Source organism: Halichondria panicea, chromosome 1 (genome assembly GCF_963675165.1).
Source record: "Halichondria panicea chromosome 1, odHalPani1.1, whole genome shotgun sequence".
NCBI lineage: Eukaryota > Metazoa > Porifera > Demospongiae > Suberitida > Halichondriidae > Halichondria > Halichondria panicea.
In genome coordinates this window covers 2,360,999-2,431,540 of record NC_087377.1, presented here as the reverse complement: position 1 = coordinate 2,431,540, position 70,542 = coordinate 2,360,999, and the positions used below count along the sequence as shown (strand labels likewise).

The following is a 70,542-nucleotide window of genomic DNA, read 5'->3' as shown; positions in this document are numbered from 1 at the left end:
GCAATGAATTGTTGAAAAAAAAACTGTTTACTAATGAAAGACAAGTAGGACTGCTGCCTAATGAAAGACAGTAAGAAGTAGGACCCACCTACAGTGCACTAGATTTTAATAATTATAGTACTTGAAGTACTATAATCAAGTAACTGCAGGGGGCCGTAGCAGGTTAGTCAGGTTCAATAAAAAAAAAACTACTGGCCAGTAGCAACTAAGGAACCACTGTAGTAGCCGGGGCTGCATGCTGACTTTCAATTTAAATGAAAGACAGTACGGCTGCTACCTAATGAAAGGTATCATGCAGGGCTGCTGACTGACATAAATGAAAGACAGTAGGAAGTGGGTGACCAGTTTCCCGGCCACCCACTACAGCTCCAGAGCCCCGGTTTATAACCCACTCGTTCCCAGGCCTTACTTTTTCTTACTGTTCATCCATAAACATAAGAAAGACATAGTGAGGCAGCAAAGAAAGAAATGGGCGTACAGTTAAGAAAAAGTAAGGCGGGAAATCGCGTGATCCACAAGGATTTTTATGAACGTGGGCGATATGTAGCCCACAATCGTGACGTAAGGTATTCTCCCACGCATTCAGAGTAAGACTGTAAGTACTGTACTGCACTGAGACAACCACCAAGCTGTGCTGCAAGTCAGATCAGAGAACCAGCGTGGCCAGCTCTGGTGGCAGTAGCTACCTGCTATATGATAATGATGACTAAGCTATTCTACTATAGCATGTAGAAAGACACAAGAAAAGGTAATAGTGATAGAATCTAAACACACAATCTAGACTGGTAGATCATCTAGCTAAGCCTAAGGTATAGCTAGCTCTATAGTGCTTGCAAACTTCCAGTTCCAAGTCCATGTCCAGCTTGCTGCAGCCAGGCAAAGTTTTATTAGTCGTAGACCTCTGCGTGGGCAGTCCAACATCTCTAGCTCAGTATGCCCACGCTCATTTTCACCCTTCTACCACCCTTCTACCGTGCTTCTACCCTCACGCGACTTCCCGATACAGGTTTTCCTAACTCTACGTCTATTTCTTTCTTTATTCCTCCAATTAATACCGTATTTTATCTCATTGAACGAATAATACAGTATTTTATCTTATTGAAGGATTGTGATAAAGAACAGAAAAAGGAGAGCCTGTGTAGAGGCTACATGGGTGAACTGCACAAGTTAAAAATGTAGGAGGAAGGGGATCTTTTAGCCTCGATCCCAGGCCACACTGAAGATGAAGCCTTGTATTAAAAAGCAACCTCTGGCAGAGGTCTTAATTATTATTTTAACAGTATCACTTTAAATTGAGGTCTTATGGTAACTGTATTTAGACCAAGCAGGACCAAACACAGTATATTGCTCTTGTCTGCCTTATAAATGTGTTTGGAACGTCCAAATGGTGTTTTTAGATCCGTGATTTATTTGAAGCCCAAAATAATTGTCTATAGCGTGGGCTATAATTATAATGGGTGTAGCTATGTACTTTTCAGAATTTTATAGCAAAATTTGAGGTTGTACTACGAACATCCGATTTCAAAGAGTTGGGATACCGTCCCTCACAAGGTAAAGGAAACATGCACCTGGTCAATATTTAGTCAATACCTTTATTAACTGAAAATTAATTATTTTATTGATTTACTTATTTCTATACACATTACACCCTCCTCCTACATTGTTTGCATGGTAACCTCTATCTCTCTCTCTCTCTCTCTCAGGTGAACTAAAGAGAAATCGCAGTTAACAAGATAGCCAGCTGCTGGGATGTCACGAGGGAACGAGAGATCAGTTCTCTGAAGTCCATAGTCTTGAACATTTGAAACCATCAACTATTAGTCTTGTAACAGTTGTGTATCACATGCACCCTCTCTTGCTAATAATTCAGCAGCAATGTTATTGAGAACCAGAATAAAAAATGAACATAAACTTGGGAATGCAAACATTATACCTACTCCTCCTTCCAGGAGTTGGCTTGTACAGAAGTGGGATCTTTGAGGCCCACAGCTAGCTGCCATAGCTATATTAAACATGGGAAACAGTCCATGTGTGCAAAAACAAGAAGGGGGGTGGGGCTCACTATTTCTGCACATGCGTAGATCTGATTGCACAACCTCCTCGTGGAGGATGAAGAAACTCACCAGAGGAAAATGGTGTCTTTCCAACCATCCAAGCAACTGGTAAGTGGATTGCTGTGTATAATAAAATCCTATAGTTGTGTATATGTATAACTAGTAAGCGCAAGCATGAGTTTTGCTGTTAGGTCATTGTCACATGTACAATAGTATTATTCTGTGCATTAATAATTCTGCAGTCTGTATTCTGCAACCAGCTAACAATAATATTATTGCCTGTTTTTTGCTGTTTTGCAGATGTCTCAACTCTTAGTGACAACACAAACCAGCGAGCAAAATTGATGTCACTGACTGGCTGCATAATCATGGAGGCGCTACACTAGTGAGGAAACATTTATATTCAGTATAATTAAAATTAATTGTATAAACTATATACAGTGTATTCAGCAATCATGCATGCTAACACAACGTTAATTGTTGTTCTGCAGATGTCTTCACATTTCATCCTTTTTTCTCTCCCAGGCCTTCCAGCTGCAAGGGTGTACAAGACCCCACCCCCCTGCATGAGAGTCCTAATCCAGTTACCCCATGCAGCCCCCCCCCACAACATCCCATCAGGTGAGCATAGTATTGCTGAGTGCATGTATGGGGAATGTATTATATTACTGGTTACACTCAAAGTAGGTCTAGAGGGTATTTTCCAGTATACATGTAAAAAACTATATAAAACTATCTAAAGTACCTTGCCCCGATGCTGAGGAGACTCTTAGCTCCAGACATTCAGTCTGTGTGACTAGCTCACAAACCTAGTATAGGAATTGCTTACAATATCAAGGGTATCTGGTGCAGAGAGGCTTGCTGGTACAGAGAGGATATCTGGTGCAGAGAGGATAGCTGGTACAGAGAGGCTTGCAGTCCTCTATTCTCTAGCTACAGTTGTTACCCAGTCCTGACCCCATGCCTTGGAGTTGTGAGAAGTAGGTAGTGTCTTATGTTTGTGGTTTACCAACTGTTTTGCCTCAGTCACACACTTGTGGGTTTTGTGCAGAGTGGGAAATGTATACAGTGACTTTCAACAGAGTGCATGCCACAGCAAAACCACTATTAGATTGTTAGATATGATCAAAATACTTTTAGTGTTAGTTGAACTATTTTGGCCACTTCTACAAAAAAATTAATGTTGTTGCCTGGTTTCCGTGAAAGCGGGCGATGCCCCAACTTGATTTTATGACTTGAGAGGAAGTATGTAGTATTAGAGAAATTATTGTAAAAAATATAAGAAAAGTCCCCAAAGGGAATCGAACCCATGCCTAATCTATCATCTAATCTACTAAGCCACACCTATTCTGTCCTATTCTGTCCTAGTCATTACACCTCTCAGTCATCACATGCATACACACAGTGGATTGCAGACTTTCACTTGCAAAAGAAAAGTACCATGTAGTATATCGTTAGGGCCAAACCAAACCTGTGATAGCAGTGTTGAAAAGCCTTATAGTATGTACAGTTAATTTAGTCTAGAGAGTAGATTACCACAAATGTGTGAGTAATTGTACTTAAATGTAAATATCTTTTGATTGGAGCATTTCTAAGAAATGGTGTTGATACCTGTGTGTAGATGAATGACTGAACTACAACATATCCAAAAATGTTTCCATTGAAACATAAGGTGGTGGGTTTGTGGTGATTAATAGAACAACAGCAAATTGTTATAGTGGGTAACCGGTTAGAGTAATAAAACACTAACCTTAAACAGCTAAGGTCTTAGACTTTTATCACACAATAGATTAATGGTTTAGGTATCCTGACCATCCCTTTATGGGTCTTACATATGCTCACAGTGTCTATAATTCATCATTTACCGGTTTTTAGGTACACTTTTGGTTAGAGTAATATCTTCTGAAAATTTTATAGCTTAGCTTTAAAAGTTCTCTGGTAAGTTTACATATAAATGGGCTACATTTTGATACCAAGAACATCCTCTATGCTTATTCCATTGTTGAATATCACTGAAAAACTACATATTCTACTATTCAACTGTTTTGATGACATCACAAGCTGCTAACCACAAATCGATGACACTCAAATTAACATGTAATGTAAGTGGGCGTACAATAACTGTACGCCCACTTTTAATTACGTTTGTGGTTGATTAAAGCATCATTGGTTTGTGGTTTGCAGCTGCGATGTCATCAAAACAGTAGAAAATAGTAAATTATGTAGCTTTTCAGTGTTATCTCAGCAATGAAATAAGCATATAGGATGTTATTGGTATCAAAATGTAGCCCATTTATCTGTAAACTTACTACAGAAATTTGAAAGCTAAGCTATTAATTTTTCAAAAGTTATTACTCTAACCAAAAGTGTACTTGAAAACCAGTAAATCATGAATTATAAACACTGTGAACATTTGTAACACCCATAAAGGGATTGTCAGGATACCTAAACCATTGAACAATTATGTGATGAACCTTAGCTGTACAAGATTACTGTTTTATTACTCTAACCGATTACCCACTATAACAATTCGCTGTTGTTCTATTAATCACCACAAACCCACCACCTTATGTTTCCATGGAAACATTTTTGGATTTGTTGTAGTTCAGTCATTCATCTACACACGGGTATCAACACCACTTCTTAGAAATGCTCCAATCAAAAGATATTTACATTTAAGTACAACTACTCACACATTTGTGGTAATCTACTCTCTAGACTAAATGAACTGTACCTGTATCTGCATGAAGAATGCTTGCAATGAACACATTTGTGGAGCAATGTTTTGGCCATAATACAGAGGTGGCGTGTACGGGCTGTTTTATGTATACACAAGAGTACTCTTGTTTTAGGCTTAAGAAATCATTATCTATTGTGGTTTTTCTGTTAGGAAATTCTCTGTTGCACCTTGTTAACAGCATTGAACATGCATGTGTTCTTATCACTTTGATTCCCCCTGACTACACATGCATCACAACTGCAGACTGAATTACTGCTGCATGCGTGCAAGTTCCGTTTCTACAATATCAAAGGATCAAGATCTGTGACAGAAATCAGAATGAAACTCAAGTCTGGTATCTTCCATTGTCCGAGCACCGTGATAATTATAAGGTGAAACAAATTAAAACAGATACTACACTTTGCCCATACCTAATTTATAATCATGCTAAATTGATTTTAATGAGGTAACACATAAAGTGGGCAAAGTGTAGGACTGTATTATTATATCTCTATTGTAATACCTAAGGGAGAATGTTTTCATTTAGCTTATGAAATTAAGAATTGGCGGACTAGTTTAAAAAGCTTGAAGTGTTTGGAGGAGAAGCAATTTTATATTTGCTCATTTTGCTCTGAAGCAGAGGTACAAGTATAAGTCAGTGCTCTTGTACTGGCTTCAATCTGTGTGTGGCTTTCTCTTGAGGAGGTAAACGCGCAGCTGACCTCGAGACTTCTGGTTGTACTTACATTGAAAGTATTTTCACAGTTTTGCATTGGTGCCATCTGAGCTTAAGAAATGTGAACAGGTTTTGTATCTCTACTTCTGAGCAAAAGTCTTACTACCGTATAATTATAGTGGGTAAATTTTCGTGAGATTCGTTTCACTGAATGGGAAATGGTGATTTTCGCGAGTATAGTATGCGTTACTGTATAAGCATACCTACGTTTTCGTAAGTGAAAATTTCGTGTAGGCCATGAAGATTCCCCACAAAAATAACGAATATTTTTACTCACCGTTATGATTACCCACTATACCATATGCATAGTATACATGACAACGTTGTTTTCAATTGATAAATAAGAAAAAATTGGCGTTGGAATTGCATACGCCATGGATTTTGATTGCTGTCTCGATTTTAATGTGTTTGCTATCTACTGAGGTAATTGATTAAAGCCTGCCTGTTGTCTCATCATTATCCCTTCTATGTATGCCAGCAAGGGTATCCTTCAAATCCTACCTACCATAACTGGTTTTATATTCTCCTATCCATGTGTTTTCTGGTGCTTTAAAGCTTACATTTTGTCCATTAACTATACGGTCGCAAGAGTGTTGCAATACTTAAGCAGCGGATATTATTAACATTTTGGCGGTACCGGTGTCATAAAATTTTAGGCCCCATGAGATTGGGCCCTCCCGGGCCTAGAATTTTAACATTTTAGGCCCCCCATTAACAGCGCAACAGCGGTAACATTATGTGACAGTGCATTCTCAAAATACACCAATACAGTCTTCTATGGTCTTCACAGTTTATGCAGTGCCAGTTACTGAATGCAGCTCTCCTCACACACACACACACACACATTTCATGCGTGTACAGTAGTATACCACTGGTCTCACAGCCATCACACTGAACCATGTCATTCTATGAATCAGGCCTCATGCAGCACGAAGCACATAGGTGCCAACTGTCCCGAATTGGTCAGGACTTTCCAATATTACCCTTGTCCCGAAAGGAAACTGCTATTGTGATTCCACCATGATACAACAGTTTCTCTCTTGACTTCTATCTGTGATTCCACATTACTTGAGAGCTGAGCCAGTGATGCATCCCCACAACAATTTACATATTCTATGTATAGGAAAACATGGAGGAAGATATGAATTGTTGCCTTTGCACTGAAATTGTGTGTTTTATACTTTTTTGTCCTGAAATTTGACTACGAAAGTAAGCACGAAGTTGCAAATATGGCGATAGCTACGCAACAACATCGATTGTCTTACAGGCCGATCCAACATTGCAGAGCTGCATCAAAGCATTTAACTCTTATATATAGGTAAAGCATAAGTAACTTGAAAGGTAAATCTTCCTTCACTTTGAATTCCATGATAGAATAATATAATGCAAACATTTTTGCTACTTTGATACAGAGTCTTTGCATGTATGCGTCTCTTTGATGCTTTGTCAACTAATAGAGCTAACCTTACCAATTTATTATAATATCTCTTTGACTTCGTTCTATCGTGCAGAAAAGGATAGCAGAAGAGGGGGGCCTAATCTCACAGTGGGGCTGGGGGGTCCAAACTGTTAACATTCTAGGCCCGGAGGGTCCAAAATTTTAAAATTCTAGGCCGGGGGGCCCAAAATTTTATGACACCGGCCAACAGTTTTCGAACAGATTTGTTTACTAATTCTATTTGATGCGCACCTTCGCAGCCCCTCCCCTAGAATTTAGCCACACCCCTATACATCTATGGCGCATGCGCACTAATTTATATAAATGCTGAAGCAGAAGCTGAACCTCACATTTGCAGCAAGTTTGCAGTATCAATGTGACTGTCCATCATCTCTGAGTCTCTACAAAAGTGAAGTGATCTCTTCAACATGTCTCTACATCTCAAGAAGCTCTACTCCACCTCTAAACCTTGCAGGTGTGTGTCTGTGTCTGTCTGTGCTAGCTATAGGATCAAGGAGTCACCAAATAATGTTTTACAGTACACAGTAATAGTTTAGAGCTGTTGCTTGGTCATGTATTATTGCTAACCCTCGTGTTGTCTTGTTCTCACAGCTGCAAATGTCCACTAAAGCTCAACAATTGCTCTTATTCGATTCGATTCTTATATACGCCCAGCCACGAATAGATAGTGTTCATCACAACACGAAATTCGAAAACGAACGATCAACAACAACAAAAAGCACTCAACAGTCATCTCATTATATCAGACATTATTATTCTGTTAGAGAGGGGCCCCTCACAGTAGTCAGTATCTTTAATTATTCATTTTTGTGACAGCAGTATAACACAACAAGTGGCAGTATCTGCTCTTGAGCACTGACTAATTAAATGGTGAGAATTGGCTACGCAGTGAGCCATACACGCAGTGAGCCATGCACGTGTGTCTAGCCATGCACGTGTGTCTAGTGTCTAGCCATGCACGTGTGTCTAGTCATGCACGTGTGTGTGTGTGTGAGCTGTCTTGTGCAACTTTTCAATAATACATGCTGATTTATTTCTACAGATCTGACAACACGAGACCACTGGGTGGAATATTGAAGTCAAGTCTATCCACTACTGAACTATTGAAGTCTATATCTGAACTATATTGAAGTACTGAAGTCTATCCACTACTTATGAAGACAAGTCTGGAACATTTCTACTAACATCACTGACACTGACACTGGCTATCAACACTGCAGATGGTGGTACTCACGCACAGACTGGTTGTGGTCTGATAGTTATGACGAGCCTTATACGTACTGTATATCAAGCCTTAAATCGTGTCTACTAATGTCTACCCCCTAATAATCTATTTCTCGCACTGCATAGTTCTTGCTCTGGGGGACCAACTGGCAGATCTGACATACTGCACTGCAGATGGTGACATTTCAAGAATCTACATGATTAGTATAATTATGGGTTGTAGTTTGGCATTAGATAGTTATCAAGCAAGCCTGGTATATTAGCATGTATGAGTACTATCAGGCACTCCTGGTACTATATTGATGAGTCCTAATCTATTTCTTACACTACATGGTTCTTGCTCTGGAGGGGACCAACTGGCGGAATTTGTATAGAAAAGACTCTTTTATGTCCGACACACTGGATACTGGCAGCATATCGAGAACCTACATATCGGTTGTGGTCTAATGATTAATATATTGAGCCTTACACCATTCTATCAAGCCTTGTGTATATTCGTACATGTATGATTACTACTGATATGTCCTACCCCAACAACCAACTGCTTTACTATAGTCTGTCTCTTTCAAACCTTGCATCCCTGTAGAACCACTCACCAGCTGCATGTATTGTGTGCTTCAGACGTACCTATAGTATACTTCCTATAACCCTATTCTAACCAAATTCTCCCACTACATGGTTCTAGCTCTGGAGGACCAACCGTCAGAATTTCTAGAAAGACTCGTTTATTCGACACGCTGGACGAACTACTTGTGGCATTTCACTATCAAGAATCTACATGTCGCTTGTGGTGGTCTGACAATTATTCTTATTTGAGCCTTATACAGTAACAAGCCTTGTGTGTTACATGACATGAGTACCTAACCCCATGCATGCATGTACCCTCTAATAATCTATTTCTCCCACTACATGGTTCTAGCTCTGGATGACAACTGGCGGAACTTCTATAAAAGACTCGTTTATATCCGACACTGGATCGACAGCATTTCAAACAAGAATCTATTATATCGGTTGTGGTCAAACAAGTTTAAAATAATATTGAGCCTTATACACAGCTAGTTACGTAGCAAGCCTTGTGTACATGTGTGTGCTCTGTGTCCTAACCTCTACCCCTGGTGTCATACATGCATTATAGAGTTCTAGCTGGCTCTTGGGGACCAACTGGCAGAATCTCTAGAAAGAACTCGTTTTTATTCGACACACTGGCATTTCACTATCAAGAATCTACATATCGGTTGTGGTCTGACAATTATTCTTATTTGAGCCTTATACAGTAACAAGCCTTGTGTGTTACATGACATGAGTACCTAACCCCATGCATGCATGTACCCCCTAATAATCTATTTCTCCCACTACATGGTTCTTGCTCTGGAGGACAACTGGCGGAATTTCTATAATAAAATTATAGAGAAAAAACTCCATATTACATCTGACAGTAGAGGGACTGCTGGTGACATCTACGTATCGGTTGTGGTGGTCTGATGATTAATTCGAAATAATTATAAGCTTTTATATATAATTATACAGTTCAAGCCTTGTATAGTGTAATTCCATGTATGAGGTAGTACTACGTATGTGTCCTAACTCTACCCTTCACACTACATGGTTCTGGCTCCGGGGGACCTACTGCACTGGAGGGAGTATCCACCACGTCACATACTGAAGCAATGATAGCTGCTGCAATGAACCATCATACATAACTCATCACAATCATACTTTTGGGGCTCCCCATCATTTTTCATTTCCTTTTCGTTTGTCATACTGTAAATGAAAAATGAACTCGATCTACTGGTTCTCTGGAGGGGGAGTGGTCAGACCACACCTACTACAACTGTGGCCACACCCACATGATGGCCACACCCTCATGTTAGGTGGGTGTGCGTATGATACCCTACATGTATGTACACGATGCTTTGTCCCTGTAGGCAACAGCAACTCTTACATGAGAATCTCCATTGGATAGCAAATTCTAACCACCTGGATGTAACTAATTAGTCTCGTGGCCAGACTACCTTCTAATAACCTGGACTGGGACAGCCTCTAGGTTGGTTATTGCTGCCTTAACTGTATTCAATTGAGATCTCACAAACATTTGCTACAGATATCCCAGATGGTCCCATGGGCGGATGGGCGGGGGGCCAGCGATGCAGTGCCACATACTCGCGACGGTGCTGGCTGTCACACTGCATGGAGGGAGGACTCTCTCTCTGCATGGAGGAAGGACTATCTCTCTGCATGGAGGGAGGACTATCTCTCTGCATGGAGGGAGGACTCTCTCTCTCTCTCTCTGGTGTGCAAGAGCACTGCAAACTGAACAATAATTATGATAATGAACATACAAACATTATTGAACATTAATTTTACAATGGTTGGTGTAATGAAAATGGCTTTTAAGTGTTACTGTGTCGACCTTTACCAAATTGATTTTGATTGCAGTGCCTCCCCTATGTGTAGATTTAGCTCCACCCACAATCCCAATTTGAAAACAAAGTCAGCCTCTGTGAATCTGCTCTTTTATAAAAATAAAAAAAAGGAAACTGCTATTGTGATTCCACCATGATACAACAGTTTCTCTCTTGACTTTTATCTATGATTCCACATTACTTGAGAGCTGAGCCAGTGATGCTATTAGAGCATCCCCACAACAATTTACATCTTCTATGTATAGGAAAACATAGGAGGAAGATATGAATTGTTGTCTTTGCACTGAAATTGTGTGTTTTATACTTTTTTGTCCTGAAATTTGACTAAGAAAGTAAGCACGAAGTTGCAAATATGGCGATAGCTATGCAACAACATCGATTGTCTTACAGGTAGATCCAACATTGCAGAGCTGCATCAAAGCATTTAACTCTTATAGGTAAAGCATGAGTAACTTGAAAGGTAAATCTTCTTTCACTTTGAATTCCATGATAGAATAATAATGCAAACATTTTTGCTAGTTTGATACAGAGTCTTTGCATGCATGCAGTCTCTTTGATGCTTTGTCAACTAATAGAGCTAACCTTACCTATATCTCTTTGACTAGTCTGGGGGCCAGACCTACTAGCCCAAAATTTTAAAAAATTCTAGGCCTGGGGGGGCCTAAACATGGGGCCAGGGCTAGTTGGGCGGAGTCCAACCAACGCTTCGCTCATGGTTGGGTATCAGTACATGTAGCAGTTTTGTTCCCACTGCAAGAAATTTGCAGCCCAATCAGATTGCTGTGTTCAAGTGGGAAACCTTACAGCTCAATTTAGCTGACAAGGCGAGCTGGGACACTGTATTTCTCTGGAGAATGCAGAAACAGCTCCTGCTGGATATCTAGGCTACTAGAAAAGAAGCATAGTCTATCTTAGCATCTATGAATGAAGCTTGAACAGTATGTATTAATTAATTAAAAGGACTTGTCTTTGTTTTAAGTTTTGTTGTGCTACCAATAAGATTAGATCATTAGTTTGGACAAAACCTGTGTTATGTATGCCTTCTTTGGTCTTCGAAAAGCTTCTCAGAAGCCTTGGGGTAGTCTTATAGCTGGCTATACCTCTCCTTGTGCTAGATGTCTAACTATTATGAAAAAGTTTATTTCTGCCTGTACTAAATCTTATATTACAGGCTACAGTATTCTTCTACTTTCTCTAAGAGTCTGAGGTCTTTCTTGAATTCCAAAACAACTATAGCTAGATCCAGTCAGCTAGAATAGCCATCCAAATAGTTAATTGATTTCTTTATATCGCACCCCTGAGCCATGCGGTTGTCAGCCACTTAAAGATTAAACAATATTCATACTCTGTCTCAAGTCCGGTGGAACAAAACTGCTACGTGTACTGATACCCAACCCAGAGCGCAGCGTTGGTTGGACTCCGCCCAACTAGGCCAGGGCCCAAAATTTTATGACACCGGTGTCATAAAATTTTAGGGCCCCACATGTTTAGGCCCCCCCGGGCCTAGAATTTAAAAATTTTGGGCCCCCCCGGCCTAGAATATTAACAGTTTAGGCCCCCCAGGGGGTCCAATCTGTTAAAATTCTAGGCCTCCCACTGTGAGATTAGGCCCCCCTCTTTTCTGCACGATAGAACCATAGATAAACGAACAGAAATCTTTATCTATGATAGAACAAAGTCAAAGAATTATGGTAAGGTTAGCTCTATTAGTTACAAAGCATCAAAGACTGCATGCATGCAAAGACTCTGTATCAAAGTAGCAAAATTGTTTGCATTATTATTCTATGGAATTCAAAGTGAAGCAAGATTTACCTTTCAAGTTACTCATGCTTATACCTATAAGAGTTAAATGCTTTGATGCAGCTCTGCAATGTTGGATCTGCCTGTAAGACAATCGATGTTGTGCATAGCTATCGCCATATTTGCAACATTGTGCTTACTTTCTCAGCCAAATTTCAGGACAAAACATGGCGGCGTTATCCCCAAGCGGCTGGCCGCCAAAGGAGGCAAAATTTTGTGAATTCACAATAATTATAAAGTATAAAGCACACAATTTTCAGTGCAAAAACAACAATTCATATCTTCCTCCATGTTTTCCTACATAGAAGATGTAAATTGTTGTGGGGATGCTCCAATAGCATCACTGGCTCAGCTCTCAAGTAATGTGGAATCATAGATATAGAAGTCAAGAGAGAAACTGTTGTATCTATGGTGGAATCACAGTACATGTACATGTAATAAGAGTGCAAGCAAGTGAGCCCCGCCCACTTATTAGCTGTATCATAGTACAAGGGCACTTCTCTCATATGCCCTTGCTATATAAACTAAGTTTCTTGTGTAAAGCTGTTTTTGTTCATTGTTTGAAGATTCTAGCATGCAGTAGTTTCAGGCTTGATAAGCCTTTTGGAGCTTAGTAACCCAGCTCAGAAGCAGCAACCTTAAAATCCGGGATATCTGAGGTGAATAGCAGTTTCCTTTCGGGACAAGGGTAATCTTGGACAGTTGGCACCTATGTGCTTCGTGCTGCATGAGGTCATAGAATGACGTGGTGCAGTGTGATGGCTGTGAGACCAGTGGTACTACTGTACATGCATGAAATGTGTGTGTGTGAGGAGAGCTGCATTCAGTAACTGGCACTGCATGCATAGACTGTGAAGACCATAGAAGACTGTATTGGTGTATTTTGAGAATGCACTGTCACATAATGTTACCGCTGTTGTGCTGTTAATGGGGGGGCCTAAAATTTTAAGAGGGGGCCTAAAATGTTAAAATTCTAGGCCCGGGGGGGCCTAAAATTTTATGACACCGGGGCCCAAAATTTTATGACACCGGCCTACTGAGCTAGCTACCCTATACCGTAGACTCTGCCATAGACTAGACTAAGAGCTTCACAGCTAGGCAGCATTGAAACAGATCTACTCTATAATATATAGCTCCAGTTGGTAACAGAGATGGCTCCATGCTCACGAGGCTACAAGCAGTGTAGAGAGAGATGGAGCTAGCAGAAAGTGACTGTCTCAAGGTATCCTGGCTGAGTGCTGCTGGTGGTGGATATGGTGGCTAGTCTGCAGAGGGAGCTGGACAATGCTAGGGTGAGTACGCAGTGTCAGATTTTATTGAGTGGACCCAGATACTCTATCTATAGACTAGCTCTCTAGCTCCCTTTGTTGTAGTGCACCTATCATCAATGTTTTGCCCCAGAGGAGGCCCGGTCCGACATGCATGCACGAATCACTACAAATGCTAGTACATTTGGCCTGGACATATCACGTGACCCCAATTACCACAATGCACTGAATTTATAGTGATTCGTGCACGCATGTCAGACCTCCTCTGGTGTTGCCCCACTACCTCCCCCCGGGATTAAAGGGGAAATTTAACCTGAAATGTTGGCCCCATACTTGGGGATTTGACCTGGCTTTGCGTAGTAAAGACTGCTTGTATAACCTGTTTTAATGTGTGCAACTGCATGGGGCTTAAAAATCCTCCGTTGACTGGGGGATTTGAACACAGAATCCTTCCCCCATCAGGGGAAATTTGACCTGAGGTAAGGTCAAATCCCCATATAAGCCCGACCCCTCCTGGGGGGAGTGGGGCGACACATTGATAGGTGCATAATGTATGGTCCTCCATTGCCTACTCATACTAATGGAGTGGGTGTGTGATGAGTGGAGTGGGTGGTAGTGTACCTGCGTGCATGATGGTAGTCTATTGCTTAGTCATACTAATGGAGTGGTACCATTGATCATGTACAGTAGTGAGAATCACAAACACTGTCTGCATGTAGCTAATTAGCGATAAATTAAGCTTTTAATATTATTTATTCTATTAGGTACTTCGGTGATAGATTTGCTGAATCAGTGGGCACTCGACTGAGACAACGTGAAGTGTTGCATATTTTCTCTGACGTTGCTAAGGCCGTTGCTAGGCTACACCATCGGACAAAACCCATTATACATCGCGACCTCAAGGTATGTACAATTGAACTATTTATAACAGACATGTTTAGGGAACAACATTTTGGCTGCATGTATACAAAAACTATTTATTTGGGACCTCATAGCCTGCAGTTAACCTTTCTTCAGATGAGGTCATTAAGAGTGGCTTCACTGTGTGTGTGTGTGTGAGGAAGCATTTCACTAGTTACATAATTTATTGTACAAAGCATCCATTTTAGAGTATCAAGTATCATTCAATAGCCCTATCCCATAGTTGTGTATAGTCGTAGTCAGAAATAAATGTGTAATAGATACTTATACTAATGCTGTTATGTGAGCAGCTATCATAATCACTGCATACTCTTGTATCACACAGTGATATCCATTTGTGGCCTGTACTGAAATCGCGGCGTTTAAAAGTTAATCACATAAATAATTATCCCATAAGACGCATTTGTTTTATGCTTGCCGTGTGTGTGTGTGTGTGTGTGTGTGTGTGTGTGTGTGTGTGTGTGTGTGTGTGTGTGTGTGTGTGTGTGGGTGTGTGTGTGTGTATGATACATGTGTTCTCCTACTCCCTTGTAGGCTACCTGTTGACCTCTGACCCTGAGCTGCGTCCCAGTATCTGGCAAGTGTGTGAGGTGGTGTCCAGGATCACAGGAACCACCAACCATGTCACTAATGTCTTTGTGAGTACCTTACTATTAGTATACCCTGTGTATGTATAGTGGTGGGTAGACCAACAGTGGCTGTATTATAGAGGGTGGCCTGCTAACACAGGTCCAAACACATGCTATGGAGACTTTGGGGACCATTAACCTGGCTGTATTATAGAGGGTGGCCTGCTAACACAGGTCCAAACACATGCTACGGAGACTTTGAGGCCCATTAACCTGGCTGTATTATAGAGGGTGGCCTGCTAACACAGGTCCAAACACATGCTATGGAGACTTTGGGGCCCATTAACCTGGCTGTATTATAGAGGGTGGCCTGCTAACACAGGTCCAAACACATGCTATGGAGACTTTGGGGCCCATTAACCTGGCTGTATTATAGAGGGTGGCCTGCTAACACAGGTCCAAACACATGCTATGGAGACTTTGGGGCCCATTAACCTGGCTGTATTATAGAGGGTGGCCTGCTAACACAGGTCCAAACACATGCTACGGAGACTTTGAGGCCCATTAACCTGGCTGTATTATAGAGGGTGGCCTGCTAACACAGGTCCAAACACATGCTATGGAGACTTTAGGGCCCATTAACCTGGCTGTATTATAGAGGGTGGCCTGCTAACACAGGTCCAAGCACATGCTATGGAGACTTTGAGGCCCATTAACCTGGCTGTATTATAGAGGGTGGCCTGCTAACACAGGTCCAAACACATGCTATGGAGACTTTGGGGCCCATTAACCTGGCTGTATTATAGAGGGTGGCCTGCTAACACAGGTCCAAACACATGCTATGGAGACTTTGGGGCCCATTAACCTGGCTGTGTTATAGAGGGTGGCCTGCTAACACAGGTCCAAACACATGCTATGGAGACTTTGGGGCCCATTAACCTGGCTGTATTATAGAGGGTGGTCTGCTAACACAGGTCCAAACACATGCTATGAGGTCCATTAACCTGGCTGTATTATAGAGGGTGGCCTGCTAACACAGGTCCAAACACATGCTACGGAGACTTTGAGGCCCATTAACCTGGCTGTATTATAGAGGGTGGCCTGCTAACACAGGTCCAAACACATGCTATGGAGACTTTGGGGCCCATTAACCTGGCTGTATTATAGAGGGTGGCCTGCTAACACAGGTCCAAGCACATGCTATGGAGACTTTGGGGCCCATTAACCTGGCTGTATTATAGAGGGTGGCCTGCTAACACAGGTCCAAACACATGCTATGGAGGCTTTGGGGCCCATTAACCTGGCTGTATTATAGAGGGTGGCCTGCTAACACAGGTCCAAACACATGCTACGGAGACTTTGGGGCCCATTAACCTTGCTGTATTATAGAGGGTGGCCTGCTAATAATTATAGTGACATTGTAAAAATTGTGTAATAATTATTATTCACCATAATTTATAATTATCTCCACACAGCGTTCCCCTTGTCCGCTAAATCCCGTCCCTTCTCCAAAAAATGCTCGTCCTGTTGCTAAGAAACCAACCAACCAACCAATCGAAACCCTCTGTGACTGTCAACCCCATCACCGCAACGAAGGCTATTGCCACAGCAGTTACCACGACAACCATTTCATCTCAAAATCGACCTTGGAATAGGTCGCGGGTCAAATCGCTATGGCAACAACGAGTATCGAATCTGAAGCCGTCCAATCAGAATGCAGGATTCCATTAGAGCGTAGACAGTGGACTGGATGCTTTTGGTTATGTCCCGTTCACTCCACAAAGAATAGGATCAGAGACCAACCTGACCACAGTGGTGAGTGGGTGTGTGTGGGTGTGGGTGTGAGTGGGCGTTAAATTAATTAAGTGTTTATTTTCTCACTACTTGCCTTAGGCCACACAAATTGCAAATAGCAAGCAGATTGATTGATTGAGGAGATGATTATTATACGTAAATTGAAACACATAATTTCCTCAATAAGCAGATGTTTTAATTTTAGTCAATAATTATTATAAAAAAAAAACAATACAAATATTTTTTTCTAGTGCTGAGGTCACGTGATATTTGACTTGCCAATTTCCAAGTGCGAGGGCCCGAGAGACTTCAAATTGACTTTGCATGGCCTTATAATTATACAGAATATTTATTGTGGTGGCCCCTAGGTTGGGAAGAGGCTGACTCTGGGTCCCTTATTAAACCTGGCTGTATTATAGAGGGTGACCACAATAGACAGACTCCAAACCTCCCACCCCTCACATGTGTTCGCTCCCACCCCTCACATGTGTTCACTCCCATCCCTCACATGTGTTCACTCTATCTCTCACACACACACTCACCAGGGTGTTATACAGGGCGGGGGGGGGGGGGATATCCCTCCTCTAAAATTACTACTAGTTGTATGACTGAGTGTCCATAGCTGGCAATTTTACAATAACAGAGTATTGAAACAGTTGACCTTTTTTTAGCAACATTTCCCCCTTCTACTTCAAAATCCTGTATGACACCCTGCTCACACACACACTCCACACCCACACAACCCCCCCACACACACTCCACACCCACACAACCCCCCCCCACACACACCTCACAGACTGGCAGTCCATTTCCTACGGATGACTTTGGTAGCACTCCATTAATTTTGACGGACGTTCCTCTACCCGCTCTTATAATACTGCTGACAATGCAAGACGAGATTTGTTTGGAGCACCCCCCTTTGGAGAGGGTTCAAAGGTTACGGCGACAATGACAACTGTAGATCAATTTGGAGCAGTTCCTTTTAGCTGAATTTTAATATTTTATTTTTCCGTCTGTTTAGTATATTATTTATAAGTGTTGTTTTGTGTGTAGCAGGATCATGTGTGTAGTAGGATCACATGACTGGACTATTGACTGTGTCCTATAATTATTATAAAATTAATGATGTTCAGTGCTTTTACTTTATATGCAATATCTTTGTTGAAAGAGTAATTAAGTTTTTATGGCCGGAAGCTTAAAGACCCTTGAAATACAAAAAGAGGGTGTGGCACTTAATTTTGCTTTGTTTACTGAGGGGAGAATTTGACAGAGTTTGAACAAAGCTTCAATGGCTGAACAAGATTCAGAGTGAGTGAACATGTAGACTACAATCACTACTCATGGTAGCACCTTGTGATTGCATGGAGGGAGGCTCATTCCATTAGTAGAGTCAGAGCAGACTATGATCAGAGGTGGAACACTGTACAGCAAAGTGACAGCTGGATATGTGCATGGTGTCACTTGTATAAACTATATACACATATCAAGTAATTCTGACCCCCCAACCATCTATTTTGTACAGTGCTCAAAAGAAGCTAGCCAGGGACTTATACAAGGCTGTAGACAATCATGACGTCCCCAAAGTTAGGTCCCTGTTGGGACAGGGGGCAGACCCCAACCACAAGCTCTACTGGAGTGACGAGTGGCCGGGTAAGCTGCCTCCATTACACAGGGCTTGCTGGAGGGGCTACCTTGAGATTGTGAAGACACTTGTTACTCATGGAGCTCGTACTGATGAAGCTGGTGGGTGGCTTAACTTGATTCCACTTTACTGGGCATGCTGGAAAGGTCATAAAGAGGTGGTCAAGTACTTTTTCCGCGAGCTTGGATTTAGCACTGGTAAGTAGTTGTTATTTTGTTTGTGTATTGATATTAAATAAATTATAATATTAATTATAACCGTACTTTTCACTATTTTTTTACATTTGCGATGTACCTAGTATTACTTACGCCTTTACGTATGATAATACATGAAATATTCATGGCTTAGTTGAAGTTCCTGGATATGTTTTTTCTGGTCGCCACAATAATATCTGTGTTAGTGCTCTGTTCCACAACAGATGTGAGGGATAAGGATAACAAGACTCCTCTTCACTGGGCTTGTGTGGGAGGAAGTATAGACGTGGTACAGTATCTGGTGGAGGAGAGGAAGATGGATGTTGGTGAGATCATAGATAAAAGAGAGAGGGATTGGAAACGGACGTCAAAAACGTCTACTTATGTGCAGAGGGTGTGGCTTAATTCAGAAACTATCCGTCGGGAAAACAATTTTTTATGGCTGTTAACCTATACATAGCTAGAACTGTCTAACTAAGTAGCTAGTGTACTGTACGTGTCTCATAAAAATTATGTTCTCAAGTATTGTATGGAACTGCAAGTTAAGCTTTTATAGTGATAGTAAGACAATCATTAAATTTGCCCACGAATATAAAGAAAATATTTTACCCCACGAAAATTGCCTGCTATACGGTGTGTGTTCACTACTTCATGAACCATACCGTATCCATGGTATCAAGGGTGTATGAAGAGAAGAGGGCATGCAACTCACTATTAGTCCAACGTGCGAGCAAAAACTGTATTCGATCTATTTATAGCTATCTGCACATGTACTTTACACAATATCATTAGATATTACTGTACTTTCCCACCGCCCATTTACAGTTTTTACTCGCAAGCTGTTGCATGCCCTCTTCTCTTTATCTGCCCTTGATGGTACTTAGTATCGTTTGTTTTGTATTTGCATCTAGTGCGGGGGTGAACCTTTTCCCCCCATAGAATAATGACATCATCACCATCAGATATAATTATGATGTCATCATCATTAGTAGTACAACATCAGACGCTTACGCGTGTCCTAACCTTTCCCCAAACACCCTGATAACTATTGCATTTGACTGTGTGTAATGTACAGATGTGAGGGAAAATGTTCACGAATTTGCTTTTTTTTCACATTCCAAAGCTTTGATACAATGCCCCTCGCTGGTAGGCATCATACATGTATATAATTATACTGTCTTGCCAGAAACTACCTGTCGTAGTGCTTAATTTGAAATGACAAAACCGATTGTTGTGAAGTATAGCTAGAGGTGTACAAATTTCGTATAGTATCTAAAATAATTATAGCTATGCTAGAACTGTGTCTCATAGTTATGGTCTCTAGTATTGTACTGACAGTGAGACAATCGCCTGTTTCTTTGGACCTTTTTTCCCATATTTTTTCAACATTGAAATAGATTTGATCCAAATTGGCGGGCAACACAGATGGTGTTCGAGTTTTGATTTCCATTGCCAATCCCTGTACTCTTATGTTGAGCTAGATCATTTCAGTCAGATTTTTGATAGTCTCTAGCTCTGTATTTTGTTCCCATAGCCTCTCCTACTGTTTGTCTTTCCAGTTGATTAGACACAGTTCTGTTCATGTAATTATTGTGTGTAACGTATACAGATGTGAATGATGAGGGACAGTCACCACTGGACATAGCTCTGGGAGGTCTGTATGAATATGGTGAAGGTGGTTGTGTGGATGTTGCCCTCTATCTGACGAGCCGTGGCTGTGGTGGTGATAAGGACAAAGCCAAGTTACTCTGTACAGCATGTGGCTATGGCAACCTGGGTGTGGTGAAGGAACTGGTTGAGCTACACAAAGTTGACCCCAAGAGTGAGTAAATGATTTAATGTGCCCTCTTTGAGTACCGTATAGCCGGTAATTTTGTGGGGTAAAAATTCATGTAGGTCAGCTTGTCCACGAATATAAAGAAAATATTTTACCCCACGAAAATTACCCGCTATACGGTGTGTGTTCACTACTTCATGGTGTAACACAACCATACCGTATCCATGGTATCAAGGGCGTATGAAGAGAAGAGGGCATGCAACTCACTATTAGTCCAACGTGCGAGCAAAAACTGCATTCAATCTATTTATTATCTGCACATGTACTTTACACAAATCTCTATTTTTAGATATCACTTCATTAATTTCCACCGCCCACTTACAGTTTTTGCTCGCAAGCTGTTGCATGCCCTCTTCTCTTCATACGCCCTTGATGGTACTTGGTATCGTTTGCTTTGCCAGTTGATTAGACACAGTCCTATTCAGTGTATGTAGCTAACCAAGAGTTTACATGCTGGGCTGCATTGAGGGGGGGGGGGGCGAGGGGGTAATTCGCACCCCCCCTAGGAGATGGCAGATTCATTTGTACTGCTATTATAATAATTCTGATGACTTTGCCCCTCCTACATTTTTAAATTGCCCAAAACGACCCCCCTGATCTAAAATCCTGGATGCAGCCCTGGTTTAGAGGCAGGGAGGGTGAATTAACCTTCCCCCCATAGAATAATGACATCATCACCATCAGATATAATTATGACATCATCATCATTATTAATACAACATCAGACGCTTACGCGTGCCCAAACGTTTTCTCAAATACCCTGATAACTATTGTGTTTGACTGTGTGTATGTACAGATGTGAGGGATGGTAAGGGAAAGTCACCACTGGACAAAGCTCTGGAGGATCTGTATGAATGTGGTGATGGTTGTGTGGATGTTGCCCACTACCTGATGAGCCGTGGCTGTGCATGTGGTGATGAGGACAAAGCCGAGTTACTGCGTGCAGCATGTTACCATGGCAACATGGGTGTAGTGAAGGAACTAGTCGAGCAACACAAAGTTGACCCCAGTGAGTGTGATAATCTATTGTGCTTTTAATGGCCTATTTTAGTATGTGTTCACTACTTGCTAACTCAACGGGTGCTAAAGCTTTATGGTAATGAAGCTACAAGCTACAGTACTAGCAGACTATTACAGTTACAATTTATATGTACAAAATGAAATGACATGCGGAACAGAATGGTAAATATAATCGACTATGAGTGTTTAAAATGGATATCGAAAGTTCAAAGTCCATAATTATTAATGGCAAGCTACAGAGCGTAACACAACCAGCATGTAGTGTCCCTGCATGGTACTTAATTTTGTTGATTAGACCGTGTATAATTATAACTATTAGTGTTTTGATTGTGTGTCTAATAGTGTATGGTGTATTATGTGCAGATGTGAGGGATTATGGCACCAACTGGACCCCTCTCCGCTTTGCATGCTGCAATGGACACAAAGATGTGGTGCAGTATTTGGTGGAGAAGGCCAACTGTGATATCAGTGAGTACAACACAACCACCATGCAGTGTTATACCTTTGTTTCTACACCCACTCTTGTTTAGGTGTAACTGACGATGATGGTGAGACTCCTCTTGACTTTGCTACACAGGCAGGTCACACTGAAATTGCGGACTACCTCAAGTCTCTACCACAACAATGTAAGCTCACTAGGATCATGAGTACACAGTGTGGTCCAATACAGCTACTCTCTCTATACAGCTGCTGTGACTGGAGACACTGACTCCAGGAGTGACGAGAATGGACCACCACCGACAAAGAAACGAAAAAGTAATTTATCCCATGTGCACGTACATCTTAATTCATCTCTACCATTTATACGCCCCCTCCCACACACACACACACACACCCACACAGGTGGCCAGCCAGTGACTCTGAGAGTGTGTCCTAACTGTGAGGAGAGCTGTCACATTCGCTGCAAGAAATGTCCCGAATGTGAGCACGAGTTTCCTCCTTCCACTAAGAGCAGGGCCAAACCTGACCAGGATATTGTGAAAAACCCTTCAAACCTACTGCAGATACTTCAGAAAAAGGTCACTACACAGTACACACTTTATACTGTATTAGTACCAGTAACAGTAATATTGTATTGTACAGCCGAATAGCCGCGGTTATGATTTCATACATAGTACCGTACCGCCCACCGCGGAACCAAAATCTAATTAATTTTAAATTACTTTCATTATCAGCTCCTAGCAAAGAAAGATGCGTAGCTAAGAAGCAGTAGCAGTTATCTGCAGGCAACTTTGTTGCAAACTAGTCTAGAATAGTTATTCTGCCAGGATCTCTGAGTTTTGAACGGAGCAGGTAACCAGCCAAGGCCCCAGCGAAGGATCATTTCACAGGTAAGCTCTGTGTGTATATAGAGATCATCATTTCCTAGTCTAGCCTTTAGAAGCCTTTTGAGCTGATTTACTATGCTTGTCCACCTACCTAGATAGCCTCTGAGTATATGAAATATACTGAAAGAATAGTTCAGTTAGTTTAGAGCCTGTTTTTTTAGTGTAGTCTACAAGGTTTGATATTCAAATTATTTTCTCTTTTTCAGCATTCGCTTCTAGCAAAGAAAGATGTATAACTTGGAAACAGTGACAATTTTCTTTATTCAACTTCGTAGCAAAGTAGTCTACAGTAGTTACTGTGTCAGGATCTCCTTGTTTCTTACGGAAAAGTCAACCAGCCAAGGCCAGAGCGAGGGATCTCTTCAGAGGTAAGCTTTGTGTGCGTATTATAGCAAGAATTATGTAGCTAGTATAAGCCTTTATAAGCCTCTGAGCTGATTTAATATGCTTCTGCACTTGCCTAGATAGCTTATGAGTGTGTAAAGTATACTTGTGTAGAAGCTGAGTTAGTTTAGAGCCTGTTTTTAGAGTATAGTGTACAGTGTTTGATATTCATTCTTTTCAGTGTGGCAAAGAAAGATGCACCCCTTAGTAACAGTAACAGTTCTCTTTAAGCTACCTTGTAGCTAGTTACTCTGTCAGGACCTCCAATCTGAACAGTCAACCAGCTACGCGCCAAGGACAGAGCGAGATTTTACTTCAGAGGTAAGCTTTGTGCGTATGATTATAGCGATGCTGTTTTTAGCTTGTACATAGCGTTCTTAGCTGATAATACGCTTACCTACGTAGCTTGTAAAGTGTACTGGCTCCAACAGTGTGTTGAAGCCGAGTTTAAAATACAGAAGCCTATATGTACGCTCAGCAGTGTTGCAATGTAAAGGGGTCATCATTGATTTGCTTAGCTATCTGTTGGTCTCATCCACAATGTATTCTGTTATCAGCTGTGATGAATGCTGGAATTTTGTCTTGAATCGGAGATCTGAAAGTTTGGGCCAACAGATTGGTTGAGATGGTGGGAGTCCATAGTCTGGCCAGGAGTGGAACTGCTTACAGTAAGTGGTGTGCGTGTGTGTGTGTGTGTGTGTGCGTGCGTGCGTGCGCGCACTTGTGTGTATATTTATGTGTGTGCGTGTGTGTGTGTATGTATGTGTGCCCTCGCGGGTGTATGTGTGTGTGTATCTGTGTCTGTGTTTGTATGTGTGCCCGCGCGGGTGTATGTGTGTGTATGTGTATCTGTGCACACGCGTGCGCTTGTGTGTATCTGTGTGTGTGTGTGTGCCTGTGGCCCGACACAGGAAGAGCACGACAGGAGATTGTCAGAGGTACTCTGTAAATTGCAAGAAGCAGGCCTCACCATGTGTAAAATGGTACTTTATACCATGCTAAATATTATCAGTGCTCTGCCAAAAGTTATGCCTAGGCTTGTGTGAAGTTCCTGCTTGCTTCCAATTGGGGTTGGCTTGTGTAAAGTTCCTGCTTGCTTCCAATTGGGGTTGGCTTGTGTGAAGTTCCTGCTTGCTTCCAAGGTTACAATTCAATTAGGCTCACTACTCAATTAGGCTCACTGTACAGAGGTTGATTGCATAATAATGTTCTGACCTTTTCAGGGGAAAGAAAGAAAAGGCTTGTTGGGCTTATGAGTGTACTGTTTATGAGTGAGTGTACTGTTTACTTGTGTAAGGACATTTTCTTCCCAACATAATAGGCTTGTTGGTTGTGTTATGCTCCCCAGCTAGGATTAGGTCACAATTTGTCATTAGTTGGCTTGTGTGTTTGCCTGTGATATGCATTGTAATTCTGTGCCCAAAGTTAAATCTTTTTATGAACTCCCAGTTTGTTGTAGGATCACAATTACTTTATATGTGCCTATGAGTGCCATTGCATGTAAGTTTGCTTGTGGGAGCCTATACATAATTATGTCTAAGGTTGCATGATTCATAATTATTTGTCACCCTTGTATGAGATGTACTGTACTTTGTGTATGGCTGTTCTCAATATACTTTTTTGGGTTTGTTGGCTTGTGAGTTAGTGCTGTGTTACATGTATCTACCCAAGTCTGCTGTCTGTTATAGCAATTCAATTATAATTATGTGGCTGAATGTTATTATTCAATTTAGTGTGTGTATTGATTGCATGATAATCTTTTGATCTTTTAGGCACCACCCCAAACAAAGGTACATTTAAAATTCAATTTCTTTATGGCTGGCTTGTTGGCTGGTGTTTGTCTCTGAGGAGGTTATGTTCTAGTCTCGCGAGCAGACTTGTCCTAGAGGGAAAGTCTGGTAACTATTGCAGCAATTCCATGGCACTGAGGAATGTAGTCACGTGCAAGATATTTGTTAATTAACCAAATTCGTATGTAGACAAATATTTTCATTCGCAGCTAGCTAGCTCTTGCTTGGTCTGAGCTCCTTGTAACCGAGTTCCTTCGCAGCCAGGTATATGGTTCAACACTAAAATTAGCCTTTGCTAGAGTCAATAATCCTTCTTTTCACGTTCATTTTATGCTATAATAGGAAAATATACGGGGTGTTACCGCCCACTATGACATGGACAAATCTGATTGGCACTGCCAACATTCTGGCAGGGGTCCACGGAATTGCTGCAATAGTTACCAGACGTTCCCTCCCTCCCACGTCTGCTCGCGAGACTAGTTATGTTCTACTGTGTGTAAGAACAATTGATTCTAGAGGTGGTCTGCTTGGTTGGTAATACTCCTTCTTCCTCATGCAGGTCTATGGAACTATCGTCTGCTATCTGCCATGGAACCACCACCATCTTATGGGTCTGAGAAGCTCTACTCACTGTGACTACTATCCAGGATACCTAGGAGTACCTCATCCCCTGTGTACAGAGGCCTCTTAGTCATTGTTGTACCATAGAATTAATTGTAATTGTATTTATTATAATGTATGTTCACTTTTGAGATTGATATTGAAATACAAATTTCACATGAAAATTTCAGCAAATTTTTGATTGCTAACCTATGGTGATCGGACTCAGTACGGCTTCTGTTGACCTTCGAGAGAAGCTTTGCAAAGCTGTGGAGCTCTGGAAGGTTGTAGCTCACCACAAATTAAGAGTAGAGTAATGTGCAGTTGACGCTTCAAAGCGTCAACCGCGGCTATTCGGTTAAGGTGGTAGTTTATCTATTTAGTATTTAGATAGAAAAGAGAAAAGGTAACACTTAGCGCCTCGAAACCTATCCGTGTTTCACTCTGGGAATCATTATAACATGGGGAAAAAATTGCCATTAAGACACAAAAAAGAGACAAATTGTCTTAATTACTGTCAGTGTGAGATTTCACTTCTGTTTGATACTTGAGGCTATAATGATTATGACACATGCTACCACTATAAGCAGTAGGTACAGTTTTTCACTTTATGATGTTTCTGTCCTTATAGCTAGAACAACCTAGGGTACGTATACAGTCTTTGCATGCTCCAACTACTACATATATAGCAATCCCCCAAAAAAGTTTCCAAATTGAAGTTGTGGGGGCTTGGAAAGGTCTGAATTTTCCAAAACAGCCATTATTATAGAAGTAGTTTTCCCTGGGGTAGGGAGCGAACACACCCACACACACACACACACACACACACACAGGTTGACCAACTGTCTCTGTTAGGATTTGACATTGTCGTACTAGTGCACAGAGATTCAAGCAAATCACATGACTCCTCTACCACGTCACATGGCACGCCCAGTCGCTCACGCCACACCTACAGGAAGTTTGTCACCTCCGGACTGGCCGAGAGCTTTGTTGAATCTCCTCTGGTGTACGGCAGTTGGAAAGATTTCTGTAGTTCTGACAAGACCTCAACTGGACACGCTCAGAAATCCAAGAACAAAACTAACCCACGAAAGAAAAAAGGAGTACAAACGAATACTAATACTACCACTCAGGAGGGGGACAGATCACATGATACGAGTGGAGTGTCACATGATCAAAGCAATGTATCTCAAGACAGCAATGGTCCCAATACTCAATCACAAACAGCACAAAGCTCTACTGCTCCACTCTCTATTAGTGACTTGACACCACTCTTGACACCACTCTGGAATACAATATCTTCTCTTCGCCAACAAGTGGAATCCATGCAGTCAGCCCCGCCCACTCACGGATCACAAGCGTACCCTCAACACATGTACCCCTCAGCTACTGGTTTAATGAGCACAGGGCAATCAACCTTTGTACCCGGGGGTGGTTCATTCAATACACCACTCCCCAACCATTTCACTGGACCTTCTTCACACAACTCAATGCTGGGACAGTCATCACGATTTAATTTGAATCCCGTGTCCTTCCCAATGTTTCCATTTTCACCTGCTCCAGCAAATTATCGTTTCCCTTCACCTATTATACCGTTAGAGTCATCTAGGCAACCAATGAACTCTGACCCAAACACTGACTCAATAGATACACAGCAATAGAATAATTAATTTGTTTTTGTTTACCTTCAGTTGGAATTAATGCATACAGTGCAACAACCAAAGAGAGTAGATTTTTTTTTTTGGTACACATTTTTTACATTTTGTGGCATATCTTCTAAAGTAAAAGTGATATGATCCATTTGAGTGCAGGTACTGAAAGTTTAACTATTGGCGCTTCCATTGGACCACCACCTGTTACATCACATGACATCATCAGTATAAAATGGCTGTCTGAAGATGTGTACTTCCGAAAATATGTTAGGAATAGAAGTAGCTTATTTGTTTGAGTTAAGATCTGAAATTTGTTGTGCATGTACCTGAGTATATTGCTCATCTTTTGAGCTTCAACAGAAGTCTGGGCTACTAGTAAGTTCTGAGAAATACTGCATTTTGTTGTTTTTTGGTGGCAAATATGTTAGGAATACAACTTTCGATTTTATATTAGTTAAGGTCTGATTTTTGAGCAGCATGTACTACAATAGTGTACTTTTCATCTGTACTAACTTACAGGAGTTAGGCTAGCCTCTTCTTTGCTAGAGCGGCCCATCTTGTCAAAAACAGTGCTTTTTATGACTTTTGGGGCGATTTGGCTACGTAGAAAGCTCAATTACCACGCCCCTGTGACACAGAATGACTAACACCAACTGTGTATTTGCAGGTAGACATCACATGACCTTTGGATGTAGCAAATAACAACAAGATGATTTGTGATGTCACAAATCAATGAATATCATTGCATACGTCAGCAAAAGTAGCAAAACGGAGCAAAATCACCATTTTTGACAAGAAGGGCCGCTCTAGCAAAGATGAGACTTGTCTAGCTCCTGTAAGTTAGTACAGATGAATTCTATGCTATTGTAGTACATGCTCCTCAAAAATCAGACCTTAACTAGCATAAAATCGAAAGTTGTATTCCTAACATATTTGCCACCAAAAAACAACAAAATTCAGTATTTCTCAGAACTTACTAGTAGCCCAGACTTCTGTTGAAGCTCAAAAGATGAGCAATATAGTCAGGTACATACACAATAAATTTCAGATCTTAACTCAAACAAGTAAGCTACTTCTATTCCTAACATATTTTCGGAGGTACACATCTTCAGACAGCCATTTCATAGTGATGATGTCATATGATGTAACAGGTGGTGGTCCAATGGAAGCGCCAATAATTGAACTTTCAGTACCTGCACTCAAATAGATCATATCACTTTTACTTCAGAAGATATGCCACAAAATGTGAAAAAAAATAATATAAAAAAAAATCTACTCTCTTTGGTTGTTGCACTACAGAAAGGTCTAGATCTACCAGCCATTTAGACTCGCAAGCCACTCCCTTTTCTCTGATTGGACGGGGGCGGGAGAAAAGGGACTGGTGACTCTGGGCTACAGCTTGTGTAAATCAGGAATGCTATTAAATATTAATGTCACGTGCAAATTATCCAATTTATTCTGATGCGTCAAAAGTTAAAGACACACAGAAGACAAGTATACAGATCTATCTAGCCAGCCTTTTGATTTTATAGATCCTTGTACCAGTGTCTGTTGTGCCACAACTTGTGGATTAGCATGGAACAGCTGATGAACATAGAAATCTTGGCAGTCCTTCTTTGAACCGAGGAGTGGCAGCGATTTAAGACAGCTTGTACAAGTCTGACTACTCTCAATTCAACTGCTGCCGTCTGCCATTATCTGTCTTGTATTGTACAGGTTATTAAAAGCTTTAGGCAACCAATGACTTTCGGCTGCCAGTTCTCATCACGTAAAACTAAAACAAGCTAATCTCTGCTGGTGTCTTAGATGACTATATCCTAGCTGAATGCCTGATGATGTTATTACTCCATCATCTTCTCTTTTCTAGCACTAGCATCCATTCTTAAACTGTAGCTAAGAAGCCCGCGATCACTTTTGCAGGCTACGCAATTCTACTTAACCTCACGCAATTTTTGGATCACGTGGAAAAATCAATGAATAATCTCTACCCAAATTCTGGTAGAGACACAAAATGTGTCCCAGAGTCACCAGTCCCTTTTCTCCCGCCCCCGTCCAATCAGAGAAAAGGGAGTGGCTTGCGAGTCTACCAGCCATTGTATTCTGCATGCACCTAGTATCAATCATCTCTATAAAAGAATGTCTTATTTATTTTCCTCGTACAGTTATCGGTGGTCAGATATCCAGCGCTGAACAGAATATTGACCAGCGACTACTCACACTCAGTCTAGAACCAGACATTGAGCTCAGGGGAAAGGTGATTTAATGAAATAATTATACGAGACATTACTATTTCAGAAGCTATCTTTGATTGGCAATAACTTGAGTTGAGATTGTCCTATACAATTCTAAAGAATGCATTTTGTAGCTCTTTGAAAGGCCTATCAAATGGTGTGTTTAGATTAGCGATTGCTTTAATTTATAATGTGAGGTAATAATTATTGTGGTGGTGTAGTTGTCAGGCGTGTGATATAATTATAGTCCTCTCCAATAGCTACAGAATGCACTATTACAAGCTTTTGATTTAATATCTCCCATTGTTGAGCATGTTATAAACATGCTCCCCCACACACAGTTTCAACACACACGTGTAGAGAAGCTGTGTCAGAATAATGTCTTCACAAGGGAACAGAAGTTTCCCACGGATGAGGACCGCCTCACTGACTTCCATTCCCATTTCTTGTTTGATGACGAGAAAAAATCATCTTCTGTTTGTGCCTAAAGTGAGTGTGTGTGTGGAGGGAGTGCTTTAGTAGCTATCTTAATTATTGTGATGGTCCATAACTTGAGTTAGGAATATCTAAAATTATGGTTGAATAGTATTATATAGACTATTTTAGTAGTTGAACATTATATCTAAACAGCCGTAACTCGAGTATCAATATCAACATTTTTATTAGTCGGGGCCATAATTTGTCATTTTTCTCCCTTGGACCCATGGGCTATTATTATCCATGGTATGGGAAAATTGGCATATACTTTTATCTGAACTTTGATGGCACCATATTTTGAAAGGTCTCTTTCTAAGCTTTCAAAATCGTTGAAATTAGATCCATAATTATATGCTGCATACCGTATAGCAGGTAATTTTTGTTGGTGCAAAATTTTCGTACAGACTATATACCCATTCGTATTTTATATTCGTACACTCAGCTCAAGATAGTGACGTTGAATGTATTGCAATTTCAATTTTCGTATAATGCTTTTCAATACGAAAGATACGAAAATTCCTACCGTACGAAAATAACCCACTATATACGGTACTTTAACAAGATCGTATCACTGTTCATAATTATTGTACAGATATCAGCTAACAGATGAGGAGGGGGTTTCACCAAGAGCTAAGCTGCAAACTCAGAACATTTATAACAAAGTTGGCCACCATTCCCAAACTCCCTCCCTCTGTGAAGGATCTGAGATATTATGACCAGCTGCTCCACAATACTCTGTAGGCGTACGCCGCACTGGACAAGAAGTACGAGTTGGGATAACGCCCCCTCACATGCAATGACTAATTCACCTTTAACTAGCGAATCCATAATTATGCATTTTGCTCATAAAAGTCATTGACTCTTTCTTTGTTGCTATAATAAACATTATTTATCATAATTATTATTCATCTGTGTGATTAATGATCTTTACCAAACAAACACATTTGAGGGCAGGTAGCCTCGACTCCAGCCCCTCGAGGCTAAGGGGAGGGCTGCTGAATTTGCTTGCATAATTATAGTCTGCTATGCATAGCTTTGCATGTCTATAATCACCAGAAAGACAAACCTTAAGTTTTACTGTCGGTGTAAGAATTCTGCTGCTTATAATAATTAATAGCTTGCACTTCCTTAACAATACTTGAACCATCTACCTAGTTAGACCATTGTAGCAATAGGACTTCACAACAATAAAAAAATACATTTACGAGTGATGGCAAGGCATTGTATCAAAAGGGCCGGGAAGGGATTAATTGCTTTATTAGGTATAACAGCTATATACTTGTTTTCCTACATTTGCGTGAGCTGGCAATACACATAGTTTCTAGATGTCCAACTAAAAGTAAAAAAGGAGTTCAGCTGGCGTCCTGACCTTTAATTGGCGTCCTGACCTTTAACTGGTGTCTCAGCTATGAGTTCCTAGCCAGTACGCGGTATCAAATTGCGTGAGCTGTAGTCCCAGCCAGTATACGCGGTAACTGCATGGAGTCCCATGAGCTAAGTGCAGGCTGGAGTCCCAAGTCTACTACAGTATTATTACTGAGAACTTTGGAAACGAAAGATATAGGCATTGCCGGAAAGCAAATTACTTTCCGTAAACCTCAAGAAATAGGTATTAAATAAACACTAGATCTCTCGCTCCCTCTCTTTATCTGTGATGATTAAACTAATTAAGTAAAAAAATAGGTAAACAAAAAATAGCTGGAGTCTTGACCTTCTGCGCAAGCTAGAGTCCTAGCCAGTAACTGGAGTCCCAGTTAAGTCGGAGTCCCGACCAGTGCACCAATACAGCCGACAACTTTAGAAACAAAAGTTATTATAATATAGATGTGTGCATGCCGGAGTCCTGACCATCTACCTCTCGCTCCAAAGCCCCAGTAACAGCACAAATGTAAATGTGGCCGACTGCAACAGAAGTAAGGATCTAACATGCTTGTGTGTTAAGTAGTTTTTGTGTGGGAAGGATACAGTCTATATTAAACAGATGTCCGAGCAAATGGTATACGGGGGGAGGATTGGAAGAATGAGGAGGTATAAGCAATCTTAATTAATAGCATGCACTGTAGATCTATGTTTGTTGGTCCAAATAGTAATCTCCCTTCCTCCCGCGTACTGTCATGCTTACACTAGTAACCTCCCTTCCTCCCGCGTGCTGTCATGCTTACACTAGTAACCTCCCTTCCTCCCGCGTGCTGTCATGCTTACACTAGTAACCTCCCTTCCTCCCTCGTACTGTCATGCTTACACTAGTAACCTCCCTTCCTCCCGCGTGCTGTCATGCTTACACTAGTAACCTCCCTTCCTCCCTCGTACTGTCATGCTTACACTAGTAACCTCCCTTCCTCCCGCGTACTGTCATGCTTACACTAGTAACCTCCCTTCCTCCCGCGTACTGTCATGCTTACACTAGTAACCTCCCTTCCTCCCGCGTATAATATTATACTGTCATGTTTACACTAGTAACCTCCCTTCCTCCTACAGAATATAATTATTATTGTCCCTGTTTATTATGAACCAAGCATCCAAGTTTGTGTGCAGTTGGCCGGCCATGCTATAGCTCCATAGTAACTACATTTGGGTCGTGTACGTTGTTAGGCAGTAAGACTATTATACTGCATATGCTCGACGAGGGCGTGGTGTGCAAGTACTCGTTGCAATAATATAATTATAGGGAACATTATTTCTATTTGTGTGAAGAGTAGAATAAACTATTATTTTGTATTATTACGATGGCACATGTCATTTAAATTGTGTGAAATCGATTGTTTATTGGCTAAAACCATAATACGCGCTGTATATACATTCATTAAAATCAGCCGAAGAGTTTGCTTTTGAAAATAATTAAATTTTGTGAAAAAATGAGGAACAAAATTCTCATTGTCTAAACTTAAAAATAATAGAAGTTTGCTATATCACTAACAGCTATATACAGTCAATTGCAATTTGCAATGTCTCTTATTAAAAGTTTACTACTTTCAGTTAATACATGTACTGCATGCATAGTAGGTCCCCATAATCATCCTGGATGCTGGAGGGGCTCCTCCCCATGCAGACAAGTACGGAGCAGGGGGTGGTTGTCCAGTGGGGTACGCAGGGTACAGAGCAGCGGGTTGCTGTCCAGTAGAGTAGGGGGCTGGGGGTTGCTGTCCAGTGGAGTAGGGGGCTGGGGGTTGTTGCTGTCCAGTGGTGTAGGGGGCTGGGGGTTGCTGTCCAGTGGTGTAGGGGGCTGGGGGTTGCTGTCCAGTGGTGTAGGGGGCTGGGGGTTGTTGCTGTCCAGTGGTGTAGGGGGCTGGGGGTTGCTGTCCAGTGGTGTAGGGGGCTGGGGGTTGTTGCTGTCCAGTGGTGTAGGGGGCTGGGGGTTGCTGTCCAGTGGTGTAGGGGGCTGGGGGTTGTTGCTGTCCAGTGGTGTAGGGGGCTGCTGATTGAGGCGGATACATATTCTGAGGGGGGGCCTGGTTTGAATATTGGGGTTTGGATTGCATAGGGTAGGCCGTATCTTGTGCTTTTGCTGCTGGTGCAGTTGACTTGGCGATGATAACAGTTGTTGATCTAACATTAGCGACTATAGGAGCTCTGGTTGCTGGGCGACCAACATGGCGTCTCCTCCGGTTTGTGAAAACACAGAACAGGAAAATAAAAAGGATCACAACGACAATAATAATAAGAATAGTCACTCCTGTGCTGATCGATGTTATGTTGGAGGATGTAGTTGGAGTTGAGGACGGGGAAAAAGGGGAAGAAGGGGAAGTAGCTGCAAAGTAATGGAATAGTAATTTATAAGCTGCAAGAATATTCAGAGCTATAATTATATATAGCAGGTCTCATTGACTGTTACCTGCACCGCACACCAGGGCCACATCTTCTGAATGAGTGCAATCTTCCACTCCGATATAGTGTTAGCAGGACAATTAATGAGTCTGCTCTCAGTTCCTGAGCAACGAAGTTGATCCAACCATATAGAAACTATAGACAGGGGGAAATAATTATCCACAAATATTGTACAAGCTTAAAATTTAATTGAAGTGTACACAATAAAGTATATAATACATCATGCATGGATGAACCAAATGGCAAGTTAGTAAGATAATTATAGTTAACTCAATGATGAGTGTACGCACTGACTCACCCTAGCGTTCTAACTGCTCCGTATTGAGTGTAGGTTGAGAATCCTAGTTGACGACAAGCCACTCTTGCATCGTTTGGACTGAAGCTATCATCACACACTGTCCCCCATTGTCCACTGTAATAGACCTCCAGTCTGCCAGAGGAGCCTCCTGTTCGGCCTGAGTTGTCTATCAGCCTCAGGTCTCCATCTGATACAATGAATACAGCGAATTTAACATGTCAGGCTGGCTATTAATTTGTTATAAATTATACATTTACTCATAATTGCACTGTGATGTGATGTGTATATGTATACATTAAAAGAATACGATTCTAGCTGCGCTGTCTGTCATGCATTACTTAAAAAAAGAAAATTGAACTGCAGCAATGTGGCACTATTAATTCGTACTGATCTATTTAACTTACCCAAAATACAGAACAGGGCCACATCTTGTGTGTGGGTGCAATCTTCCACTCCGATAGTGTTAGCAGGACAATCGATGAGTCTGCTCTCAGTTCCTAAGCAACGAAGCTCGTCCAGCCATGTCCGAGTGGTTGATGATGATGGGAGAAACTATAGGGGGAAATGATCACAATAAAACACAATTGCAATAATTATAGCTGAAATCACTTTAAATACAGTGACACTCACCCTAATGTTCCTACTCGTCCATACTGAGTATAGTCATCGTACCCCAGCTGACGACAAGCCACTTTTGCATCATTTGGACTGAAGCTATCATCACACACTGTCCCCCATTGTCCACTGTTATAGACCTCCAGTCTGCCAGAGGAGCCTCCTGTTCGGCCTGAATTGTCTACCAGCCTCAGGTCTCCCTCTGACAATGAATACATGTCAAGGTGGCTACTGAATTATTGTGCATGGCTGTATAATTATGATACATTTACATGCATGTACCGTATTACTAGAATATTTTGCGGATGAAAAACCTTTGCGAATGAGCTAAATCAGCAGAAAATTTGACTCTTTGCGATCTGTGATTTGGCAAGGATCGTTTGCATTTACTTAGGTTTTGCGATTTTATTGTTGCGAATTGATCAACCCTCACAAAATTCACATATGTTAGTTACTCGCAAAACATTATTCTAGGTATACTTGTACCATATGATGTGTATAATTATATGTATACATTAAAAGAACACGATTCTGGCAACGCATTATACTTGCAAATTAAACTGCATGCAGCAATGTGGCACCATATTCGTACTCATCTATTTAACTTACCCGAAATACAGAATAAGGCCACATCTTGTGTATGGGTGCAATCTTCAACTCCGATAGTGTTAGCAGGACAATTAATGAGTTTGGTCTCGTTTCCTAAGCAACGAAGCTCGTTTAGCCATGTCCGAGTGGTTGATGATGATTGGGAGAAACTATAGGGGGAAATGATCGCAATAAAACACAATTGCACTATTATTATAGAAATCACATCTATAATTAATTGCAGTGACAACTCCCCGTAGATAATTTGGGTTTGCAGGGATGGCAAAATAACAGCTGAAAATGGTTACGTATACTTTAAAAAAATGTCAACCGTTATTTCTGAGCATATAGCTGTTCATGCATGGCAACTTGTAACTTGCTCTGGCACAACTTAGCTATTCATGGAGCAACTAAGGAAAGGTAGCTTGAGCTAAGAAGGTACTCCAGCACCCGTGCTTCAACACTACATCATTCAATATATGCACTATGCATGTGCACAATTCTGTTGAAAGCTAGATCTAGAATGACAGGGGGGCTGCCCCCCACTGTCCCCTGCCCCCCACTGTCTACGGACCTGCACTCACCCTAATGTTCCTACTCGTCCATAATTAGCATAGTCATCATACCCCAGCTGACGACAAGCCACCCTTGCATCGTTTGGACTGAAGCTATCGTCACACACTGTCCCCCATTGTCCGTTATAAAACAACTCCAGTCGACCATCGGGACCTAACCCAGTGGTGCCAGAACTATTCACAAGTCTCAAATCTTCATCTAAAGTAATAATTTATATATATAATTATATTGAAAGTGTATAACATCACTCACTTATTGCACACACTAATCCCACATCGTCAGAACGATCACAATTATGAATTCCAATAGAATTGTGTGGGCAGTCATCTAGTCTAGTTTCAGATCCAAAGCAACCAAGCTCGTCCAACCATATCGGTGTGGATGCTGACACTGTTAGGGCACTATCGTAAAAATATCGGTGAGTGATACAAGTTAAAATCAACTAAATTCACAAACCATGATTGGTATACTTACTTTCGTACGACCCCATAGCCTATGTAACCTAGGAAACCTAGTTGACGACAAGCCACTCTTGCATCATTTATACCGAAGTTGTCCTGACACACTGTCCCCCATTGTCCATTGTAATAGACCTCCAGTCTGCCAATTTTGGTATCTGTTGAACCAGACGAATCTATCAGCCTCACATCTTCACTCAATTGTCCTGAGGGCACGAAATGAAGAATTATTACCACTCACGGCTAGAATCCATAACATATTAATTGATGTCTCTGATTCTCTAGCTCACAGCTGGCTTGTTATAATTATGTCTTATTAGTCAGTGTGCAGCTGATATTGGCTCATAATAGTGGCCAGTCAGTATTCCCCACATAACTGTGGTAACTATAACAATTAGGGACGAAAGGTGTGAGTTAATTATGAGTAGGCCAGTCAGTTATTCCCCCCTCACACCATTACTGAAAAACATGATACCTACATAACTGTGGTAGCTTACAAATACTCAGAGGAAAAGCATGGAATCAATAGCTTTATTAATCAGTCAGTTATTCCCCCCTCACACCATTACTGAAAAACATGCTACCTACATATATAACTGTGGTAGCTTACAATTACTCAGAGGAAAAGCATGGAATCAATAGCTTTATTAATCAGTCAGTTATTCCCCCCTCACACCATTACTGAAAAACATGCTACCTATACATAACTGTGGTAGCTTACAATTACTCAGAGGAAAAGCATGGAATCAATAGCTTTATTAATCAGTCAGTTATTCCCCCCTCACACCATTACTGAAAAACATGCTACCTACATAACTGTGGTAGCTTACAATTACTCAGAGGAAAAGCATGGAATCAATAGCTTTATTAATAATAGGAAACTAATGGAATGTGTATGTTCCTGCATGTATATATATTGATAAATAATTATGTTAGTACATCAGAAGCTTTTTCAAGTTTTAACTGCTGAAATAAATATAAGTAGCTTCATTGACATTACTAACTGCTATACAACACTTTTGTTTTATTTTAGCTAAGCGAGTTACTTTCGCATGGTGCGTATTTTTGTATTGTAAAGTGTCATACGAAATTTAAAATGGAAAATTATTCTCAGTTCTACGTCACTATCTTGAGCTGTAGAATACGAAGTCTATACGAAAATTACTCGCGATACATAATTATAGCAATGACACAAACATAACAGGACAGCAACAATACCATGCAGTAGAATAATTATTAACAGAAAACGTTGATTCTCGCTCACTGAATTCCTACCTACATGTCTAACCAACTCTATGCAGAAACAATCATCGATCATACAGAGTAGAAACAGTTAATAACAGAGTATGTATAGAAGTATAATTATTATTATTGGAAGGGAAATAATAATTATTATAATTCTATTATTTTACTTTCATTATAATTATGATACATTATTATGTAATGCCAGAGGCATAGCCAGCTCACCTCCAACAGCCGAAACCAGGCTCAGGACAGTGACTGATTTCCACAGTAAGCAACTCATCATGGACTAATGCTTCTTGCAACTCAGTATGAAAGTATCCTAGGCTACATTCACTACTTTTATACGTGCTCTCGCAATTATACTGCACATGGGCGTTAAAATTAATCTTGTCTAGTATATCCTCGATTCCAGGCCGCATACTGCCAGCTAGAGGAATATGCAGATTATCACAAAAAGTCGGTTCAATGCACTGTTTACCAAAAACATAAAGCTTTGCCTGCATCTTGTTTACGTATTTCTTTCAGAATATGTTAGATATATAGTTATAACACGGGCACGAGGGATGACATGTATGGAATATATTGCACTGAAGCACGAGGGCGTAAGCCCCGAGGGCTGAGTGCAATATATGCCATACATCCCGAGTGGACGTGTTATAACTAGTTTATATCCTGAGGGCATAGCAACATAACACCACTGTCTTAGTAACACCAAAAAGAGCCGCTTCTAGAGTTAGCCTCGAGACCAGATAACGAACGGCTGGTCTCGAGGCTATTCTAGAGTTAGCCTCGAGACCAGCCGTTCGTTATCTGAAAGAAAAGCCTGGTCAATTTCCAATGTAGCACTCGTTGGACCGGTAATTGCCCGCACAAGGTCCGCCCAAGGTGTATTACCCATGAATATCATTATGATGCTATAAAAGCTGACTCAGCTGGACGAGTGCTACATTGGAACTAGCCTGGGATCGAGGCTACATTGGAACTTGACCAGGCGTTCTTTCAGATAAGGAAGGGCTGGTCTCGAGGCTATTCTAGAGTAACCATTTGCGAGTCATTGGGGTTATTGCAGGCGCCCTCGTGCAACATGCCATATATTGCACTGGATGACCATAGATACTATAAATTACAGTAATTCATAGTATCTATGGGATGACATAATGCCCTCGGCAACATAATATGGCATGTTGCACTCTGGCTGGGCAATAACATACGTACATAATTATAGCAAAATTAATGAACAGCAAAATTCAAAAATAAGACTTAATATAAGCGACACCTGTTCTAAGGGAATTGTCCTTTTCCCTCTTGTATGTAACTAAAGCATATGCAATGTCCATCTGACAATACTGCAAGCTGATTGGACGGACGATACTGTAGCCATTCGGGCTTGGAATAGTCTCTGTACCATTACTAGATAAATCCGACCACTTGAAATAGAATACTTTATTCATGAAATTATTTCGTATGGTCATGACGGGCCATGTAAGTAGTTTGCTAGATCCTCCCAGCTGGCTTGCCTGACTGTATAGTTGTGACACAGAGCTATAGTGTACAGTGCCGACATCTTCCCCACCCAATGTTCCAGCAGCCTCTAGATCAACAGCATTCAAAGCCAGTCCATTACTCAGAAATAATGTCGAGCCATTATTATAAGAAAACCACATGTCACTACCGTAGTCATTTCCAGACTTCTTAGATATCAATACAAGACAATCATCGCTAACGTTGAATTTCAAAATCGTCTTTTGATCCGGTGTCACTATATAAACAAGTTGCAAACGTGGGCGGACGTCCGAGTAACCGTGGGAACCAGGTGGAATATCGTCCTTGCATATTTTTTGCGTTCCTTTGATTACATTGACACAGAGTATGTGTGTGGTGTGGGCGGGAGTGGTACAAGTAAGGTTGGAGATCATGATGAGGCTAGAGGATTTGCCCATGGAGATGGGGAAGATCGTGAAGTTGCCAAATCTGTTGATGCTCATATAACCTGTGTGTGTGTGGGTGGTGGGGAGTGTGGATTGATAGTGTGTGTGTGTGTGTTTAGGGAGGTCAACAATGATTAGTGTGAGCATTGTAGGGACAGTACTACTAAAGGGGACACTTCCCCCCCCCCCCCCAAAAAAAACTACACTTGTGGGAAATCACAGCGTTAACTATAGGCATGCATCTTTGAACGGCCATAACTTTAGTTCCGTTAGTAAATTTAGAGAATGGCTTTTACAAAATCTAAACTCTACTATCAAATTACAGAGGACCCATCAGTGTTAAATAAAGCATAATAATTATTTGAACAGCCATGATTAATCTATATTTTACACACACACCCACATCGCACACCGCACACACACACCCACATCGCACACACACAACACACACACACACACATCTCACACCTCACACACACAACACACACAACACACCCACACACATCTCACACCTCACACCTCACACACCCACACACATCTCACACCTCACACACACACACACACACACACACACACAGGATACGTACCTTCATGTACGGCCACGAAGACTTCGTCCTGTTGTTCCTCGTTAATCATTCAAGTGACCACAAAATCAACCGCTAGAGGGAAGTTGAATCTAATCATTCTCAGCTGTTCCACAGCAGTGTAGTAGTCAACATGTAGTCTGTCCTGAGATGAAGGGAACAATTAGTCATACATACGGTTTCCTTCATACCCAATTATTTTCTAGACATAATATTTTTCTTTGATCTTTGATGGTCGATAACTTGAGTTAGAATTGTCCAATTACAATTCTAAAGAATGCATTTTGTAGCTCTTTGAAAGACCTATCAAAATTTAATATTAAAGAGTATATTTAAAATATTAGTAATGAGTTAGGGTTCGGGTGATTTATATATAATAATAATAGTCAAGCTGACGTACCTTTGTCAGTGCTACGATGCTAGTTGTGTCACATGACGAGTAGATAGTATCGTAGTTGTCATGGTAACCTGAGTCCTCTCCGAGAAGCCACACATGGTTGTCATCGCTACCTGCAGTACAAAAAAACACGTATTAAGGTGAAAGCAGCGATAAAACGTTTGTTATCGAACATTGTAACGTTGCATATAAATTGAATGCATTACAGCTCCAGAATAATATCAGACACAACACTTTTTATTATTATACCAGTGCTTGTGCTAAACAGGGAAGCCACAATACAGAGCAGGAGCAGTACTAGTTGTTGGGTCTGGGTACGGGTGGCCATTGAATTATAGTGGACGTCAATAATGCAATTATTAATCTGCCGATCTTTACCCGATACAAACACACACCTTACCACTTATGACAACGCCAGCTTTCTGAACTGTATAAAGATGGCGGCTACTGGTGAGGAAGCTAGTAACAGCGCTGCAGACACTATAGTCACCGAGTATGCCACGTATGAGGATTACCTGGACTCTCAAATAACACCAACTGATCTGTTCTACCTGGAGGTGAGGTTATAGCTCGAGGTGGGGGGTAGGGTTGATTGACTGTGGGGGGTGACGATTCTCCAACCCCCACACACTTATTATGAAATATCGAGTAGAAACACATCTGCAGTGGCTTGTAATTTTTACGGTATTACGTAGTTAGTGGTTTGCATTCCACTCCTCACACACACACACACACACACCCACCCACCCACACTCACACACCACACTCCACACACACACACACACCCACCCACCCACACTCACACACCACACTCCACACACACACACACACACACAGGACGAGGAACTAGCACGTCAGCTAGTAGAGCTAGGATATCGTGGATCAGGGGAAGTGCTCAAGAGAGAAGACTTTGAGCTCAGGAAAGAAGCGGCTGCAGCCAGTAAGCTAGCACGTCGAGACCAGCTGAGGTGTGTGGGTGGTGTGTGTGGGGGATGAGTGTGTATTTGTCACATTAACGCTCCCTTTTGCTAATAATTATTATGGACAATTCAGGTATACTGGCAATGATTCTTAGCTACGAACTGTACAAGATTTGTTTGTATATGCGATTGCAAAAGAATCTATTATACTGAACTGATTGTAAGTATGCGATTGCAAACAGATTAATTTATCGCTGCTGACCTAGTGTCCCCCCCCCCATGGTACAGAGTGTTGTGCTGACCTAGTGTCCCCTCCATGGTACAGAGTGTTGTGCTGACCTAGTGTCCCCCCCATGGTACAGAGTGTTGTGCTGACCTAGTGTCCCCCCCGTGGTACAGAGTGTTGTGCTGACCTAGTGTCCCCCCCATGGTACAGAGTGTTGTGCTGACCTAGTGTCCCCCATGGTACAGAGTGTTGTGCTGACCTAGTGTCCCCCCCCCCATGGTACAGAGTGTTGTGCTGACCTAGTGTCCCCCCCATGGTACAGAGTGTTGTGCTGACCTAGTGTCCCCCATGGTACAGAGTGTTGTGCTGACCTAGTGTCCCCCCCATGGTACAGAGTGTTGTGCTGACCTAGTGTCCCCCATGGTACAGAGTGTTGTGCTGACCTAGTGTCCCCCCCATGGTACAGAGTGTTGTGCTGACCTAGTGTCCCCCCATGGTACAGAGTGTTGTGCTGACCTAGTGTCCCCCCCATGGTACAGAGTGTTGTGCTGACCTAGTGTCCTCCCCATGGTACAGAGTGTTGTGCTGACCTAGTGTCCCCCCCATGGTACAGAGTGTTGTGCTGACCTAGTGTCCCCCATGGTACAGAGTGTTGTGCTGACCTAGTGTCCCCCCCATGGTACAGAGTGTTGTGCTGACCTAGTGTCCCCCCCATGGTACAGAGTGTTGTGCTGACCTAGTGTCCCCCCCATGGTACAGAGTGTTGTGCTGACCTAGTGTCCCCCCCGTGGTACAGAGTGTTGTGCTGACCTAGTGTCCCCCCCCCCCATGGTACAGAGTGTTGTGCAATGCTGGGAAGGACCTGCAAGGATCAGTGTTCCTGGAGGGGCTGGCTCAGAGGGAAGAGACTAACAGAAACGGGAAAATTTCAGTAAGTCTTCTTAATACATGATAAGCAATCCCCCCTCACACACACACACACACACACACACACACACACCACCACCACCCCACACACACACACACACACACACACCACACACACAGTCAATTATATTTATTCGGGACAGGAATACCAAGGGTCAGGAGATATCAGGATACATTGACTACGCACATCGACTCAAGGTACTACCAGTAATAAAGGTGGTTGATCCTAACATGTATTTATAACATAAAATTATACCTCACCCCAATGATCTAACTGCCGTATAGCGGGTAATTTTCGTAACTACCAATTTAGTATTTTAAGTACAGCTCAACAGCTTAGATAGTGACGCATTGAATCTCTTGCAGTAGAATAATTCCGTCGTTTTAATTTTCGTTTGATACGAAAACTTTCTATGAGGTATTATACATGTACATGATAATTGTAGGTGGATGATTTTGATCCCATATTCTCGTCACGGAAGAAGCTGCTCCCTAGACACAGTGACTTGAGCTTCTATAACTGGGACACTAACTTCTCCTCGTCCAACTCCACTCCTAATTATCAGGTACGTGTGAGAAATATGAAGTACGTGGGTATAATATATAAGAGGTGGTTGCCAAAATATGTATTAATTACATGTCGTCATGTTTTCGTAGTTTTTCTTTGAAGGGCTATAACTTGTGTTGGGAACGTCCAATTTCAAAAAGCTAATTATTTTATTAGTAGCTGTTTGGTAGTGCTACAATAATATTATGGTGTCCTTAGATTCCATTTGAGTGTATTTAGCAGGGAACTATGAGCTATAGTACCAGTACTATAGATTGCTCTGGGCTACAAACTACAACATTGTACATTGTATTGTGATTTACAAGAAGATACACATGTAAAAATTATTGTAGCTACATGTAGATGCTTTGTCTAGTAATTGTAATAACAGAACTAGAATGAAAGAGAGAAGCTCTAGTTTCTTTTTTTGGCTTTGTTCGAAAGCAGTAGGAGACGCTCGTTTTTTGGGCAGTGTGCTGTGCTTTTTTGCTGCAAGGCTGCATGGGGGAGGAGCTGGATGTATGGAAGTGCTGAGATTCTAGGTTTGGCTTCTTCTCCTAAAGTTCCTTTCGCTTTGTTCAAGAGTAGGAGCCGCTCGTTTGCTGGGCTTGTTTGCTGCAAATTATAGCTTATAGGTGTCTTCCTTTCGCTTTGTGAGAGTAGTACGAGTCGCTCGTTTCTTGGGAAGTGTGCTGGGCTTGTTTGCTGCAAAAGTGGGGGAGGAGCTGGATGTTTTCGTTTTGTGGGTGGAGCTAGGACTATAATTTTGTCCATCAAACTGAGGTGGAGGAACAGGGTTGACTTGAATAGAGACCACAGATTTAGTAGAGACACAGAGATGTCAACTTTAGATATTAGTTTTCAAAAGAATAATGATGCAGTTGCTAGGTTGGCTGTTTATATAGGTTGACTGTTGCTAAGCTAGTGCATTTCTAGTAGCCAATAGGTTTAAATAGAAGCCCTCGAGCTTTGGGACACTATAACACATAGATACCTCATGCCCATGTTCTAACTATAACTTAGATCAACGAGCACAAATTATAAAAGAAAGCGTGGGGCTATAATAATTAAAGTGTGTGTTTTTTCAGAACATAATTTATTTTCACAGCAAAGTTTGATAGCCTATAACGTGTGTTTGGAACACTACAGTAGTGAGTGCCCTCCTAGTCTGCAGGGCGCCATAGCACTACTCAATTATACAGTTGCTCCCTTTGGTCTCGTCGTACATAATTAGTTGACATGATTATTGTACACGGACACTTTGTTTGTATTTGTTTGATATAACTCGAACTCGCACACACACACACCCCCCACGCACGCACACACAGGTGATTGCAGACAACGCCTCAGGTCTGCTGTTTAAGAATAAACGAGACAGAAAGATTATTAATGTTGACCCAAAGGTACAGGCTGTGTGGGGTGTGTGTGTGTGGGGTGTGTGTATGTGTGTGTGGGTGTGTGTGTGGGTGTGCTGTGTGTGTGTGGGGGGAAATAATTACAAATGAAGGTACAGCTATAGCGTGCAGTAGAACTAATAAGTGAATTGAGGCTTCAGATTCAAAGCTGACAGTGAAGATTAGAATGAACTTTGTACAGCACGTTTGCTAACACTCCCTCTAATGGAAGCATCCAAAACAGCAAAACTTGTATTTGTTGTATTTGACGCTGTTTGTATGCTAACTGTGCTCTCTTGTTATAAACTGTTGACATAGCATTGGGCTTTTGAGATTATATTGAGCAAACTGTCTCAAAATTTGTGAATAGAATTTTTAGGGAGTTAGAAAAGCATTATTATTGTACACTGTGCCTCCTCCCTACTTCCCACACTATAATAGTTAATCAATTTTTCACACGTTATTTAATGGAATAAGGGAGACCGAAATATCATTTGACGTCGATCCAAACGTACAGCTAGCATACAAATAAATATTAAAAAAGCAATTAAGCTGTACTGATTTTGACGTAAAAAAACACACCTAGGACCTACATGTACATGTACATGTATGCTAGCTGTACTTTTGTATATATAGCAAAGACGGGATAATTATTGATAACAAGCATCTGGGAAACAATCAACTTCATTATAATAATTATTATTAATTAAGCTCCAGCTGTTGACTGATTACTGGGGTTTAGTAGCGGTCCATTGCCTTGTCACAGCTAGCATACATTGCACATGTATTATTAAAAATGGGGTATTGATAACAAGTACCGTATAGCGGGAAATTTTCGTCGTTTTTCGAGGGCAGAGCATTTAAAACTGGGATAAACTCCCATGCACCGGTATTTCACATGCAATGCTATTGGTGGGTGTGGTTTCCTGGCATTGAACCGCGAATATTAGAACCCACGTAACTTTCTGCTGAGGGCTCTGGAGCCAAATTGCACCCGCAAAAATTTCCCGCTATGCATTGTAGGAAATAAAGCTCCAGCTGTTGACTGATAACTAGGGTTTAGTAGCGGTCCATTGCCCTGTCACAATGATCCCATCATCCCTCACATTCATTCAGCTAGCCCTCCCACACCACTCTCCATTCAGCTGTGACGTCTGTGACCCCAATAATTGTATTTTTACGGAGATAATTTTGATCGGTAGCCTAGCCAGACTGTTGTCTTGTCCCACTACATGGAATTCCAATTTAGTGTATATGTGACAGGCTCTGGGAAAACCAGACTATTGGAGCAGAATTTATTATTGAGCTACAGCTAAATTTATGCCTACAGTATAAAATCTCATATAAAATGTTATTGATGTATAAGTATCTACAGCCCTTCTACTACCTCTCTGTAAAATCTGATGCTCTAAATCCAACTCTTTCCATCGAAACGCTTCGTCCAAACTTTCGCTATTACCTTATTTTTCCTAATTAAGCAATCTTTGAGAGCCGTTTTTCTCGATACTACATTTTACGGCTTCGAGTTTCCAACGCGCATAACTCGGGTATGAAACTAGGTATGTGAAAACTAAGCATATCATTGTGTAGGCAATGCTCTGCTCTATCACTTGGTACATTAATCACCAAAATTTTAGTCTGCTCCAATAGTCTGGTTTTCCTAGAGCCTGTCACATATGCTAATATTCTATAGTCCTTTGAAAAGTAGAATGTCTGCGTGTATGGGCCCAGGGGTAGACAGCTGTTCCACTAAAAACCATTTTCACCTTGTTTGCAGAAATGCTACTCTAATTGACATGCAGTGTGTAGACTAGTGTACAGAGCCTATAGTGTGGTCCCACTGTGTGCACTGTAGCTGGTGTACAGAGCCTATAGTGTGGTCCCACTGTGTGCACTGTAGCTGGTGTATAGAGCCTATAGTGTGGTCCCACTGTGTGCACTGTAGCTAGTGTACAGAGACTATAGTGTGGTCCCACTGTGTGCACTGTAGCTGGTGTACAGAGCCTATAGTGTGGTCCCACTGTGTGCACTGTAGCTGGTGTATAGAGCCTATATAGTGTGGTCCCACTGTGTGCACTGTTGCTGGTGTATAGAGCCTATAGTGTGGTCCCACTGTGTGCACTGTAGCTGGTGTATAGAGCCTATAGTGTGGTCCCACTGTGTGCACTGTAGCTAGTGTACAGAGCCTATAGTGTGGTCCCACTGTGTGCACTGTAGCTGGTGTATAGAGCCTATAGTGTGGTCCCACTGTGTGCACTGTAGCTAGTGTACAGAGCCTATAGTGTGGTCCCACTGTGTGCACTGTAGCTGGTGTATAGAGCCTATAGTGTGGTCCCACTGTGTGCACTGTAGCTAGTGTACAGAGCTTATAGTGTGGTCCCACTGTGTGCACTGTAGCTAGTGTACAGAGCCTATAGTGTGGTCCCACTGTGTGCACTGTAGCTGGTGTACAGAGCCTATAGTGTGGTCCCACTGTGTGCACTGTAGACTAGTGTACAGAGCCTATAGTGTGGTCTCACTGTGTGCACTGTAGCTAGCGTACAGAGCCTATAGTGTGATAGATCGCTAATTTAAACACATATTTTAATAAAGAGCTACAAAATAGATTTGTATTAGGACAATGCAAATAGCTAGTGGTGACTTTAATAATTAAGGTTTGCATTTCAAATGAAGTGAAAGCAATAATAACATTTGTATGGGTTCACCACAGCATTCCATGTACTGCCAATATTCTGCCCAAACTATAGTTTGCTTGAGGATACAAATGTACTTCTCTACATATACATGTACAGAGGATTTCAGGTTGGTTGGCAGAAGTCCTCTGTACACATAGCTCTAGTTAGCCAATGAAAAGTGAGATCTAATTAAATCATATGCATTGGTAATAAGCTAATTAAGGGAACAACTTGGGAATTAATGTGATCACTATAATTATTCATGACATCATTGTTGTACAAGTATAGCAATCTAAATTGAAGCAATCTTCAATTATAGCCTTGACAGTTGTATTGTGTATGGGGTCTCATGTGACAGTGATAAAGTATTTGGTGTACATTTCAGAGTATAGCGTTGTATATCATTGGAAATAATGTGATCTGTACAGTTCAGCCACATAAGACGATAGTGACAGCGACTGCAGCTCAGTTGAGTAGTGAGTGCTGGGATGATGCTCTTCTCCAGTTGTCTACCGAGATTGCTGGCTATGACAGATACAAGCACAGGCTGGGCCTCAGTGATGCTGAGATTGGTGCTATCGATCACACATTTGTTGGTATTCCAGGGAAATTCCTCGCTGCTCTAAAGAAGTGGAAGAGTAAAAATATTCTCCAATTCAATCCATTGAATTCAACAGCTACTTACGGTCGATTAGTGGAAATTGCCTCAGAGATTGAGGACGGAGAGGCAGTTCGCAGCATTCACAAGGCCTGTGTCAAGGATACACGTGAGTTACCTTATTAACTTTGTGAACTTGCTCGTCATGCAGTTGTGCCATGCCATAATAGTATACAGCATTCTAAGTACTTGATGGTTCTACTAGCCCTGAGGGCTCCTAAATCATGCACTCATGTTTTTAAACAGATTATTACTGGAATATTCATAAATCTGATCCCTATTTTCATTGCACACAGTGTTTTATTGCAATGTTTTGCTTATAAGGCTCTAGTTTATTGTGCTGTGCTCATGCTTTCATACAGATACTGGAGCTACTTGAAAGGGACGAATAAAGATGTCAAGTAAAGAAGCATGCAAGAATGTCAAGTAAAGAACTGACTCTGTGTTGACTATAAGTACTGACTATTATAATGCTCTGTGTCCTGTGTGTGTGTGTATACATGTATATATACCATCACCTTCTATTTTTATACTTTTTTGGCAAAATTTCATTTCAGCTTTCTAGTTTAGTGATTGTTGTTGGGTACGGGATCACTTCAGTTGCAGCTTCTTGTTAACCACATAGCCTCGATCAGAGAAGGCAGGCATGAGCGCGAGTAGCCTCGAGACCAACCTTTCCTTATAACAAACGGCTGGTCTCGAGGCTAGAGCGCGAACGATGGAGGATCATGCATTGCAGTCCTGATTAATGTTGGTGGATATGGTGGCTAGTCTGCAGAGGGAGCTGGACAATGCTAGGGTGAGTAGTGTCAGGTCTTATTGAGTGGACCCAGATACTTTATCTATGGACTAGCTCTCTAGCTCCCTTTGTTGTAATGTATGGTCCCCCATTGCGTACTCATACTAATGTAGTGGGTGGTGTGTGATGAGTGGAGTGGGTGGTAGTGTACCTGCGTGCATGATGGTAGTCTATTGTCTTTATTGTGTCCATCAATTCCTCAGCCCTACACAGGTACCCCGGGTGGGCAGCATCATCCTGCATCATAACTTGTGAGAAATATAAAGTTTGATAAGAGGCTTGCATGTTCGTTATCTGTTCCATATACGTAGAGTGTATACGCAGTGTTGGGCTGTGAAGATACGTATAATTATGTGTGTTATTGTCGGCTATAATACAAGTACGTGTATAATAACTAATGTGGTTTGCAATTAGCTTATCTCAGTTGTAGGAGATTGTTCATGTGAGGTTTAGCAATGTACCCAATGGTACACAAGAATTCATGTCCTGATCTGAGGAAAGAGTATGTGCAGGTATAAGGGCTTATACAAGGTCAAGGTACTGCCCTCTAAAACCACCACTTAGTCCACTTGGGTATATACTTATTGCAATTGCTAACTGCATGTCAACTTTACCTATACAGCTAACTTCCCTCCTCTCATCTATGGTCCAGAGGCTGTACTGGTGTACTCATGACAAGGGCAGTATCAATGTGATATTGGTGGATGGACTGCCAGCTGGGACCACTCTACAGCCTACCCCTGCACGAGGGCAACTATACACTGCATGGAGTACACCTTCAGACTGCAGTTTGATGGGATTGCTGATATTGCTCTAGTGTGTTAGTCCATGCATACACTGATGAGCTGGAGGCTGGCTCAACTCTGGAAGTGCAGGTAAAGATGGTTGATGACTTGTACCAATGTATTAGACCTTTGGTGGAGGGAGGTCAATATTGAGCAACCATATGCTAGCTGAGTTGGCATGGGCTGAGAGGTTTCATTTGTCATTGTATTTTAAACTACAGTATGGTGTAATTATTTATCCATGCATGTATGGATGGACATGTGGCAGTACTATTGGAGGTGACCTTTCACTAATTATGACCTTTCAATGACATTCAACCAAATTGCTTTGTGTACTGTGAAAGGGGTGGAATGTGACACCTCTCTGAAAAGGGGGAGGATCTGAGCAATGATTATGTTTACTGGGAAACAAGGCTAAAAGGGGCGAAATTCCTCTTTATGTGTGGTCCCCACTGTGTACACTGTAGCTAGTGGTTGACTTATGTTTTTTGTAATAAGGTTTGCATTTTGTGAATGTGGTCTGTCTGTGTAAGACTGTGGAATGTGGGGATGAGTGGAGAATTTCCTTGAATCACGTTTACTGAACCATGTTAAGTGGTAGTCATTTGAAAGCTCTCAATGAACACTGAATACCCATAATTATCATCACACCCTCACACAACACACACCTGCCCACACACAGGCACTGGGCGTACTACTGTTCAAGCTGTGCTTCATGGATACTCCATTTGGTGACAACCCTCTAGCCATAGTCAGTGCTCAGTACAGCATTCCTGAAGACTCTCCCTACACACAAGACCCAGCTGCATAACTTGAGAGGTACATGTACACACACACACACACACACACACACCCTCCACCCCCTCACACCCTCCATCCCCTCACACACACACACACACACACACACATCTTATAGTCAGTACCACTGGGTATACGTATAAAATCTAGTTTAAGACTATTGTAATAGTGGGGTTTTTTCTTTGTGAACTGGACCTGTTTTTTCAGAGCTAATTATAATTATTTAAGAACACACACTAGCTACAGGTGCTATGATACTCTGCCATCCTTAAGTGTATTACTCTAATGATACGTGTATTCTCCCCCTCCCTTGTAGGCTACCTGTTGACCTCTGACCCTGAGCTGCGTCCCAGTATCTGGCAAGTGTGTGAGGTGGTGTCCAGGATCACAGGAACCACCAACCATGTCACTAATGTCTTTGTGAGTACCTTACTATTAGTATAACCTTATGTATAGTGGTCGGTAGACCAACAGTGGCTGTATTATAGAGGGTGGCCTGCTAACACAGGTCCAAACACATGGTATGGAGACTTTGAGGCCCATTAACCTGGCTGTATTATAGAGGGTGGCCTGCTAACACAGGTCCAAACACATGCTATGGAGACTTTGAGGCCCATTAACCTGGCTGTATTATAGAGGGTGGCCTGCTAACACAGGTCCAAACACATGCTATAGGGACTTTGAGGCCGGCTGTATTATAGAGGGTGGCCTGCTAGCACAGGTCTATAATGGAGACTTTGAGGTTGGCTGTATATTTAAGTGAGCATTTCGTTTGAGCTAGTAACACGAACGGTGGACAAAAATTCACCCACCTTATATTTATATCCACCCACCTACTCCCCCCCCACACACACACACACACAAGAGTACAATATTCCACTTGAGACTCTCTTGTTTTCCCACTGTAGGTATATATGAGAGCTAAACTGGATGTCTGTCCTTTCAAAGAGCTGGAGGATTTCAAGAGCTGCTCACTAGAGAACTGTGTAGTTACTAGTTACCTAGGTCACCACCATTAATGTGCTATTGTTTATAGTGTGGTGGCTGTGAATCATTATCAACACCCACTCAAATAATTATAATTATGTATCTAAAAATAGATCAGTTTAATTAGTAGGGGAAGGCCCCAGAAAGAGGGTGCGGCACTTTGCTTTGTTATGTTTACTGAGAAATTAAATAAGATCATTAAGAGGCGAGTGTTGAACAAAACTTCGATGGCTACTGGAGAAGACTCAGGGTGAGTGAACATGTAGACTAGAGTGCCACCTTGTGATTGCATGGAGAGAGGATCATTCCATTGGAATCACCTCATCAGAATTGGAGCTCATCAATGGAAGCTCTGCATGTTGTGTTACTCTAGCTAGTAACTTGCATATACCACCATGCATCAAGAAGTACTTTGATTGTAATAATTATTATAATTGTCCGTACACAAACTTGACCCCCTAACACACACACATCAGGTTAGTGCCGTGGATTCGCAAGAAACTCGGTTTCAAGACCCCAGAGAGAAGAACGTGAGCAAAGTACAGATTAGCTTGCAATTAATTTTAACAGGCTATTATTATAGCTAATCATTGTCAGGGCCCTCTGGCTCCAATTTCCCCCCCCCCCCTAAAATTTGCATTCAGGTACTAGTTGTATGACTGAGTGACCATAGCTGGCAGTGTTACATACTAAAACAGGGTATTGAAATAACAGTTGACCTTTTTCAGACAAATTAATGTTCTGGTTACTTTTCAAAAGCACGCCTTATTTCCCCCTCTATACTAAATCCTTAATGACACCACCTGATTGTTGTAGTGTGGAGCTTATAAATGCTAACAAGAGCTTATTAATGTACATAGTATACGTACATGGACACACATACACACACACACACACACACACATGCACACCCACACACACATGCACATACACACACACACACACACCCACACACATGCACACAGGAGGCTGGACACTGTGCCAGATACACCCAGGTAAGGTGAATTGCATGTCCCACACACACACCCACCCACACACACACACCTACACACATCACACAGGAGACTGGAAACTGAACCAGATACACTCAGGTAAGCAATTTGTTGAATTGCATGTCCCACACACACCCACACACACACCCACACACACATGCACACACACCCACACACACACACCTACACACATCACACAGGAGACTGGAAACTGAACCAGATACACCCAGGTAAGCAATTTGTTGAATTGCATGTCCCACACACACACCTACCTACACACACATGCACACACACACACACACCCACCCACACACACCTACACACATCACACAGGAGACTGGAAACTGAACCAGATACACCCACGTAAGCAATTTGTTGAATTGCATGTCACACACGCACACCTACCTACAAAATGTACCTATACCCACACACACATGCACACACTATTGTACATGCAGTGTTCAGGAGCAGCTGGCCAGGGATCTGTGGAAGGCTGCAGTCTCTAAGGATGTCAGCAAAGTGAGGTCCGTTTTGAGACAGGGGGCCAACCCCAATCACCAGCTCTACTGGAGTGAGGAGTGGAGGGACAATTATAGTATCCCTCCAGTACACCTAGCATGCTCGAGGGGCTCCCTGGAGATCACTAGAGCACTCGTTAGTGGTGGAGCTGATATAGAGAAAGGTGATGGACGATATGGCACGACTGCATTTCACTATGCGTGTTGGGGAGGACATATGGAGACTGTGGTGTGTCTCTCACAAGAGATGAAATGTCATATTGGTAAGTGTGTGTCAGTCGCGTAGTGTTCATAGCTAAAGGATTGAGCCCAACAAGAATGTTTTTATTGACTGTTTAATTTCCTAGATTACAAAACATGCATGTGTTGATGTACATGTAGATTGTAATAATAATTATAAGACATGTTTTTTCAAGTAATTTCTCATTTCCCACAATCCTTGATACTGTGTACACGCACACTAATAACATAATTATCTCACCCAGCTGGGATAATTACTGACCAGCATGGAGAAGCTTAATAGCATGGTGTATTTATTATCATAATTAACTTCATTTTGATTACTATACAAACCAATAATACATTTTAGTTGAGTTGTCATTGTGTGTGCATGTCATCACTTCTATGAGGTTGTATCACCACATACAGATGCGAGGGACAAGGGGAACCAAACACCACTACACTGGGCTTGTAGGAGAGGACATATACAAGTTGTAAAATACCTTGTGGAGGTACTCAAGGTTGATGTTGGTGAGTCATTTTTGTAGTGGGTACCGTTTCATTAGATCCTCTGATTGGAAATGTAAACAACCCGTGAATTAATCAGTGTACCTGTATGTATCATCATGTAGTCATAATTATAATTATGGTAACTGTAATACAATACATACACGATACTAATATTATAATAATAGGCATCCTGTACTCGATAAGTATCTGATTGTGCTGATTGTGCATGCATGGTAATGGTCAATGATGTCAGTACTACTACAAGATCTCTGTCCCTTACCTGTCCAGATGTGACTACTAATGTTGGCAAGACTCCTCTTGACTGGGCAGTAGGGTTTGGTTACACTGAAGTTGTTGAATGTCTCCAGTCTATACAGCCCTCCACTCCTAAACCAGGTATGTGTCTCTAGAAATCCCATACCTAATTTTCACAAACAGTGGTGTATGAAGCTTAAATTTGGTACACCAATAGAGCAAGCCATGCCGGTTTCATAGATACCTTCGTTGTTTTTGTAGGACAAATGGTTGTGGTACAATTACGTGTTTTGTAGACCCCAATAATACTGGCGTGGAATGTGGAACGTCATACCGTATAGCGGGTAATTTTTGTGGGGTAATGTATTCGTTATTTTCGTGGGCAAGCTGACCTCCACAACGTAGGCATTGCTTACTCAGGTACATTAAGGACTGGGACCAGCAATTATTGTTGATTCAGCGAAAACTAAGCTCCGCCCACTCCATTTTTACTGCACAATTGATAGTAAAAATTGTGGGCGGAGCTTCGTTTTCGCTGAATCAATAATAATTGCTGGTCCCAGTCCTTAATGTACCTGAGTACCGGAACATAGAAATGCAGGCAGAAAATGAAATTTTTACTCACGAAAACCACCGTTTCTTGAGTTGAACAAATTTTTACCCAAGAAAATTACCCGCTATACGGTAATCAGGAGTTCATTAATGACAACTCCCACACACATTCCATTCTACTTCTTGGCCTATAATACATCACTAAAGTCTATTTGCGTTGCCCGGAAGTTATGTGATCAATTATGGCTTCATTTATGGTTGACAAGTATGCCAGGGACTTTTACATAGTTAACTTTTAGCTGGTTGTAGCCTACAGCATGCAGATAAGAAGCGCTTTTAACAAGGAATCCAATGGTATACAATTGTATATGTATGAAGCTTATGGTTAGAAAATGTCAAGGAAGGATACAAAGTTATGAGTTATGACAACATTATGACTTTAGCACTGTTTAGAAAAAAATTGCATATTCAAACTTTGAAATGGCCACTGCTAATGAAGTGTCTATCCAACTAAGAAACCTGCTAGCAGGTCACTATCTGAGTTAGTGACCTGCTAGCAGGGCTCTAACTAGTACCCACAAAAATGCATTTTCTAAGGGAGATAGACCATGAGATAGACCATGTGTAGTACGGCTTCTTAGCTGGATAGTAACCTCGGAGTGATTAGTGGCTTCTGCAAGTCACTACACTCCCTCAGGTTTACTACCAGCTAAGAAACCTGCTACACATGGTCTAACTAATACGTAAACTGTTAGGAAATCAGCACAAACCACAGCATGACCGTGTGTGTGTGTGTGTGTGTGTGTGTGTGTGTGTGTGTGTGTGTGTGTGTGTGTGTGTGTGTGTGTGTGTGTGTGTGTGTGTGTGTGTGTGTGTGTGTGTGTGTGTGTGTGTGTGTGTGTGTGTGTGTGTGTGTGTGTGTGTGTGTGTGTGTGTGTGTGTGTGTGTGTGTGTGTGTGTGTGTGTGTGTGTGTGTGTGTGTGTGTGTGTGTGTGTGTGTGTGTGTGTGTGTGTGTGTGTGTGTGTGTGTGTGTGTGTGTGTGTGTGTGTGTGTGTGTGTGTGTGTGTGTGTGTGTGTGTGTGTGTGTGTGTGTGTGTGTGTGTGTGTGTGTGTGTGTGTGAAAGTGCGTGCGTGTGTGTCTATACTGTTACGTAGATTGGAGAGGTTCTGAATTACTATTGCAGTTGTATATACTTTATGTGTTAGATGACATAATTATTAATTGTTACTGTCACACTCAGATACTCCAAATGGTTCCGAACAACTTCTTTCTAATTCAATTGTTGACAAGACCTCATCAAGTGAGTAATACCAGGGGAGGAAAGTGGATCAATTTACCCCCCCCCCCCCCATAATGTTAGGGATATCCCCCTGATTCACTTTCCCCCACCCACTAACATTTGCTCTAACATTAATTTGGCATTCAATTACGCACTAGTCTAACATGTTCCTATAGCCAAGCTAGGGTAAAGTGGTTTACTTGCCTAAACATTACGTTGCCATAAATCTCTAGTAACCATGTCATTGAGTGTTACCAAGAGTTCATTAGGAAGAGTACGCAACTCCAATAGACTGTGCACAAAAAGCATTCCTCCACTCCTACGTCACAGATACTGGCTGTTGTAACCGCAACAAGTAGGAAAGGCAATGAATAAAATTAGTAACGCTGTTATTCATTGCCTTTCCTACCCCAGTTGTAAATGAATAACATTAGTGATAATCATCACTATGTTATTCATTGCAAATTTGATTTCACAGTTTATACAACAGCATGTGGTTGTGACGTAGGCCTGAAGGACCGCCTACTATGGTTTTAAGTGGAGTTGCGTACTCTTCCTAATGAACTCTTGGTGTTACATATCCTATGTGAGTAGTAATATGCATCTACTCCCCTACCATGTTAGGTTTATTAATGCTGAGTTATTAATGCTGAGTCAGCTAAACATGTTTTAATCCTCACCCAGAGGACGCAGGAGCAATAGTCTAATAATTACGGTCTTAATGACGAATGTTATTCATTGCCTTTCCTACAGCAGTTGAGATTTTTTATCAGCATTGTTATTGGCATAAGATTATGTCTCAAGTGATTCTGACCTTTTTTCAGTGTACAGCCTATAGTCATTGGAGTTGGTTTTTATGTACTGACTGTCAGACAATTGTCTCATTCTCCTCCAGTGACCTCTGACCCTCTCTCTGGTCAACAGACACCCAGTGCTGGAACCAGAAACAACTGGTAGGAGACTCTATTATAGCCCAACAATGATCATGTGCCTACCCATCTACTGTAGAACGAAGACCTTTCGAATCACTTTTTATACTGTGTTATACATAATGACTTCTTACTGTTACACCTCAGATACTCCAAATGGTTCCAAACATCCTTCCACGTCAAAGGAAGGCCCTAACCCAAGTGAGTAATAATTCCTTAATTATTAAGAGAAGTGGGCGTGCTGCTCAGACTCAGCCAAAATAATTCATACTGTCGCTATTTTTAGACCTGCCGTTCATGTGTAAATTGATACAGCCTCACACTTTTAGTGAGTTGCATGCCCTCTTCTCTTTATACACATACAATAGTGGTCAATATAAAGTACCCGTTCCGTTTACGTGTAGTAAGTCTGTAGTAGGTTCGTAGTACACGTTTATAACATTTCCGTTTTCACACCGTATTATATTTACCGTTGCACGTTGCAAGCAAATACTTTTCACAGAAAAGTGTTAGAAAACAAACAAAGAGACAATCCTATATAGTCATCTCGTGTGTTATAGCTGACTAGTTACTTAGCTATGCTATGTCTAGCTGTAAGCATCTACAACAAAGACATAAAACGTACCAAAGTTTTTAAGAGACAATCCTAGTCAACTCGTGTGTCATAGCTGACTAGTTACTTAGCTATGTTATGTCTAGCTGTAAGCATCTACAACAAAGACATAAAACGCACCAAAGTTTTTCAATATTCTCATCAAACAGGATGTCTGCAGCTCTATAATTATGAGTCCTATCTCTGTTCTACAAGGTCAGAGCTATAGCTAGCTGTAATAATTATCCAACAGGTAACTGCTGCAAAAGTTCATAATAGCTAGCTGCGTGCAGAGCTGCATGGGTATATAGCCGAATGTAACAACAGTTGAATTAGAAAAAAACGTAACAGTGTATAAATTACAGTGTATCTTGAGCGTATATTTTTTTAGTGTTTATTACCAGCGTACTACGGACGTACTATGTAAACGGAACAGGTACTTTATATTGGCTGCTATACTGTACGTTATAATAATACTCATTTTATCATGATCCTGTACATGTGATTGAAGGGTTTTACTGTGCGCCCATGCATGCATGGAATGATTATGCCTCGGCACGCATGCACAGCGATGTGTATATGGTAGTGTGTGTGTGCATACACCCTGCATGGGTTGTCAGGAATATGGTATACACTATAGTCATGTTACCATACATGACCCTCTGATTCACCATAGTTGATGACTGCATGGAGTACGGACTGTTTTTGAGCTTATTTAATTAATTTTTGCCGTCAGATTAATTTTCACTGCACACTAATTATAATTTATTCATTAAGGTTTCATATTGAATGTGTTTTGGTTGCCTAGCAACCTAAATTGAGATGTCTCTAAAGCTGGGCGAGGAGATTCCAGACAACAAGTAGCTATAGTGTCTACATTAATTTTTTATGATAACATATATTATTATATAATGGGTGTGGTTAAATCAGAGTATCGCTACAAGTGATGAAGAGTTCAAGTACGACACATGGGATATCTTCCTCAGCAGCCTCAACAAGGAAGCATGCAAACATTGATATGTACTAGAGCACCTAAGAACATGCAGTAAATACACTGAGCTAGGGCAGTGTATGTCTATGTTATAGTTCGTTCCAACTGCTGAAATTGTGCAATTCATCAGATTGCAACGTTTAAGTGATTTATTGTAAAACCTTACCAATGATTAAAGGGACATTCCCTGTGCGTCATTCCGTACGAATTTAACATTACCTAAACAGATGACTTGTCGGAATTCTCCAAGATTCAAGATTTCATACATAGATAGAGTAGAATAGTGACTTAGTCCCTAGGGCCGCAGGCCTCGAGGGCAAAGGCACTACTGAGCCAATATATCCCATGTGCGCAGGAGTGAGCTGTGTAACAACTGATTTGTTGCATTCCTTGTGCATTCCTTTCCATGTACACATCACTCCTTTTATAGGACAACTAGTTTCAACTACTTGTGGTGGCTGTGGAATGCTCCAGACGCATGAAAAATGTTTTCTGCCTACCACTGAATCTGTTTAACAGTGTTATACTATAAAAGGGACCGTTTCAGGTTACTGGGTGGAGGGTGGGCTATAGGTAACTTCAGCCATACTATGCCAGTATCTAGATAGTGGCACAGTTCAAGGCTTGACCTGTGGCTTGACCTGCATGTGCCATATGGTAACTTCAGCCATACTATGCCAGTATCTAGATAGTGGCACAGTTCAAGGCTTGACCTGTGGCTTGACCTGTGCCATATGGTGGGCTTTAGGTAACTTCAGCCATACTATGCCAGTATCTAGATACTGATAGTGGCACAGTTCAAGGCTTGACCTGTGCCATATGGCAGATTTTGGCACAGTGTTTCCTTTGATCTGCCCACTCAAAATGCAACAAAGTATCATATTCCCCACTTGGGGTCTGTATCATAGCAACTGGGTAGGTTTAATAAATAGCCTCGTTTATAGTATCATACGCTACATTAACAATGTATTATTATGCTCTAACGTCGTATAAATTTGTAATAAGTTGCCTTGCGTTGCTGTTGTGTTGTTATGCCAGCTTTAAAAACGAAACGGAAACTTATGATGGCTACTATATACTATATAATTATACGTATCACCAAATAGACAACCATTCACCATAAACTTGCCAGTGCATGGAGATGTCTTGTTCAGAAAATCATAAAATTGGAACTACTAAATTCAGCTCCCGAACCATTGAACACAATTGTAGTTAGTACCGTTTATCTAATGTTACAATTTATATACCTCAATTTACTGAAATTAAGTACTTTGCTTTAATAAATAATTACGTATGACCGATTGTTTGCTCTTTTACAGTCAATACTCAAAACCGAACCTACTTGAAAAAACTGGATGAGCTGATGGCCGACACAAGTGGCACTATAGAGCTACATTATCTCAAGACGCACTTCATTGGTCCCTCGGGTCTTGGAAAAACGACCACTCGACAGCGGCTTGTTGGATCCATTACTAACCTGTCTTTGCTGCCCGAAAATCAAAGGAAACGCTGCAGTACATTACTAGCCGAGTGTGAACAAGTATTGGCCTTTGTTGACAAATCTGGAACAAAGCTTGAATTCAAAGCATCTTCAAGCCTAGAGGAAGAAACACAGTTTATCTTCTCTTACCTTATGTCCTGTGAACCTATTGAAGACAGCACTGTCAGTCCACCTAAGGAACAGCCCACAAAAGAAACCACTGACCCAAAGAAGCAAACTCAACTCAAGATCGATGAAGCTGCTACTGCACCCAAAGAAACGGTATCACCAACACCTAGGCAAACACCAGAACCACCGAAAAAGGTCGGGAAAGTGACCACTGTAGATGTTGAAAAGGTTGTGTCGAGACTTCGGAGTATTGTGGGTTCAGGAGAGTACACTAAAGAGCTGCTGAACAAAGTCCTACTCAATCTGGTCGATATAGGTGGGCAGCCTGGATTTGTGGAGATGTTTCCTTTTCTAAGCAAAGGCGCAGGGATTTTTCTGGTATTCTTTCGACTGGACAAAGACCTCGATGACATGTGTCAAGTCTCCTACGAACGAGGAAAGGACAAGATCATTCAACTTACACAAACAGAGAAACGCTCTCTCAAATCCTCTCAGGTATCAACCATCATACTAAGATTGACTCGGATATTGACAGAGAGCAGTGTAGTAAACTGGGCAACCTAGGCTCTACTAAGCCTGTTGCTACCCTCATAGGTACTTTCAAGGATGAACTGGCAATGCAAATCAAAGTCGATCTTCTATACGAGAAATATTGTGCCTCAACAAAAGCTGTCTGCAAGAGCGATTGTCTGCAAGAGCGATAGTACCACTGCCAGCAAGAGCCTAGAAGAACACGAACAAAAGAAAGCAATTCGGGATATTTTGACTCAAACAAAGAGTGATAAGCAAGCTAACGTCAGTGCAGAAGACACGGCTGCCATTGAGCAAACAATCAGCCAAAACCTCAACTCAGACCCTTTCAATAAATGTGTCCAAGACCGGTTAGAGCAAAAGTTGACGGAGAAAAACGAAGCTGTGAGCACGATTACCAGCAAGTTTGAGGATTTACTTTCTAACCCAAAGGACAAGAGGTTCATAGCAGTGGACAACTACGAAGGCACTGATTCTGATATGGAACCTCTTCGTGAACATCTTCATGGCTTATTCAGTAGCTATTTCAAAGATGCCAAGCTTCGCATTCGCCCACAACAGCTTTTGTTTGGAGTTGTACTGAGAAAAGAGTATGACATTGTGTCTATGGAAGAATGTATTCGTATCGGTACCGAGGGGTTAAAGATGAGAGAGGAGGAGGTTCGATTCACCGTTTGGTACCTGGATCGGTATGTTGGAGCTTTAATCTATCATCCAGAGATCAAGGACAAATGGTTTAGGAACTTTGTCATTTGCAACCCCCAAGTGGTATTCAACAGCCTCAGTGTTCTCGTTGTCAATCCGCTGCTGGAGCTCCATTCTGAAATGAGCAGTATTCACTTCAAGGAAGCTGAGAGAAAGAATTGGATACTCAAGGGGCAATTCTCACTGAAAACAATCACTCGATGCCATTCGGAAGAAAACCAGGGTGTGAAGAAAGACCAGTTGATTCCTGTTGAGAAGCTGCTCATACTGCTCGAGCATTCCCATCTTTTGGCCAAAATCACAGCAGTGGTGAAGGAAGGCCATACCACAGAAAAAATCGAAACGACGTATTTCATCCCTGCCATTCTCAAGTGTGCATCTCCCGAGGAACTAACGAAACCACCCACCACTGGCATTGATACACCCTCTCCAATCAAGATCACATTTGACCCCCAATACGTTCCCACTGGAATATTCTGTGCCATGATCAGTGATTTGGTCTCAAGGGGGAGTAAAGGCAAGGGCATTCTGGGCATGACTTGGAAACTTGCCACTGATTCTCCAGTAAAGAGAAACCTCGTCTCCTTTCACATTGACGAATCTGCCAAGCATTTTGTTACCCTGATTTCTCAGGTTGATAGCTACGAAATACGAATTATTCGAAAATGCAAGGACCATACGATGCACGAGCTTTGTTCCTACGTCCTCTCAACCCTCCTGTTGGTGATGAAGGATATTAGTCCACTACTCTCTCCGATTATTGCCTTCGACTGCTACTGCGGCAAACATGAAGATGGTTCCAAGCTTTGCCTCCTCACAACAGGAGTTGATCCCTGCTTTAGCTGCACACACAGAGTCTCTCTGAGCCCTCACCAAGAATGCTGGTTTGCAAAAGTTAGTCTATAATTATTGTTGTGTGCATGCCTCCATTTATGATATGTTTTCTTCGTATTAACCAATTGTTTTTTTCGGTGTGTGTATACAGGAAGTCAGCCTGGGAGAGGATGTTTCTCTACGGGCCTTGCCCTTTGCCTCTAACCAAGAGTTGAGGGACAAGAGCCTCTCCTTCGAGTGGAGCAAGAGAATACCTGAAATTAACTGTGATGAACACAAATTGGAATTCAAAGCCTCGTCAAATGGTCACTTCAAGGGCTTTATCAGTTGTGAGATCTCCAAGAACCAGAAGCATTTCTTTACCGTGTACCACTGCCTGAGAAAAAGTATCGGTAAGAGCATGCATGCAAACCCACTTACATTGCAGTGTGAAGCTTTATTATAGTAACACTATACATAAATGTACAAGTGGTCAATCTATAGATTGAAGCTATGCAGCAGTCGTTGCATTGTGTAAGAATGTCTCATGATTGTTATTGTTAGTCATCTTCACAGGTAATAGTTGTCTAACCTACTTTCTTTGTTGTCCGTAACCAGTGTACACAGTGTTTACTTCCTCTGCCCCACAATGACAACAGAACTCTTACAACTGCCCAATTCCATTTACCATACATTTTAGTGAGCTTTTTTTTTGGAAAGTCATTTTCAGCTTGTTCTCTGCCCCAAAAAATTAAATGTATAATATAGTGTGAAGCTTTTATTATGGCACCTTGGATTCTTTAGCTCCTAGGTCTAAGAGTAGTTTGACCATAACATTGTGTAATGAAGTGGTACTCTAGTGCATGACTGTTATAATTATTGTCATATCCTCCTCACAGGTAATGCAGTGACTCCACTAGCCACTCCACACACAACCACTCCGTCAGGTAGCAGATACTGTGCATTGGTTTGACTGTAGTATTATTTTGTAAATCCGAACAGTACTGTACATTTTATAGAGGAAATGATGTCACTTAACTGTGTATGTTTTATCTGTACAGTTCAACAACGTGAGACAACAGCGACTACAGCTCAGTTGAGTCAAGAGTGCTCGGATGAAGCTCTTCTCCAGTTGTCTACCGAGATAGCTGGCTATGACAAATACAAGCTCAGGCTGGGCCTCAGTGATGCTGAGATTGAGAATATCGATCAGACCATTGATAATATCCCAGGGAGATTTCACGCTGCTCTAAAGAAGTGGAAGAGTAAAAGCATCATTTTCGATAATCCATCGAAATCGTCAGCTACTTACGGTCGATTAGTGGAAATTGCCTCAGAGATTGAGGACGGAGAGGCAGTTCGCAGCATTCACAAGGCCTGTGTCAAGGATACACGTGAGTTACCTTATTAACTTTGTGAACTTGCTCGTCATGCAGTTGTGCCATGCAATAATAGTATACAGCATTCTAAGTACTATAATTGTACATGTACATGTCATTGGTACGACTCTCCTATAATTATACTTGCTTATTTCACCTGCCTAATCCATTTTTTCACATCTTTGTTGGAACTTTAATATTGATTTTAGCATAAGCTAATTAAGGGAACAACTTGGGAATTAATGTAATCACTATAATTATTCACGACATAATTATTGTACAAGTATAGCAATCTAAATTGAAGCAATCTTCAATTATAGCCTTGACAGTTGTATTGTGTATGGGGTCTCATGTGACAGTGATAAAGTATTTGGTGTACATTTCAGAGTATAGCGTTGTATGTGTCATTGGAAATAATGTGATCTGTACAGTTCAGCCACATAAGACGATAGTGACAGCGACTGCAGCTCAGTTGAGTCAAGAGTGCTCGGATGAAGCTCTTCTCCAGTTGTCTACCGAGATTGCTGGCTATGACAGATACAAGCACAGGCTGGGCCTCAGTGATGCTGAGATTGGTGCTATCGATCTGACAATTGTTGGTATTCCAGGGAAATTCCTCGCTGCTCTAAAGAAGTGGAAGAGTAAAAATATTCTCCAATTCAATCCATCGAATTCAACAGCTACTTACGATCGATTAGTGGAAATTGCCTCAGAGATTGAGGACGGAGAGGCAGTTCGCAGCATTCACAAGGCCTGTGTGGAGCATACCAGTGAGTTTACCTAATTGACTGACACTTTGATCATTAGTTTTGTGAGCTTAATTCGTAGTCAAATGAGCACATACTGCCATATAGTGTATAATTATATATATAGCTGTAGTTGCTGACTCTTGTGTCTCCCTCCCTCCTCATGTAGGACTGGAGGTATTGCTGACATTTCCTAATGCATACGTATATACAGATCTTCTAGAGCGCAAAAGATTATTGGGATCAGGTGAAGAAGTTGAAACTCTGTCAAACCGTCTAAAACAAGGTATGATGAGACTGCATTAGTCAGATTAGAACGTATACAATTAGAACGTATACATCTGGTTTTGGTGAAAATATGCAACTTTAAAACCATTGTACTTATGCTTCTCATGTGCATGATTTTCCTCTCAATTGTGAATTTGTTTCATGGTTTACAGAATTTTGCTATACATAATTATGTAACCATGCGTGGCCTTGATCTCTTTGTGTTTATTTCTGTGGCAGAATATAAAAATAACATATTTCGTATATCTATAGGAGAATATCTTGTGGAAATCAGTAACAAATCTATGAAGTTTATCAATTTTGGAATTAAGATTTCTGTCCTGGAAAATTCGCTACCTGAAGGTATCGATACGTGTGTCTTACACATATCCTTTGAGTTATCCACTGACTTTGAGACTCCCGCTAACTTTAAACTACTCAGCTCAATTTATCGTGTGAAATGTGAGCCCAAAGTACAGTTTAAGAAGCCTCTCACCTTGGAAATACAACACTGTGCGAGTTTAAGCTCTGACCACCATCAACAAAAGTTTGTCTTTGCTCGAGCAACAGATCAGAGCAAAAAGTTTGAGATCCTGGAGGGTGGACACTTTCCTATTGGTGAACGCTATGGATCCATCCAGCTTACTCGTTTCAGTCGCCTCGGTGTTTTCATTCGTAAAGTATTTGGCTTTCCAACTGAGAAGATGTACAGTGCCTTGCTGTTCAGAAAGAACTCGCTCCCCCATCACACAATTGACGTGAAATGTGTGGTATGTCAGGATCTAGCAACTCATGTAAAGGTAGGTTTCCCAGTAATAGATAAGGAAGCATATATAATATACGCCTACCATACAGTGTTACATGCATAATTATGAGCTTTTATTATTACAGGTAATTAGAGAGGAGTTAGAAAAAGATAGATTCACAAAAGAAACGGATCTAGATCAAATTCAATTTGAAAATGTGGTGGAGGTGGAGCTGCGTTCAGAGAATTCCGAGCTTTGGACTGTTGATAGAGGATCATCCACTGTGAGTTATAATTATAGTATATAGATAGACATGTATAAATATATAGGCAGTAATATTAAAAAGCATACACTCTTGGGGAGGATAACATGCAAAAACAATGGACTGGTGTGACTATTACATGTGACTGTGTACGTATATGCTTGCTTGTAGCTGTCCAGAGATCGTATTGAGGGATACTCAAGAGTGTTGGGTTCTAATAGACAACTTGGACTTGTTCCAGCCATCAATTATAGATTTAATCTGAACGGAAATTTGGTTTCTGAATCAGTAAAATTTTGGCTGATGAGAACCGAAGAGAGCCATCGTTTGGCCCTACGTATTCGCTGTAAGTAATCTACTGATAATACTTTTCCTGTACATGTATACTGTCCTGATACTTGTATGGCACAAACATTGATTGATTTTAACAACTTATTTTTTCCTCAGTACCCCGCAGTCAGTTTATGTGTATAGCCGTATCTGTGTATGTTTTTAAGTGCACCTTCAGTTGTTGACCCTCAAAAAGTGAACAGCATGGTTCGGTGCTAAGTTATGAGTTTATGCTAAAATTCTAAAGCGTTTATCGTATGTTTAAACTGTCTTCTTATTACATATTTCATTAAAAACCAGGCTTTTTATCGCACACAAAGATATATTCATGAGGCAACTTGTAGCACTTCCTGTCTTGGGGGTCTTATAGGGCAGAAAACTTTACATATTATAACCTATATGTATACAGTGTTTACTTCCTCTGCCCCACAATGACAACAGAACTCTTACAACTGCATAGCCAGTCTAATATACATTGAAGGTTTATCAGGGGATCCACTTTGGAATTTTAGGACTACAGGTCAATCTTGATTGAATAAGCCAGCTTCAGCTAAATGATTTGAATATACGTAGCTTGATCGTAACATTGTGCAATTACAACAACTGTAATTAGTGGTACAGAATAACTCTTGTGCATGACTGTTATATTGTCATATCCTCCTCACAGGTAATGCAGTGACTCCACTAGCCACTCCACACACAACCACTCAGTCAGGTAGCAGATACTGTGCATTGGTTTGTATTGTGAATTAGATCAACATTATACGTCTACTGTCTAACAATCTAACCCCAAGTAACTATAATAGTATCTGTGTTGGCCGTATAATTCCATTAAACTTCTCTCAGATCATAGTTTCATTATTACAGTATTGCTAATCCATTGTCCTCATTCCTACCATTCATTACATTGTTACCCCAACCACACATACGCAATGTGTAGCGCACTTTGAACTTTGCTTAATCCCCCATAAGGCCTGCCCTATAAACTTGATTCTTTGAGACTGATGTCACGTGATGTCATCATCCTTTGTTACAAGCGTACCTTTTCTATTTAAGTGAATTCGAAAAAAGGCTTACATAATTATACATGTTTGTAATCTTATGTCATTGTCTATAAAGCTGGTCACTTTCCCTAATATTATGTTCACATGTGTGTACAGGAGGATTGTCAGCAGAGGAGCATCCTAGCAAAATTGACCAAACAGTAGAAATTCCAAAACTGTTTCTGACTGGAGCTGATATCCAAACAATTCGCGATAGTCTCAAAAATGCAAGCAAAGATTGGTTTGATTTAGGATTGGCTCTCGGAATGAATATTACTGACTTGAAAGACATTGAAGACCAACACGCTAGTAACAAACGCCGCCTAACAGAGATGGTGGTCAAGCGTCTTGAAGTCACTGATCCAGAACATCCGATGACATGGCCTTACATATGTGAATGTCTAAGGAGTCCTACTGTTGAGCGTAACGATGTAGCCGAGAAAATTGAAGAAAAGTATGTGAGGACAGCAACTGCAGTTGCTCATAGTGCCACCAATTGATCATGAGAACCTGACAAGGTACGTGTGTTTGTAATTTAAGTAGTCTAATCTTATGTCATGTTGCTTATAGCTTAGAAGACTCTGGTTGATTGTGCTGCTCATGCTTTCATACAGATACTGAAAGGGACGAATAAAGATGTCAAGTAAAGAAGCATGCAAGAATATTAAGTAAAGAACTAACTCTGTGTTGACTATAAGTACTGACTATTATAATGCTCTGTGTTCTGTGTGTGTGTGCATACATGTATATATACCATCACCTTCTATTAATTTTATAACATTTTTATCATTTCCAATTTTCTAGTCTAGTGACCCTTTACCATTCTTGTTGGGTATGGGATCACTTCAGTTGCTTCTTGTTAACCACATGACCTCATGATCAGAGAGAGCTAGCCTCGATCCCAGGCCGCTCTTCCTAGAAGAGAGGCTGAGGCCTTGTGAAGGAGGCTAAGAGAGAGCTAGAGTGTCTCAAGGCATGAGAGCTGAAGGACCATGCATTGCAGTCCAGTATTAATGGTGGTGGATATGGTGGCTAGTCTGCAGAGGGAGCTGGACAATGCTAGGGTGAGTATATAGTGTCAGGTCTTATTGAGTGGACCCAGATACTCTCTTTATCTTATGGATAATTAATGGAACCCCCCTTTCACACAAAAGAACCACAGTAGGTGTACCTACCTCCAATTAAATGCGAATAATTTTTCACCTCCAAAAAAAAGCAACCTAGCTCTGGCAGAGGTCTTAAAAGTGTCACTTTAAATTGAGGTCTTATGGTAACTGTATTTAGACCAAGCAGGACCAAACACAGTATATTACTCTTGTCTGCTTTAAATGTGTTTGGAACGTCCAATAATGGTGTTTTTAGATCCGTGATTTATTTCAGGCCCAAATTGTCCATAGCTTGGGCTATAATTATAATTATTATAAATGGGTGCATGTACTTTTCAGAATTTTATAGCTAAATTTGAGGTTGTGCTACGAACATCCGATTTCAAAGAGTTGTGATACCGTCCCTCACAAGGTAAAGGAAGCATGCACCTGGTCAATATTTAGTCAATACCTTTTGAAAATTGATAATTTACTTATTTCTATACACATTACACCCTCCTCCTACATTGTTTGCATGGTAACCTCTCTCTCTCTTTCTCTCTCTCTTAGGTGAACTAAAGAGAAGTCGCAGTTAACAAGATAGCCAGTTGCTGGGATGTCACGAGGGAACGAGAAATCAGTTCTCTAAAGTCCATAGTCTTGAACATTAATTTTGAAACCATCAACTATTAGTCTAGTAACAGTTGTGTATCACATGCACCCTCTCTTGCTAAATATTATTTAGCAGCAATGTTATTGAAAATAAACTTGGGAGTCAAACATTATACCTACTCCTCCTTCCAGGAGTTCGCTTGCATGTACAGAAGTGGGATCCTTGAGGCCCACAGCTAGCTGCCTAAGCTATATTTAACATGGGAAACAGTCCATGTGTGCAAAAACAAGAAGGGGGGTGGGGCTCACTATTTCTGCACATGCGTAGATCTGATTGCGCAACCTCCTCGTGGGGATGAAGAAACTCACCAGAGGAAAATGGTGTCTTTCCAACCACCCAAGCAACTGCACTGGTAAGTGGATTGCTGTGTATAATATAAAAATCCTATAGTTGTGTATATGTAACTAGTAAGCGCAAGCATGAGTTTTGCTGTTAGGTCATTGTCACAATAATAAATTATTATTCTGTGCATTAATAATTCTGCAGTTTGTATTCTGCAACCAGCTAACAATTATTGCCTGTTTTGAGATGACTCAACTCTTAGTGACAACTCAAACCAGCGAGCGAGATTGATGTCACTGACTGGCTGCATATCATGGAGGCACTACACTAGTGAGGACTTTATTCAGTATTTTATTATTAAGACTATACAGTGTATTCAGCAACCATGCATGCTATCAATGTGATATTGTTGTTCTGCAGATGTCTTCACATTTCAACTCTAAGTGACAACTTGGTTTTAAAACTTCCTTGTGACCTTCTAGCATGCACACGTCGAGTGCTTTTCAGAGTGGTTTTCTGAAGGCATGCATCATGCAGGGAGACGAGCAGTGATCGATAGAGCCTCCTTCACAAGGCCTCAACAAGGCGGCCTGGAATCGAGGCTAAGTGATCGAGTGATGGTCTGAACAGTGCAGTATAAATTATGTTGGAAGCAAGCTCTCAAATAGAGAAGTGAGGGAAAATATAATAGCCAATAATTTAATTATTTGCTAACAATTATTGTGGTTTTGCAGCTGATGTCTTCAATCTTTCAACTCTACACGAACCGTGCAGCGAGAGTGTCACTGACGGTATAATTATGGTGATGGACTGAACAGTGCAGCATGTTGGAAGCAAACACACAATTAGGCAAGTGAGGAACATAATAATTATTAAGTATATAAGTGACTATCCTTTTTTTCTCTCCAAGGCCTTCCAGCTGCAAGGGTGTACAAGACCCCCCCCTGCATGAGAGTCTTAATCCAGTTACCCCATGCAGACCCCCCCCCCCCACAACATCCCATCAGGTGAGCATAGTATTGCTGAGTGTATGGGGAATATATTACTGGTTACACTCAAAGTAGGTCTAGAGTGTATCTTCCAGTACTATACATGTAAAAAACTAATAGTATATAGAACTATCTAAAGTATCTTTCCCCGACGCTGAGGAGACATTTTCTCTCTTATAGCTCCTAGTATACAGCTCACAAACCTAGTGTAGGTTGCTTACAATATCAAGGATAGCTGGTACAGAGGCTTGCTGGTACAGATAGACTTGCAGTCCTCTATTCTATAGCTATACAGTTGTTACCCAGACCCCCATGCCTTGGAGTTGTGTGTCTTATGTCTGTGGTTTACCAACTGTTTTGCCTCAGTCACACACTTGTGGGTTTTGTGCAGAGTGGGAAATGTATACAGTGACTTGCAACAGAGTGCATGCCACAGCAAAACCACTATTAGATTGTTAGATATGATCAAAATACTTTTAGTGTTAGTTGAACCATAGATTGAAGAGTTATAGAATAGGAAACGTTGGTATCTCGAGTAACATCCGCGCTATGCTGCGGTTTAATTGAGGCCATCACAACAATATCTATTTCTACACCCAGTGCATAATAAACTACAATTAAGTAACTGTGCATGCTTAGTCCGTGCAACTCACTTATATTTCAAGGTCTATACCTATTGTATAGTAGTCATAACCAGCACGCTTACATGTTACATGTTCCAATAGCTCTAAAACAGCCTTGGGAACATAATTATAACTTTATTGGAAAGTGAACTAGACTTTCACTTGCAAAAGAAAAGTACCATGTAGTATATCGTTAGGGCCAAACCAAACCTGTGATAGCAGTGTTGAAAGGCTTAAAGTATGTACCTTTATCTGCATGAAGAATGCT

The 70,542-nt window shown here is 41.3% G+C and overlaps 6 protein-coding genes and 2 long non-coding RNA genes across 16 annotated transcripts; 6 read left to right on the top strand and 2 right to left on the bottom strand.

The window, feature by feature from the left end:
• Positions 1-5,034: 5,034 nt before the first annotated feature.
• On the top strand, positions 5,035-10,592 carry LOC135333261 (uncharacterized). Of its 2 annotated transcripts, XR_010393801.1 has the most exons (6): positions 5,035-5,165; positions 7,306-7,422; positions 7,560-7,838; positions 8,011-10,063; positions 10,118-10,236; positions 10,294-10,592. It is a non-coding gene; the product is annotated as an uncharacterized LOC135333261 (long non-coding RNA). The 2 variants fall into 2 exon arrangements; XR_010393799.1 differs by lacking the exon at positions 5,035-5,165 and having other exon boundaries at positions 7,110-7,422.
• A 6,046-nt stretch (positions 10,593-16,638) lies between these two features.
• Positions 16,639-27,567, top strand: LOC135330856 (inversin-like). 7 transcript variants are annotated; one of them, XR_010392885.1, is made up of 15 exons: positions 16,639-16,988; positions 17,764-18,275; positions 18,490-18,806; positions 19,010-19,129; positions 20,413-20,625; positions 21,437-21,649; positions 22,024-22,128; positions 22,191-22,286; positions 22,348-22,416; positions 22,504-22,991; positions 23,195-23,356; positions 23,554-23,693; positions 23,930-24,040; positions 24,596-24,643; positions 25,722-25,961. XR_010392885.1 is itself a non-coding variant. In XM_064525801.1 (10 exons), the coding sequence occupies exons 1-10, from the start codon at positions 18,256-18,258 to the stop codon at positions 27,421-27,423; spliced, it is 2,157 nt and encodes a 718-aa protein (XP_064381871.1). In that variant the 5' UTR covers positions 18,119-18,255; the 3' UTR covers positions 27,424-27,567. The 7 variants fall into 7 exon arrangements, 4 of the variants coding, with proteins under 4 accessions (XP_064381871.1, XP_064381879.1, XP_064381886.1 ...); XR_010392884.1 differs by lacking the exon at positions 24,596-24,643; XM_064525801.1 differs by lacking the exons at positions 16,639-16,988; positions 23,195-23,356; positions 23,554-23,693; ... (1 more) ...; positions 24,596-24,643; positions 25,722-25,961 and adding an exon at positions 26,596-27,567 and having other exon boundaries at positions 18,119-18,275; positions 22,504-22,679.
• Positions 27,568-33,014: 5,447 nt separating this feature from the next.
• LOC135332088 (uncharacterized) lies at positions 33,015-33,733 on the bottom strand. The gene has a single exon (XM_064527415.1). It carries the CDS (start codon positions 33,599-33,601, stop codon positions 33,095-33,097), a length of 507 nt encoding a protein of 168 aa, XP_064383485.1. The 5' UTR covers positions 33,602-33,733; the 3' UTR covers positions 33,015-33,094.
• A 227-nt stretch (positions 33,734-33,960) lies between these two features.
• LOC135331509 (neurotrypsin-like) lies at positions 33,961-38,396 on the bottom strand. 2 transcript variants are annotated; one of them, XR_010393013.1, is made up of 8 exons: positions 37,950-38,387; positions 36,499-36,688; positions 36,277-36,425; positions 36,033-36,222; positions 35,470-35,618; positions 34,876-35,062; positions 34,650-34,797; positions 34,292-34,432 (listed from the first exon to the last, which is right to left on the bottom strand). XR_010393013.1 is itself a non-coding variant. In XM_064526704.1 (7 exons), the coding sequence occupies exons 1-7, from the start codon at positions 38,008-38,010 to the stop codon at positions 34,043-34,045; spliced, it is 966 nt and encodes a 321-aa protein (XP_064382774.1). In that variant the 5' UTR covers positions 38,011-38,396; the 3' UTR covers positions 33,961-34,042. The 2 variants fall into 2 exon arrangements, 1 of the variants encoding a protein (XP_064382774.1); XM_064526704.1 differs by lacking the exons at positions 34,650-34,797; positions 34,876-35,062 and adding an exon at positions 33,961-34,082 and having other exon boundaries at positions 34,246-34,432; positions 37,950-38,396.
• LOC135333883 (uncharacterized) lies at positions 36,131-40,372 on the top strand. Its single transcript, XR_010394117.1, has 3 exons — positions 36,131-36,227; positions 36,307-36,442; positions 40,234-40,372. It is a non-coding gene; the product is annotated as an uncharacterized LOC135333883 (long non-coding RNA).
• Positions 40,373-41,025: 653 nt separating this feature from the next.
• LOC135331795 (cilia- and flagella-associated protein 299-like) lies at positions 41,026-46,569 on the top strand. Its single transcript, XM_064527052.1, has 6 exons — positions 41,026-41,193; positions 41,474-41,604; positions 42,620-42,713; positions 42,830-42,907; positions 43,156-43,275; positions 44,585-46,569. The coding sequence occupies exons 1-6, from the start codon at positions 41,074-41,076 to the stop codon at positions 44,759-44,761; spliced, it is 720 nt and encodes a 239-aa protein (XP_064383122.1). The 5' UTR covers positions 41,026-41,073; the 3' UTR covers positions 44,762-46,569.
• A 4,464-nt stretch (positions 46,570-51,033) lies between these two features.
• Positions 51,034-56,636, top strand: LOC135352398 (serine/threonine-protein kinase TNNI3K-like). Its single transcript, XM_064551585.1, has 8 exons — positions 51,034-51,602; positions 51,829-52,574; positions 52,678-52,707; positions 52,803-53,125; positions 53,511-53,612; positions 53,880-53,987; positions 55,641-55,700; positions 56,575-56,636. The coding sequence occupies exons 2-8, from the start codon at positions 52,465-52,467 to the stop codon at positions 56,634-56,636; spliced, it is 795 nt and encodes a 264-aa protein (XP_064407655.1). The 5' UTR covers positions 51,034-51,602; positions 51,829-52,464.
• A 94-nt stretch (positions 56,637-56,730) lies between these two features.
• LOC135352396 (uncharacterized) lies at positions 56,731-68,474 on the top strand. Its single transcript, XM_064551582.1, has 14 exons — positions 56,731-56,809; positions 59,511-60,295; positions 60,395-61,930; positions 62,022-62,262; positions 62,749-62,796; positions 62,911-63,243; positions 63,660-63,998; positions 64,144-64,260; positions 64,515-65,041; positions 65,133-65,270; positions 65,421-65,595; positions 66,247-66,294; positions 66,740-67,140; positions 67,237-68,474. Exons 1-13 carry the CDS (start codon positions 56,731-56,733, stop codon positions 67,120-67,122), a joined length of 4,749 nt encoding a protein of 1,582 aa, XP_064407652.1. The 3' UTR covers positions 67,123-67,140; positions 67,237-68,474.
• The last annotated feature ends 2,068 nt before the right edge of the window (positions 68,475-70,542 follow it).

Bases quoted from the DNA above. Each gene is read 5' to 3' on its own strand.
- LOC135330856 (XM_064525801.1), top strand. From the start codon at position 18,256: ATGGCTGAACAAGATTCAGA. The intron at 19,130-20,412 runs GTGAGATCATAG...TAACGTATACAG, and splicing joins GGAGAGGAAGATGGATGTTG to ATGTGAATGATGAGGGACAG. The intron at 22,417-22,503 runs GTAATTTATCCC...ACACCCACACAG, and splicing joins ACCGACAAAGAAACGAAAAA to GTGGCCAGCCAGTGACTCTG.
- LOC135332088 (XM_064527415.1), bottom strand. From the start codon at position 33,601: ATGCAATCCAAACCCCAATATTCAAACCAGGCCCCCCCTCAGAATATG.
- LOC135331509 (XM_064526704.1), bottom strand. From the start codon at position 38,010: ATGATGAGTTGCTTACTGTGGAAATCAGTCACTGTCCTGAGCCTGGTT. The intron at 36,223-36,276 runs GTGAGTGATGTT...TTATTACTTTAG, and splicing joins GGGATTAGTGTGTGCAATAA to ATGAAGATTTGAGACTTGTG. The intron at 34,433-35,469 runs GTAAGTTAAATA...TCATTGTATCAG, and splicing joins GGCCTTATTCTGTATTTCGG to ATGGAGACCTGAGGCTGATA.
- LOC135331795 (XM_064527052.1), top strand. From the start codon at position 41,074: ATGGCGGCTACTGGTGAGGAAGCTAGTAACAGCGCTGCAGACACTATA. The intron at 41,605-42,619 runs GTGTGTGGGTGG...CCCATGGTACAG, and splicing joins GCACGTCGAGACCAGCTGAG to AGTGTTGTGCAATGCTGGGA. The intron at 42,714-42,829 runs GTAAGTCTTCTT...CCACACACACAG, and splicing joins ACAGAAACGGGAAAATTTCA to TCAATTATATTTATTCGGGA.
- LOC135352398 (XM_064551585.1), top strand. From the start codon at position 52,465: ATGTCCCACACACACCCACACACACACCCACACACACATGCACACACA. The intron at 53,613-53,879 runs GTGAGTCATTTT...TTACCTGTCCAG, and splicing joins GGTACTCAAGGTTGATGTTG to ATGTGACTACTAATGTTGGC. The intron at 55,701-56,574 runs GTGAGTAATACC...ATTCTCCTCCAG, and splicing joins TGTTGACAAGACCTCATCAA to TGACCTCTGACCCTCTCTCT.
- LOC135352396 (XM_064551582.1), top strand. From the start codon at position 56,731: ATGACTTCTTACTGTTACACCTCAGATACTCCAAATGGTTCCAAACAT. The intron at 60,296-60,394 runs GTATCAACCATC...CTACCCTCATAG, and splicing joins GCTCTCTCAAATCCTCTCAG to GTACTTTCAAGGATGAACTG. The intron at 62,263-62,748 runs GTAAGAGCATGC...TCCTCCTCACAG, and splicing joins CTGCCTGAGAAAAAGTATCG to GTAATGCAGTGACTCCACTA.